The sequence below is a fragment of the Arachis stenosperma genome, chromosome 4 (genome assembly GCF_014773155.1).
Source record: "Arachis stenosperma cultivar V10309 chromosome 4, arast.V10309.gnm1.PFL2, whole genome shotgun sequence".
NCBI classification, from domain to species: Eukaryota; Viridiplantae; Streptophyta; class Magnoliopsida; order Fabales; family Fabaceae; genus Arachis; species Arachis stenosperma.
Genome location: NC_080380.1, coordinates 95984504 through 96056592, shown reverse-complemented (window position 1 = coordinate 96056592; position 72089 = coordinate 95984504). Strand labels below are relative to the sequence as shown.

Sequence of the window (72089 nt, the reverse complement as noted above, 5' to 3'; positions counted from 1 at the left end):
AATTGCAGAATGTAAAGAGAAAGTGTAGATCAGAAATGGGGAATTCATTGGGTTTCAGGAGATATTGAGATCTCCGAATCAAAACATTTTTATCCCTTCCTCAACCAATGCATTCATTGAATTTTGCTTGGCAATCTTATATGATTGGATCCCAATCCCTTGGTTCACCAATTCTCTCTAAAAACAAACAAATTCCCAATCCCTTGGTTTAAATGTTCATAAGAAGAGATGATGCTCGATCTCTGATTATACCACACAGTTTCATGAACCACAATTTGGTAGGATTACATGTCACAATATCCATCCAAACCCCAATCCAATTCACTGTGAGAAAGCTTCTCTAGCATGAATCCTCCATTCCTTTCCCAAGGTTCCGAAGGATTCCAATTATGGATAGTTTCTTTCCCAAGACAACTAACCAATGGAATTAGATCGAGAAGCTTTCTAACAAAATTCAAGAGAAAAGATTGAAGAAGAAGATAAAAACTATTATTGATTCATTGAATTACAATAGAGCTCCCTAACCCAATGAAAGGGGTTTAGTGAGTCATAGCTCAGAATTCAATTACACAATATGAAAAGTAGCAAAATGATCCAAAGTTTCTAGTGTGTAAAAGTCCCCCTCAGGGGCTGGATTCCCCTTCAATCCAGTCTGTTTCAAATGCAGAAACTAAGGCCTTTAAATAGGCTCCCTAAGTTACAAAATGAAAATGAAATTAAAAGCAAATTACAATCAAATGAAAATAAACTATTCTAGATGATTCTTGTGGCCTTGATTTGGTGTTGTTGATGGGCCTTGCTTGCTTGAAGGGTAGAGTGACATAATTGATCCAAAAAGGATAATGATCCATTAAACTACACTCAAACGTTGCACCCCCCTTTCTTAAGTCGTCACTTTGTTCTCTTGTCAACCTTGCCAATTTGATGCCAAATATAGACTATTATACCTCGTTGGAAAGCTATGGATGTCAGCTTTCTAACGCAACTGGAAGCACCTCAATTGGATCTCTATAGCTCAAGTTATGCTTGATTGAAGGTGACAAGGTTGCTGGTTGGTTTGACAGCGTTTAAGCCAACGTTTAAGTCACTTAAACGTGCTCGAAAATGCCAATTTTGGGAGCTCAGTTGCATTGTCCACCCCATACTTCTATACATCGTTGGAAAGCTCTGGATGTCTACTTTCCAATGCAACTGGAAGCGCATCATTTGGAGTTCTACAACTCGAGTTATACTCCATGGAAGGTGAAGAGGTCAGCTGGCCTGATTGCATGTTGGTACTATGCTCTTCTATGCACATTACGGGGCTGTTTTCTCCCTCAATTTTTAGTATCCACCATGCATGCCATATATGCTTGGAAAGCTCTAGATGTCTTCTTTCCAATGCATTTTGAATCACCTCATTTGGAGTTTTGTAGCTCAAGTTATTTATGTTTGAAGAAGGCATGGTCAAGCTGTTCCATATAACACGTTTAAGCTCCAGTTTAAGCTTAAACTAGAGCTTAAACGCTGGCACTCCCTGGAGGCACAAGCTCGAGCACGTTTAAGCTTCAGTTTAAGGTTAAACTGAAGCTTAAACGTGGAAATGGAAGAAGGCAACCCTGGAGTGTGGAATTGTCGAACACGTTTAAGCTCCAGTTTAAGGTTAAACTGGAGCTTAAACGTGGAAATGGCTCCCTGATGCATTTCATTTCTGGCGTTTAACTTCCAGTTTAAGGTTAAACTGGAGGTTAAACGCCACTTGTGATATTCAAGCTTCCTTTCTTGATTTTGTTGCTTCCTTGCCTAGCCTCTTCTTCCCTGAAATCATCCAAACAACTGCATCAAAGTCTTGCAAAAATTTCATGAGAATTCTTCTATTCATAGCATTCAAGGAATATAACTAAAACTCATGGAATTTGCATCAAAATCTTCATGTTTGAATGATTTAAGACAAGCATGACTATTTGGCCCAAATGATTACTTAAGGCTCAAGAAAATGCATAAAACAACTAAAAATAAAAGAAACAGGCTAGTGAAACTAGCCTAAGATGCCTTGGCATCATTTACATGAATTAAGATTATTATATAATTTTGCTAAAATAAGATATTTTACATAATTGAAATTATAATTTTAGTAATTTATTAATAATGAATATTTTATAATTTAATTTTAGCAATTAATATTTCAAGTTCAAAATTTGCCGATGTGAGTAAATATTGGTACTCTTCGGTGAATTTAGTTTTGCTAATGTTTCATCGTATATCTTTTATTATTATATTACTAATGTCATTTATATTAGTAACTCATACCTATTTATCCCAATATATATTATTGCTTGTGTTATAATATATTCAACATTCATAATTATCCGTTTAAAATATTTATAATTTGAATTGCTAACTCAGCAACCCATATGCATGACACCTAACCCCCTTTGTGTTACCAAACTAACATAATCATCATTATCACCCTTAATCATCATCATTCTTATTTCATTTCAGCCAAAACTTAGAGAAAAAGGGAGAGAGAGAGAGAGAACATAAGAACTTTCATGGAACCCGAAAGCTTCTGCTTTCGATTTCTTGAGCTTCGTAACTCTGATAAAAAAAATTAAATTGATTAAAGTGTTTGTATCTTCCTCCTCTTCATATTGACATCACTTTTGTTTGGGAAAAATCAATGGTGAAGTTGATGCCCCTCCATGTGTAACACCCTAATTAGCCTAAACTTTACCTCGCATCGTAAAGCAAACGTTAATCAAGGATTACGACAGTTCTAAGCTCATACATACAATATATAGAAAGAATTGATATAATCTAGAAGCCCGATGAAGGATATAGCTCAAAAACAGGATTTAAAAGCACAAAACATACTAACGAAGCTTCTAACTTAAGACACAATAAACAGGTAAAAGATAACAAAAGTTAAGTATATAATATCATAAGAAACTAGCCACGACTCGCGGAGTCTAAGCCGGCTAGCCATATACAGACCATACATGAAACCAGATAGTAAAAATAGCTTATACAAGTTTTGTTCTCTCAAATACAAGCCTCTAGGCAAAACAAAATACAAAAGTGAGAGACATATACAAAATAAATCAAAAGACTCAAAAAGAAGTATCCAGATCCTCCACTTCTGTCACCAACCAGACAACTCACCGAAGGAGGGTTGCGACCTACATCTGAAAAACACAACAGAAATATGGTATGAGAACCGGAGGTTCTCAGTATGGTAACAGTGCCCAGTGATGTAGGATATAATACCCCGGGACGCCAAAGGCAATCCTAGACTCCGTATCCATTACAAGAACTCAAACTTAAAGCATTCTAAAACAAATAAGCATAGCTATATAAAACCTTAACATAACTAAATAGGGTACTCTATGTTAAGGAATTTCTATTCTAACCAAACACCGCTGTCCCACAGCCTTTACCAACCTATCCTCCATGCGATCCCATCGCCACCGCCTTCCGAACCTCCTCAATCCCAGTAGAAATCACAAGTATATACAATGCAAGTAAATCACAAGTAGAAGCATATAAAGCAAGAAACTCGAGTAGCAATTAGACATGTTATACAAATAGGCAAACAATATCAAGTCGGCAAAGCATACAAACAAATAGAAAATGCACATGATGAATGCCTATTCTACTGGCTGTGATATTACATTGTCGGTTCAACTGCCAACCTGACACACCTCCATGGAGATGTCGCCCTTCGGAATTATCATATGGGAACCCCCCGAGATATAGTGCTCGGATCACTGTCCAGGATTTTGTGCCTACACGCTCTATTGACCCGAAGGGATGCGAGCGGGATACTCTTGCCACAGACCTCACATCTCAACGCAAGCGGGACGAACTACCGCCCTTACGCCGTGGTCCATGGTGCACGAAATCACAATCACACTTTTGTAATTCCACACAACTAACCAGCAAGTGCACTGGGTCGTCCAAGTAATACCTTACGTGAGTAAGGGTCGATCCCACGGAGATTGTCGGCTTGAAGCAAGCTATGGTTATCTTGTAACTCTTAGTCAGGATATCAATAATTCTCAGATTTAATTGTAAAAAGTAAAAGAACATGAAATAAATACTTGTTTTGCAGTAATGGAGAACAGGTTGAGGTTTTGGAGATGCTCTATCTTCTGAATCTCTGCTTTCTTACTGTCTTCTTCTTCATGCACGCAAGGCTCCTTCCATGGTAAGCTGTATGTTAGGCATCACCGTTGTCAATGGCTACAGTCCCGTCCTCTCAGTGAAAATATTCAACGCGCTCTGTCACAGCACGACTATTCATTTGTCGGTTCTCGATCATGTCGGAATAGAATCCAGTGATTCTTTTGCGTCTGTCACTAACGCCCCACAATCGCGAGTTTGAAGCTCGTCACAGTCATTCAATCCCTGAATCCTTCTTAGAATACCACAGACAAGGTTTAGACCTTCCAGATTCTCAAGAATGGCCGCCAATGGATTCTAGCTTATACCACGAAGATTCTAATTAAGGAATCCAAGAGATACACACTCAATCGAAGGTAGAACGGAGGTGGTTGTCAGGCACACGTTCATAGGTGAGAATGGTGATGAGTATCACGGATCATCACATTCATCAGGTTGAAGAACAAGTGGTATCTTAGAATAGAAGCAAGCGTGATTGAATGAAAAATAGTAGTAATTGCATTAATTCATCAAGACATAGCAGAGCTCCTCACCCCCAACCATGGGGTTTAGAGACTCATGCCGTAGAAGGTACAATATGAAACGTGTAAAGTGTCATGAGGTCCAGATACAATAGCAAAAAGTCCTATTTATAGTGAACTAGTGACCTAGGGTTTACAAGAATGAGTAAATGATGTAAAAATCCACTTTTGGAGTCTACTTGGTGTGTGCTTGGGCTGAGAATTGAAGCTTTCATGTGTAGAGACTTTTCCTGGAGTTAAACGCCGGCTTTTGTGCCAGTTTGGGCGTTTAACTCCAACTTTTGTGCCAGTTCCGGCGTTAAACACCGGGAATTCTGAAGCTGATTTGGAACGCCGGTTTGGGCCATCAATTCTTGGGCAAAGTATGGACTATTATATATTGCTGGAAAGCCCTGGATGTCTATTTTCCAACGCAATTAAGAGCGCGCCAATTGGGCTTCTGTAAATCCAAAAAATTCACTTCGAGTGCAGAAAGGTCAGAATCCAATAGCAACTGCAGCCCTTTTCAGCCTTTGAATCAGATTTTTGCTCAGGTCCCTCAATTTCAGCCAGAAAATATCTGAAATCACAGAAAAACACACAAACTCATAGTAAAGTCCAAAAAAATAAATTTTAAATAAAACTAATAAAAATATAATAAAAACCAACTAAAATGTACTAAAAACATACTAAAAACAGTGCCAAAAAGTGTATAAATTATCCGCTCATCAGTCCACGAAATTGTGATCTCAATGGCGCCAACAACTTGGTACGCACAATTGTAATATCACTCTTTTTCACAACTTCGCACAACTAACCAGCAAGTGTACTGGGTCGTCCAAGTAATAAACCTTACATGAGTAAGGGTCGATCCCACGGAGATTGTCGGCTTGAAGCAAGCTATGGTCATGTTGTAAATCTCAGTCAGGCAGATTCAAATGGTTATGGAGTTTTAATAATTAAAATATAAATAAAACGTAAAATAAAGATAGAGATACTTATGTAATTCATTGGTGGGAATTTCAGATAAGTGTATGGAGATGCCTCATCCCTTCTGAATCTTTGCTTTCCTACTGCCCTCATCCAATCCTTTATACTCCTTTTTATGGCAAGCTGTATGTTGGGTATCACGTTGTCAATGGCTACTTCCCGTCCTCTCACTGAAAATGGTCCTCTACAGTTTTTGTACGGCTAATCAACTGTCGGATTTCTCGTCTCGGATGAAAAATACCATGCACAGATATCGTATGGCTAATCAGTTGTTGGTTCTCAATCGTGTAGGAATAGGATTTACTATCCTTTTGCGTCTATCACCACGCCCTACAGTCACGAGTTTGAAGCTCGTCACAGTCATCCCTTCCCAGATCCTACTCGAAATACCACAGACAAGGTTTAGACTTTCTGGATCTCAATAATGCTGCCAATTGATTCTAGCTTATACCACAGAGGTTCTAATCTCAGATTCAGATGCCCCATTGTCAGAGGGGATTCAATGTGAATCGTTGATTAGAAACCCAAGAGATATACATTTAAGCTTGTCTTCATGTAGAACGGAAGTAGTTGTCAATCACGCGTTCATAAGTGAGAATGGTGATGAATGTCACATAATCATCAAATTCATCATGTTCTTGTGTGCGAATGAATATCTTAGAATAAGAATAAGCATGAATTGAATAGAAAATAGTAGTAATTTTATTAATACTCGAGGAACAGCAGAGCTCCACACCTTAATCTATGGTGTGTAGAAACTCCACCGTTGAAAATACATAAGAACAATGTCTAGGCATGGCCAAATGGCCAGCCTCCCCAAATGGCATATGAATTTGAAAATAGGGATAAAAGACCCCTAGTACAATAGTAAAAAGTTCTATTTATACTAAACTAGTTACTAGGGTTACAGAAATGAGTAAATGATGCAGAAATCCACTTCCGGGCTCACTTGGTGTGTGCTTGGGCTGAGCATTAAAGCTTTCGCGTGTAGAGGTCTTCCATGGAGTTAAACGCCAGTTTGTAACTTGTTTCTGGCGTTTAACTCTGCTTTGCAACTTGTTTCTGGCATTTAACGCCAGAATAGGGCAAAAAGCTGGCGTTAAATGCCAGTTTGTGTCATCTAAACTCGGGCAAAGTATGAACTATTATATATTTCTGGAAAGCCCTACATGTCTACTTTCCAACGCAATTGAGAGCGCATCATTTGGACTTCTGTAGCTCTAAAAATTTTATTTCGAGTGCAGGGAGGTTAGAATCCAATAGCATCAACAGTCCTTTTTCTGCCTCTGAATCAGATTTTGGCTCAAGTTCCTCAATTTTAGCCAGAAAATACCTGAAATCACAGAAAAACACACAAACTCATAGTAAAGTCCAGAAATGTGAATTTTGCTTAAAAACTAATAAAAATATACTAAAAACTAACTAAATCATACTAAAAACTATATAAAAACGAGGTCAAAAAGCGTATAAATTATCCGCTCATCACAACACCAAACTTAAATTGTTGCTTGTCCCCAAGCAAATGAAAACAAAATAGGATAAAAAGAAGAGAATATACAATGAATCTCACAATATCAATGAAAGTTAGTCCCAGTTAGAGGTGTCCAGAGTTCTTAAGCACACTCTTTTTGCTTTGGATTACGACTTTAACCACTCAGTCTCAAGCTTTTCACTTGGACCTGCATGCCACAAGCACATGGTTAAGGACAGCTTGATTGAGCCACTTAGGCCTGAATTTTATTTTCTTGGGCCCTCATATCCACTAATGCTCAAAGCCTTGAATCCTTTTTACCCTTGCCTTTTGGTTTAAAGGGCTATTGACTTTTTCTGCTTGCTTTTTTTTCTTTCTTTCTCTATTTTTTTTTCACTGCTTTTTCTTGCTTCAAGAATCAATTTCATGATTTTTCAGATTATCAATAACATTTCTCTTTATTCGTCATTCTTTCAAGAGCCAACAATTTTAACATTCATAAACTTCACTATAAAAAATATGCACTGTTCAAGCATTCATTTAGAAAACAAAAAGTATTGCCACCACATCAAAATAATTAAACTAATTTCAATTTAAAATTTGAAATCCAAGTACTTCTTGTTCTTTTGTAATTAACCACAATTTTCATTTAAGAGAGCTGAAGGATTCATGGAGTTATTCATAGCTTTAAGATATAGACACTAGACACTAATGATCATGTAATGATGACACAAACATAGATGACACAATAAGCATAAGACCGAAAACAGAAAAAAATAAATAGACAAGGAGATTAAGGAATGAGTCCACCTTAGTGAGGGTAGCGTCTTCCTCTTGAAGAACCAATGGAACGCCTAAGCACCTCTATGTCTCTTCCTTGTCTTTGTTGCTCCTCCCTCATAGCTCTTTGATCTTCTCTAATCTCATGGAGAATGATAGAGTGCTCTTGGTGCTCCACCCTTAGTTGGTCCATGTTGTAACTCAAGCCTTCCAAAGATGTGTTGAGTTGCTCCCAATAGTTGTGTGGAGAAAATTGCATCCTTTGAGGCATCTCAGGAATTCTTGATGAGGATCTTCCTCATGCTCTTGTTGAGGTCCATGAATGGGCTCTCTTATTTGCTCCATCCTTTTCTTAGTGATGGGCTTGTCCTCTTCAATGAGGATGTCTTCTTCTATGTCAATCCTAGCTAAATTGCATAGATGACAAATGAGATGAGGAAAGGCTAACCTTGCCAAGGAGGATGACTTGTCAGCCACCTTGTAGAGTTCTAGAGGTATGATCTCATGAACTTCCACTTCCTCCCCAATCATGATACTATGGATCATGATGGCCCGATCCACAGTCACTTCAGATCAGTTGCTAATAGGAATGATGGAGCGTTGGATGAACTCCAACCATCCTCTAGCCACAGGCTTAAGGTTCGGTCTTCTCAATTGAACCGGATTGCCTCTTGAGTCTCTTTTCCATTGAGCTCCTTCTACACATATGTCCATGAGGACTTGGTCCAACCTTTGATCAAAGTTGACACTTCTAGTGTAGGGGCGTGCGTTTTCTTGCATTATTGGCAAGTGGAACGCCAACCTTACATTTTTCGGACTGAAATCTAAGTATTTTCCCCGGACCATTGTAAGCCAATTCTTTGGATTCGGGTTCATACTTTGATCATGGTTCCTAGTGATCCATGCATTGGCATAAAACTCTTGAACCATTAAGATTCCGACTTGTTGAATGGGATTGATAAGAACTTCCAAACCTCTTCTTCGGATCTTATGTCGGATCTCCGGATATTCATTTTTCTTGAGCATGAAAAGGACCTCAAGGATCACCTTCTTCTTTTCCACAACTTCATAGAAGTGGTCTTGATGGACCTTTGAGATGAATATCTCCATCTTCCATGACTCGGGAGTGGAAGCTTTTGCGTTCCCTTTCCTCTTTCTAGAGGTTTCTCCGGCCTTAGGTGCCATAAATGGTTACGAAAAAACAAAAAGTAATGCTTTTACCACACTAAACTTAAAAGGTTTGCTCGTCCTCGAGCAAAAGAAGAAAGAAAGAAGGGAAAGAAAAAGAAAATAGAGGAGATGGAGGGAGAAGTGAATTCGGCCAAGATAGTGGAAAGGTGGATGTGTTGTGTGAATATGAAGGAGTAGTGAGGGGTTTATATAGGGGTGAGGGGAGGTTTAGGATTCGGTTATTAGGGTTGGGTTTGGGAGGGAAAAGTGTTTGAATTTGAAAGTAAGGTAGGTAGGGTTTTGGGGAAGAGATTTGGAGGTGATTGGTGAAAAGGTGATGGGGAAGAGTGTTGTGGGAGGGTAGGTAGGGATCCTGTGGGGTCCACAGATCCTGAGGGGTCAAGGATTTATCATCCCTGCTCCTATTAGGCGTGTAAACACCCTTACAGTGCAATCCTGGTGTTTAACGCCAGATTGCTGCTTGTTTCTGGCGATAAACGCCAGCTTTTATTCCTTTTCTGGCGTTAAACGCCAGGCTGCAACCTGTTTCTGGCGTTTAACGCCAGATTGTAGCCTGTTTCTGGCGTTTAACGCCAGTCTGGTGATTGTTTCTGGCGTTTAACGCCCAGAATGCTACTAAACTGGGCGTTAAACGCCCATTCTGCTATCCTTACTGGCGTTTAAACGCCAGTAAGTCTCTCCTCCAGGGTGTGCTATTTTTAATGCTGTTTTTTATTTTTCTTAAATTTTTGCAGTTATTTTTGTGACTCCACATGATCATCAACCTAAAAAAGAAAATAACATAAAATAACATAGATAAATACAAATTGGGTTGCCTCCCAATAAGCGCTTCTTTAATGTCAATAGCTTGACAGTGGGCTCTCATGGAGCCTCACAGATATTCAGAGCATTGTTGGGACCTCCCAACACCAAACTTAGAGTTTGGATGTGGGGATTCAATACCAAACTTAGAGTTTAGTTGTGGCCTCCCAACACCAAACATAGAGTTTGACTGTGGGGGCTTTTTTGACTCTGCATTGAGAGAAGCTTTTCTTGCTTCCTCTCCATGGTTACAGAGGGAGATCCTTGAGTTTTAAACATAAGGTGGTCCTCATTCAATTGAAGGATCAACTCTCCTCTGTCCACATCAATCACAACTTTTGCTGTGGCTAGGAAGGGTCTTATAAGGATGATGGGTTCGTCCTCATCCTTCCCAGTGTCTAGGATTATGAAATCAGCAGGAATGTAAAGGCCTTTGACCTTTACTAGCACATCCTCTACCTGTCCATAAGCCTTTTTCATGGATTTGTCTGCCATCTCTAATGAGAATTTGGCAGCCTGTACCTCAAAGATTCCCAGTTTCTCCATTACAGAGAGCGGCATTAAGTTTATGCCTGACCCCAGGTCACACAGAGTCTTTTCAAAGGTCATGGTTCCTATGGTACAGGAAATTAGAAATTTACTAGGATCCTGTTTCTTTTGAGGTAATGTTTGCCTAACCAAGTCATTCAGTTCATTAATGAGCAATGGAGGTTCATCCTCCCAAATCTCATTACCAAATAACTTGGCATTTAGCTTCATGATTACTCCAAGGTATTTAGCAACTTGCTCTTCAGTGATATCTTCATCCTCTTCAGAGGAAGAATATTCATCAGAGCTCATGAATGGCAGAAGTAGGTTCAATGGAATCTCTATGGTCTCTAGATGAGCCTCAGATTCCTTAGGTTCCTCAAATAGAAACCCCTTTTTGTCCAGAGGACGTCCCATGAGGTCTTCCTCACTAGGATTCACGTCCTTCTCCTCCTCTCTAGGTTCGGCCACACCAAGTAAGGTTATGGCCTTGCACTCTCTTTTTGGATTCTCTTCTGTATTGCTTGGGAGGGTACTAGGAAGAGTTTCAGTGACTCTTTTACTTAGCTGGCCCACTTGTGCCTCTAAATTTCTAATGGAGGACTGTGTTTCATTCATGAAACTTAGAGTGGCCTTAGATAGATCAGAGACTATGTTTGCTAAGCTAGAGGGGCTCTGCTCAGAATTCTCTGTCTGTTGCTGAGAGGATGATATAAAAGGCTTGCTATTGCTAAACCTGTTTCTTCCACCATTATTAAAGCCTTGTTGAGGCTTTTGTTGATCCTTCCATGAGAAATTTGGATGATTTCTCTATGAGGGATTATAGGTGTTTCCATAGGCTTCACCCATGTAATTCACCTCTGCCATTGCAGGGTTCTCAGGATCATAGGCTTCTTCTTCAGAAGATGCCTCTTTAGTGCTATTGGATGCTTTTTGCAATCCATTCAGACTCTGAGAAATCATATTGACTTGCTAAGTCAACATTTTGTTATGAGCCAATATGGTATTCAGAGCATCAATTTCAAGAACTCCCTTCCTCTTAGGCATCACATTACTCACAGGATTCCTTTCAGAAGTGTACATGAACTGGTTATTTGCAACCATTTCAATGAGTTCCTGAGCTTCTGCAGGTGTCTTCTTTAGGTGAATAAATCTACCTACAGAATGGTCCAATGACTTCTTAGACAATTCAGACAGACCATCATAGAATATATCTAGGATGGTCCATTTTGAAATCATGTCAGAATGACACTTTTTGGTCAGTTACTTGTATCTTTCCCAAGCTTCATAGAGGAATTCACTATCTTTCTGTCTGAAGGTTTGAACATCCACTCTAAGCTTGCTAAGCTTTTGAGGAGGAAAGAACTTAGCCAAGAAAGCCGTGACCAGCTTATCCCAAGAGTTCAGGCTATCTTTAGGTTGAGAGTCCAACCATATTCTAGCTCTGTCTCTTACAGCAAAAGGGAAAAGCATAAGCCTGTAGACCTCGGGATCAACCCCATTGGTCTTAATAGTATCACAGATCTGCAAGAATTCAGTTAAGAACTAAAAAGGATCTTCTGATGGAAGTCCATGAAACTTGTAATTCTGTTGCATCAGAGAAACTAATTAAGGCTTTAGCTCCAAATTGTTTGCTCCAATGGCAGGGATTGAGATGCTTCTTCCATGGAAGTTGGAATTTAGTACAGTAAAGTCACCAAGCATCTTCCTTGCATTGTTGTTGGGTTCGGCCATGTCTCCTTCTTTTTTGAGATTCTCTATAAGGTTTTCTCTGGATTGTTGTGATTTAGCTTCTCTTAGCTTCTTCTTCAGAGTCCTTTCAGGTTCAGGTCTACTTCAACAAGAATATCCTTTTCTTTGCTCCTGCTCATATGAAAAAGAAGAGAAAAGAAAAGAAGAAGAATCCTCTATGTCACAGTATAGAGATTCCTTTATGTGAGTAGAAGAGAAGAATAATAGAAGAGAAAAAATTCGAACACAGAGAGAGAAGAGAAGAGGGTTCGAAGTATGAGTAGAAGAGAAGTGTTAGTAAATAAATAAATAAATAAAAGGAGATGAGAGAGAGGAGTTTTCGAAAATAATTAAAAGGAAAAGGAAAATATTTTTGTTTTTTATTTTAAAATATAGTTAGAATTCGAAAATTGGGAGAAGGAATAAAATTAAAATTAAAATTTAAAACAATTAGTTGATAAAAAAAGAATTTTGAAAAAGGGTGAGGAATTTTCAAAAATTAGAGAGAGAAAATTAGTTAGGTAGTTTTGAAAAAGATAAGAATTTTAAAAATCAAACAAAAGTCAATTAGTTAGTTGAAAAAGATTTGAAAATCAATTTTGAAAAGATAAGAAGTTAGAAAAGATATTTTGAAATTAAAGTTTGAAAAAGATATAATTTGAAAAAGATATGATTGAAAAGATATGATTGAAATTTATTTTGAAAAAGATTTGAAAAGAAAATTAAAAAGATTTGATTTTTAAAATTAAAATTGATTACTTGACTAACAAGAAACTAAAAGATATGATTCTAGAATTTAAAGATTGAACCTTTCTTAACAAGAAAATAACAACCTTCAAATTTTTTAATCAATCATATTAATTGTTAGTAAAGTTTTTCGAAAATTTGAAATAAAATAAGAAAAAGATTTTAAAAATCAATTTTAAAAAATTTTCGGAAATATAAAAGAAAAATGAAAAAAAATTGATTTTTGAAAAAGTTTTGAAAAGATAAGATTTTTAAAATTGAAATCTTGACTTGACTAACAAGAAACAACTAATTTTAAAAATTTTTGACTAAGTCAACCCAAAGATTTCGAAATTTATGAGTAAAATAAGGAAAAGATATTTTTTGATTTTTTGAATTTTAATGTGGAAAGAGAAAAACAACAAAATGACTCAAGACATAAAAATTTTGGATTAAAACGAATGATGCATGCAAGAACACTATGAATGTCAAGATGAACACCAAGAACACTTTGAAGATCATGATAAACATCAAGAACTTATTTTTGATAATTTTTTTTTGAAAATTAAAAAGATGCAATTGACACCAAACTTACAAATTGACTCTAGACTCAAACAAGAAATAAAAAATATTTTTGATTTTATGATTTTACTAATTTTTTGGATTTTTCGAAAATAATTTTGGAAAAACGAAAAAGAAGAAAAATTTTGAAAGATTTTTGAAAACTTTTTGAAAAGAAAATTACCTAATCTGAGCAACAAGATGAACTGTCAGTTGTCCAAACTCGAACAATTCCCGACAACGGCACCAAAAACTTAGTGCACGAAATTGTGATCTTAATGGCGCCAACAACTTGATACGCATAATTGTAATATCATTCTTTTTCACAACTTCGCACAACTAACCAGCAAGTCCACTGGGTCGTCCAAGTAATAAACCTTACGTGAGTAAAGGTCGATCCAACGGAGATTGTCGGCTTGAAGCAAGCTACGGTCATCTTATAAATCTCAGTCAGGCGGATTCAAGTGGTTATGGGAGTTTTAATAATTAAAATATAAATAAAATGTAAAATAAAGATAGAGATACTTATGTAATTTATTCGTGGGAATTTCAGATTAGTGTATGGAGATGCCTCATCCCTTCTGAATCTCTACTTTCCTACTGCCTTCATCCAATCCTTTATACTCCTTTCTATGGCAAGCTGTATTTTGGGTGTCACCGTTGTCAATGGCTACTTTCCGTCCTCTCAGTGAAAATGGTCCTCTACGGTTTTTGTACGGCTAATCAACTGTCGAATTTCTCGTCTCGAATGAAAAATACCATGCACAGATATCGTATGGCTAATTACCTGTTGGTTCTCGATCGTGTAGGTATAGGATTTACTATACTTTTGCGTCTGTCACCACGCCCTACAGTCGCGAGTTTGAAGCTCGTCACAGTAATCCCTTCCCAGATCCTACTCGAAATACCACAGACAGGTTTAGACTTTCCGGATCTCAAGAATGCTGCCAATTGATTCTAGCTTATACCACGGAGGTTCTAATCTCAGATTCAGATGCCCCATTTTCAGAGGGGAGTCGATGTGAATCGTTGATTAGGAACCCAAGAGATATACATTCAAGCTTGTCTTCATATAGAATGGAAGTGGTTGTCGATCACGCATTCATAAGTGAGAATGGTGATGAGTGTCACATAATCATCACATTCATCATGTTCTTGTGTGAGAATGAATATCTTAGAATAAGAATAAGCATGAATTGAATAGAAAACAGTAGTAATTGCATTAATACTCGAGGAACAGCAGAGTTCCACACCTTAATCTATGGTGTGTAGAAACTCTACCGTTGAAAATACATAAGAACAAGGTCTAGGCATGGCCAAATGGCCAGCCTCCCCAAATGACATATGAATTCGAAAATAGGGAAAAAGACCCCTAGTACAATAATAAAAAGTTCTATTTATACTAAACTAGTTACTAGGGTTACAGAAATGAGTAAATGATGCAGAAATCCACTTCCGGGCCCACTTGGTGTGTGCTTGGGCTGAGCATTGAAGCTTTCATGTGTCGAGGTCTTCCTTGGAGTTAAACGCCAGTTTGTAACTTGTTTCTGGCGTTTAACTCTGCTTTGCAACTTGTTTCTGGCGTTTAACGCCAGAATAGGGTAGAAAGCTGGCGTTAAACACCAGTTTGCATCGTCTAAACTCGAGCAAAATATGAACTATTATATATTGCTGGAAAGCTCTGGATGTCTACTTTCCAACGCAATTAAGAACGCGTTGTTTGGACTCCTGTAGCTCGAAAAAAATTTTTTAGACTGTAGGGAGGTCAGAATCCAACAGCATCATCAATCCTTTTTCTGCCTCTGAATCAGATTTTTGCTCAGGTCCCTCAATTTCAGCCAGAAAATACTTGAAATCAAAGAAAAACACACAAACTCATAGTAAAGTCCAGAAATGTGATTTTTTCTTAAAAACTAATAAAAATATACTAAAAACTAACTAAATCATACTAAAAACTCTATAAAAACGATGCCAAAAAGCGTATAAATTATCCGCTCATCACGCCGCCGCTACCTCGACAGGCGGGATCCAACCATTGTCCCTGCCAGGCGGATAGCGTCTCATAATCCTAACATAAAATAGTAGTTCAGTGGTTTTTCAGAAAACAGTTGCAATACATCAGTGATTCCTCATTACACATTCGAGTCCTCGACTCAACTCAACCACTGTCAATTCACATTTTTATTTCGAACTCAACAGTTCCTCAATTCTCATCTCATACATCAACCATTCATCACAAACCATCGAACCATCCTCAGTAGGACAGAAACATAGGCCTCCGTTTTCTAATTTCTTCGAATAATATCATTTAAAACCCTTAAATTCTTTCTCTTGTTTTAAATATCCAAAACATGGCCCAAGAGTCTTAAAATGGTGTTATAGAAGCTTACAACCTTGTTAGGAAGGTAGAATAGTTGAAAACAAATAAAAATTTGAGAAACAGGGCATGTGCGTACGCACAGGTGCCAAAATTCACAACGTCTGTTCGCTTACACAACCTGTGTCAGCGCCATCAACAGACTAGCCTTCCCAACGTGCGCGTGCGCACAAGGCTGTGTGTACGCACAGGTTGCAATTTCTCATTGGTGTGTGGGTGCACAAGCTGTGCTAGCATTGCAAGCATACTGCCTGCCTCTGTGTGTGCGTACGCACAGGTTGAAATTTTCGCAGAGGTGTGCGCACATACCAGAAATCACAAAATTTTACAACTTTGTAGAATTTCAGATTTTCAACACCAATTTTGAATGATCATAACTTCCTCTACAAAATTCTAAATTTTGCAAACTTTATATCACCAAAAACCAACTTTACCCAATTTCACAATTTCCACAATTTCTTGTAATCACAACCAAAGCCATACCAAACCATTTCAAACTCCATTTCTCATCAAAATCTACCCTTTGTGTCATATTACACCAATCTTACCACATTTTCCTTCACAATTCATCCTCCTCCATCTCAACATCAATATATCACATATATCACATTCTAATCAATCTTCTTTCACATTTTTTTCCAACCACATTACCATTTCATCAATCTCAACATCACACATATTATCACAATACACTTTTCAAATTCACACAATCAATCATCATCACCATATCATCATCAATTCATAATAAATCATCATACATCAATATTCATAACTCATCAACCATTATAATTCAAACTTAGCCTATAGGTCACTAGCTTCAGTGTCCATGAATATTATATACTACATAGAGAAAATCGAAACCATACCTTGGACGATTTCCAATATGCCCTTAACCCAAAATGAGCACAACTATAATCCCCAACAAGCTTTCCAACACAATCCAAGCCACCAACAAGTTCCAATAGCTCCAAAACTCACAATAATCAAGCTATATATACATAAATCATCACAAATCAACCTAGGGCTCAACATAAACATAATCTCACAAAGGTTCAAGAGCTCTTACCTTTCCCAATAGCTTTGGAAGCCAAAACCCAATGCGAAGCAAAGATGAGAGTGAACCTAAACATCCAAAATCACAAAAACTCACTTAATCCCAAGCCCTAGGAACTCGAAATTTTAAAGAGAAGAACTGAGAGGGATTCGAGCTTTCCTTACCAGTTTTTTGGATGGTTTTTGTAGAGCTCTTCACAAGGAACGTGTAGCCGCAAACGGTGCGGCGATCGGAGCTCTATAGCTCAAGATATAAGCTTGGGAAGAAGATGATGAATAGTGCTCAAGGGTTCTCTTCTTCCCCTTCTCTTTCAGCTGGGTGTGTGTGTGTGTTTGAGTATGGTTTGTGCTGATTGGTTCATTAAATGAACCTTATATATGTTGGGCTTGGGCCCAACTTGGGCCCGGTCCAATCCGTTAGCATTTTTAGCCCGTTTGGCTCAACTTCGGGCCAAAACTTTAAAATTAATGCCCGGTTTTCCATTTCTAATATTTTTCTAAGGTTTTTGGCTATTTTCACTTTTTCTCGCATAGTACCGGGCAGACTTGAACCGGTTCAACTGTCGGTTCGTGGTTTTTCACGGTTTTTCACAGAAAACACATTTTCTGACTCAGAAAGACCTAATGAGTCCAAAAATCATATTTAAATCCTCAAATTCTCACTCTAACTTTTCGGAATCTAATTTGGGCAATATAATCACTTAATTAACCGATTGATTAGTTGTGGTTCTTACATTCTCCCCACCAAATAAGAAATTTTGTCCTCAAAATTTGAATTACCTGAGAAGAGCTCGGGGAAATCCTTTCGCATCTCAGACTCCAATTCCCAAGTATGCTCTTCAACTCCTGCTCGCTCACAAGTAACTTTAACCAATGAGACTTCCTTTCCTCGCAGCTTCTTCACACTAGTGTCATCGATCCTCACTTGCGTTAATTGGAAAGTTAAGTTTTCCCTCAACTCAACCAACTCAGGCTCCAACACATGAGCCACATCCGACGTGTACTTACGAAGTTGTGACACGTGGAATATGTCATGCAAGTTAGACAGATGAAGTGGCAAAGCTACTTGATATGCCACTGGCCCGAACCGCCTCAAAATTTCAAATGGTCCTATATACCTCAGATTCAATTTCTTGGTCTTAATCGCTCTTCTAATCCCAGTTGTCGGTGTAACCCGCAGAAATACATGTTCTCCCACTTCAAACTCTAATGGTTTCCTTCTCTAGTCCGCATAACTCTTCTGTCGACTCTGAGCAGTTAACATCCTTGCACGAATCTTCTTAATGTTCTCAGTAGTCTCTGCTACCAAATCTGAACCCAAAACACTTGCTTCACCGGATTCATATGAACAAAGTGGAGACTGGCACTTTCGTCCATACAAGGCCTCATATGGAGCCATCCCTATGCTCGCATGAAAGCTGTTGTTGTACGCAAACTCCACCAATGGTATGTAGCGGTCCCCCTTCCGAGTTGATCCAATACACATGCTCTCAGCATATCTTTCAATGTCTGAATAGTCCTCTCTGACTGTCCATCCGTCTGTGGATGATATGCAGTACTGAGACATAGCTTCGTACCGAAAGCTCTTTGGAAAGCTCTCCAAAACCCTGAAGTGAATCGGGGATCACGGTCTGATACTATGCTCGACAGCACACCATGCAACCTTACTATCTCCTTTATATACAACCTTGCTAGCTCATCCATTGAGCAACTTATTCGGATAGGCAGAAAATGAGCAGATTTGGTTAAGCGATCCACGATCACCCAAATCGCATCAAATCCCGACCTAGTCCTCGGTAACCCAGTCACAAAATCCATCACGATTCCTTCCTCCTTCCACTGAGGAGTTTCAAGTGGCTGTAGCATTCCCGACGGTTTTTGATGTTCTATCTTCACCTTCTGACACGTCAGGCACTTTGAGACATGTTCTGCCACATTTTTCTTCATACCAGGTCACCAGAATATAGCCTTCAAATCGTGGTACATCTTAGTACTCCCAGGGTGAATAGAAAATCCGCTCTTGTGCGCTTCTTTCAATATATCTTGCCGCAAATTTCCAACATCCGGCACAATGATCCTACCCTTGAATCTCCACAATCCATCTTGATCCCATGACACTCTCCATTGCTTCCCTTGCTCGATAGATGGCAACACCTTAGGTAACACGTCATCATTTTGATGAGCCTTTAGGAGTTCGGATTTAAAGTCACTTGAGATCTGTAACTTATTTAGGCAAGCTCTTTGATGAGCGGATAATTTGTACGCTTTTTGGCATTGTTTTTAGTATATTTCTAGTAGGATTTAGTTAGTTTTTAGTATATTTTTATTAGTTTTTTGTTAAAATTTATTTTTCTGGACTTTACTATGAGTTTGTGTGTTTTTTTGTGATTTCAGGTATTTTTTGGCTGAAATTGAGGGACCTGAGCAAAAATCTGATTCAGAGGCTGAAAAGGACTGCAGATGCTGTTGGATTCTGACCTCCCTGCACTCGAAGTGGATTTTCGGGAGCTACAGAAGCCCAATTGGCGCGCTTTCAACGGCGTTGGAAAGTAGACATCCTGGGCTTTCCAACAATATATAATAGCCCATACTTTGCCCGAGATTTGATGGCCCAAACTGGTATTCCAAATTAGCTCAAAACTGCCCGGCGTTAAACGCCGGAACTGGCACAAGAATGGGAGTTAAACGCCCAAACTGGCACAAAAGCTGGCGTTTAACTCCAAGAAAAGTCTCTACACATGAAAGCTTCAATGCTCAGCCCAAGCACACACCAAGTGGGCCCGGAAGTGGATTTTTATGTCATTTACTCATTTCTGTAAACCCTAGGCTACTAGTTCTCTACAAATAGGACCTTTTACTATTGTATTTTTCATCTGGAGATCTTTGAATCTTTTGATCACTTTAGATCTGAGATCACGTTATGGGAAGCTGGCCATTCGGCCATGCCTAGACCTTGTTATTATGTATTTTCAACGGTGGAGTTTCTACACACCATAGATTAAGGTGTGGAGCTCTGCTGTACCTCGAGTATTAATGCAATTACTATTGTTCTTCTATTCAATTCAGCTTGTTCTTGTTCTAAGATATCACTTGTTCCTCAACTTGATGAATGTGATGATCCGTGACACTCATCATCATTCTCACCTATGAACGTGTGCCTGACAACCACCTCCGTTCTACCTTAGATTGAGTGGATATCTCTTGGATCCTTTAATCGGAATCTTCGTGGTATAAGCTAGAATTGATGGCGGCATTCAAGAGAATCCGGAAGGTCTAAACCTTGTCTGTGGTATTCTGAGTAGGATTTAATGATTGAATGACTGTGACGAGCTTCAAACTCCTGAAGGCTGGGCGTTAGTGACAGACGCAAAAGAATCAATGGATTCTATTCCAACCTGATTGAGAACCGACAGATGATTAGCCGTGCCGTGACAGGGTGCATTGAACATTTTCACTGAGAGGACGGGTGATGAGCGGATAATTTGTACACTTTTTGGCATTGTTTTTAGTATGTTTTTGGTAGTTTTAGTTGAGATTTTAGTATATTTTTATAAGTTTTTAGTTAAAATTCACTTTTCTGGACTTTACTATGAGTTTGTGTGTTTTTCTGTGATTTCAGGTATTTTCTGGCTGAAATTTAGGGACCTGAGCAAAAATCTGATCCAGAGACTCAAAAGGACTGCAGATGCTGTTGGATTCTGACCTCCCTGCACTCGAAGTGGATTTTCTGGAGCTACAGAAGCCCAATTGGCGCGCTCTCAACGGCGTTGGAAAGTAGACATCCTGGGCTTTCCAGCAATATATGATAGTCCATACTTTGCCCAAGATTTGATGGCCCAAACCGGCGTTCAAAGTTACCTCAAGAAATTCCAGCGTTAAACGCCGGAACTGGCACCTAATTGGGAGTTAAACGCCCAAACTGGTACTAAAGCTGGCGTTTAACTCCAAGGAGAGTCTCTACACGAAAATGCTTCATTGCTCAGCCCAAGCACACACCAAGTGGGCCCGGAAGTGGATTTTTATGTCATTTACTCATCTTTGTACACCTTAGGCTACTAGTTATCTATAAGTAGGACCTTTTACTATTGTATCTGGGGACTTGGGTAGCTATCTTCGTTTTATGCTATCTTAGATCATTGGGAGGCTGGCCATTCGGCCATGCCTAGACCTTATGCTTATGTATTTTCAACGGTGGAGTTTCTACACACCATAGATTAAGGTGTGGAGCTCTGCTGTACCTCGAGTATTAATGCAATTACTATTGTTCTTCTATTCAATTCCGCTTGTTCTTTGTCCAAGATATCACTTGTTCTTCAACTTGATGAATGTGATGATCCGTGACACTCATCATCATTCTCACCTATGAATAAGGTGACTGACAACCATTCTTGTTCTACAAGCATTCGAGGCTTAGTGAATATCTCTTGGATTTCTGATTGCACAATGCATGGTTGATCGCCTGACAACCGAGTGCTCGCCTGACAAACGAGCCAGCCATTCCGTGAGATCAGAGTCTTCGTGGTATAGGCAAGAACTGATGGCGGCATTCAAGAGAATCCGGAAGGTCTAACCTTGTCTGTGGTATTCTGAGTAGGATTCAATGATTGAATGACTGTGACGTGCTTCAAACTCCTAGCAGGCTAGGGCGTTAGTGACAGACGCAAAAGTATCAATGGATATTATTCCGGCCTGAACGAGAACCGACAGATGATTAGCCTATGCTGTGACAGAGCATCAGGGACGTATTTTCACTGAGAGGATGGGAGGTAGCTGCTGACAACAGTGAAACCCTACACGAGCTTGCCATGGAAAGGAGTAAGAAGGATTGGATGAAGACTGTAGGAAAGCAGAGAGACGGAAGGGAAAGCATCTTCATACGCTTGTCTGAAGCTCTTACACCAATGATATACATAAGTATCTCTATCTTTATCTTTATGCTTTATTCGTTCATCACTATACCCATTTGAGTCTGCCTGACTGAGATGTACAAGATGACCATAGCTTGCTTCATACCACCAATCTCCGTGGGATCGACCCTTACTCGCGTAAGGTTTTTACTTGGACGACCCAGTGCACTTGCTGGTTAGTTGTGCGAAGTTGTGTTTATGCCATGGTATTGAGCACCAAGTCTTTGGAGCCATTACTAGGGATTGTTTATGTTTTGAAAAGTATTGATCACAATTTCGTGCACCAAGTTTTTGGCGCCGTTGCCGGGGATTGTTCTTGTGTATGGACAACTGACGGTTCATCTTGTTGCTTAGATTAGGCATTTATTTTTTTCGAAATTCTTGAAGATGAATTCTAGAGTTTCATGATGATTTGTTGAAATCTGGCTGGCTGAGAAGCCATGTCTAATCTTATTGGACCGAGGTTTCAACTGATCATCACAATAGCTTGTTGATCTCTATCAATCCTGCTATTGGAGCAATGATCTGCTAAGGCTTGGCTGGCCATTGGCCATGTCTAGTGTTTTGGACCGAAGCTTTCTTTGAAAGCTTGGCTGGCTGTGAAGCCATGTCTAATTCCTGGACCGGAGTCTTAGACTAGCATTGCACTGATTCCTGGCATTCTCATTAAGAATTTTGATATCTTTTTCCACTTAATTTTTGAAAAACACAAAAAAAAATTTATAAAATCATAAAATCCAAAAATATTTCTTGTTTGAGTCTAGAGTCTCATCTTAAGTTTGGTGTCAAATGCATGTTTTTGTTATATTTTTTCGAATCCGTGCATGTATTTCTTTGTTTTGATCTTTGAATTCTATTGACTTGAGTATCTTTGTGTCTCATATAGTGTTAGTAGTGTACAAACTGCTAAGTTTGGTGTCTTGCATGCATTGTTATTTGATTTCAGTTGCATTTTGGTTATTCCTTACTGATAAAAATCCAAAAATATTTTCAATTTGTGTCTTCTCAAGTCAATAATACAAGAGAATTGAAGATTCATAACATGCTGCAGAGGAATTGCACAGAAAAAGCTGGGCGTTCAAAACGCCCAGTGAAGAAGGACAGACTGGCGTTTAAACGCCAGCCAGGGTACCTGGTTGGGCGTTTAACGCCCAAAAAGGGTGCATTTTGGGCGTTAAACGCCAGAATGTATACCATTCTGGGCGTTTAACGCCAGGATGGTGCTAGGGGGAAGATTTTGTTTTCAAATCAATTTTTTTTCAAGTTTTCAAAGTTTTTCAAAATCAAATCTTTTTCAAATCATATCTTTTCAATCAAATGTTTTCAAAATCAATTTCTTTCCTTTTTCAAAGATACTTACTAACAATTAATGATTTGATTGAACATCTCAAATTTGTTACCTTTTCTGCTGAGAAAGGTTTAATGTTTGAATCATATATTTTCTTGTTAAGCAAGTCACTAATCTTCAAAATCAAATCTTTTAAAAATTGTTTTCAAAACATATCTCTTAAAATTGTTTTCAAATCAAATTTCTTCAATCATATCTTTTTAATCACATCTTTTTCAAAATAAGTTTTCTATCAAATCTTTTTTATTTCTAATTTCAAAATCTTTTTCAAAAATCACTTGATTTCTTTTCCACTTTCAATTTTCGAAAATTATCAATCAATTTTTAAAATGTTTTTGACATCTCTTTAATTAATTTTCGAAAATCCTCTTCCCTCCTTCTCACATCCTTCTATTTATGGAGTACTACTCCTTCTTAATGCACAATTCGAACTCTATCCAATTAAAGTTCGAATTCTTCTTCTCCTTCTTCTCTCTATTTTTCTTTTTCCTCTGACACCTCAAGGAATCTCTATACTGTGACATAGAGTATTCCATATTTTTCTTGTTCTCTTCTCTTTCATATGAGCAGGAGCAGAGACAAAGGCATTCTTGTTGAAACTGATCCTGAACCTGAAAGGACCTTGAAGAGAAAGCTAAGAGAAGCTAAGGCACAACTCTCTGTAGAGGACCTGACCGAATTCTTCAAAGAAGAAGAAGACATGGCAGCCGAAAACAACAACAATGCCAACAATGCAAGGAAGGTGCTGGGTGACTTTACTGCACCTACTCCCGACTTCTATGGGAGAAGCATCTCTATCCCTGCCATTGGAGCAAACAACTTTGAGCTTAAACCTCAATTAGTTTCTCTAATGCAACAGAATTGCAAGTTCCACGGACTTCCAATGGAAGATCCTCATCAGTTCTTAGCTGAATTCTTGCAAATCTGTGACACAGTCAAGACTAATGGGGTAGACCCTGAGGTCTATAGGCTGATGCTATTCCCTTTTGCTGTAAGAGACAGAGCTAGAATATGGTTGGACTCTCAACCTAAAGAAAGCCTGGACTCTTGGGAAAAGCTAGTCAATGCCTTCTTGGCAAAGTTCTTTCCACCACAAAGATGGAGTAAGCTTAGAGTGGAAGTCCAAACCTTCAGACAGAAGGATGGAGAATCCCTCTATGAAGCTTGGGAAAGATACAAACAATTAATCAGAAGATGTCCCTCAGACATGCTTTCTGAATGGAGCATCATAGGTATTTTCTATGATGGTCTCTCTGAACTATCTAAGATGTCCTTAGATAGCTCTGCTGGAGGATCTCTTCATCTGAAGAAGACGCCTACAGAGGCTCAAGAGCTAATTGAGATGGTTGCAAATAACCAATTCATGTACACTTCTGAAAGGAATCCTGTGAACAACGGGACAAGTCAGAAGAAAGGAGTTCTTGAGATTGACACTCTGAATGCCATACTGGCTCAGAATAAAATATTGACTCAACAAGTCAATTTGATTTTTCAAAGTCTGTCTGGAATGCAAAATGCACCAAACAGTACTAAGGAAGCTTCATCTGAGGAAGAAGCTTATGATCCTGAGAACCCTTCAATGGAAGAGGTGAATTACCTAGGAGAACCCTAAGGAAACACCTATAATTCTTCATGGAGAAATCACCCAAATTTCTCATGGAAGAATCAAGAGAGACCTCAACAAGGTTTCAATAATAATGGTGGAAGAAACAGGTTTAACAATAGCAAACCCTTTCCATCATCTTCTCAGCAACAGACAGAGAATGCTAAGCAGAACCCCTCTGACTTAGCAAACATGGTCTCTGATCTAATCAAAACCACTCAAAGTTTCATGAATGAAACAAGGTCCTCCATCAGAAATTTGGAAGGACAAGTGGGACAGCTGAGCAAGAAAGTTACTGAACTCCCTCCTAGTACTCTCCCAAGTAATACAGAAGAAAATCCAAAAGGAGAGTGCAAAGCCATAAACATGGCCGAGTTTGGAGAGGAAAGAGAGGAAGTGGACGCCACTGAGGAAGGCCTCAATGGGCGTGCACTAACCTCCACTGAGTTCCCCAATGAGGAACCATGGGAATTTGAGGCTCAAAATGAGACCATAGAGATTCCATTGGACTTACTTCTGCCTTTCATGAGCTCTGATGAGTATTCTTCCTCTGAAGAGGATGAGTATGTCACTGAAGAGCAAGTTGCTAAATACCTTGGAGCAATCATGAAGCTAAATGACAAGTTATTCGGAAATGAGACTTGGGAGGATGAACCTCCTTTGCTCACCAAAGAACTGGATGACTTGTCTAGGCAGAAATTGCCTCAAAAGAGACAAGACCCTGGGAAGTTTTCCATCCCTTGTACCATAGGCACCATGACCTTCAAGAAGGCTCTGTGTGACTTAGGGTCAAGTGTAAACCTCATGCCTCTCTCTGTAACAGAGAAGCTAGGGATCTTTGAGGTACAAGCTGCAAAAATCTCACTAGAGATGGCAGACAATTCAAGAAAACAAGCTTATGGACTTGTAGAGAATGTTTTGGTTAAGATTAAGGACCATTACATCCCTACTGATTTCATAGTCCTAGAGACTGGGAAATGCATGGATGAAACCATCATCCTTGGCAGATGGTGCACGAAATTGTGATCAATACTTTTCAAAACATAAACAATCCCTAGTAATGGCTCCAAAGACTTGGTGCTCAATACCATGGCATAAACACAACTTCGCACAACTAACCAGCAAGTGCACTGGGTCGTCCAAGTAATAAACCTTACGCGAGTAAGGGTCGATCCCACGGAGATTGGTGGTATGAAGCAAGCTATGGTCATCTTGTAAATCTCAGTCAGGCAGACTCAAATGGGTATAGTGATGAACGAATAAAGCATAAAGATAAAGATAGAGATACTTATGTATATCATTGGTGTAAGAGCTTCAGACAAGCGTATGAAGATGCTTTCCCTTTCGTCTCTTTGCTTTCCTACAGTCTTCATCCAATCCTTCTTACTCCTTTCCATGGCAAGCTCGTGTAGGGTTTCACTGTTGTCAGCAGCTACCTCCCATCCTCTCAGTGAAAATACGTCCCTGATGCTCTGTCACAGCATAGGCTAATCATCTGTCGGTTCTCGTTCAGGCCGGAATAATATCCATTGATACTTTTGCGTCTGTCACTAACGCCCTAGCTTGCTAGGAGTTTGAAGCACGTCACAGTCATTCAATCATTGAATCCTACTCAGAATACCACAGACAAGGTTAGAGCTTCCGAATTCTCTTGAATGCCGCCATCAGTTCTTGCCTATACCACGAAGACTCTGATCTCACGGAATGGCTGGCTCGTTTGTCAGGCGAGCACTCGGTTGTCAGGCGATCAACCATGCATCGTGTATCAGTAATCCAAGAGATATTCACTAAGCCTCAGATGCTTGTAGAACAAGAGTGGTTGTCAGTCACTTTGTTCATGGGTGAGAATGATGATGGGCGTCAATCATCACCTTCATCAAGTTGAAGAACAAGTGATATCTTGGACAAAGAACAAGCGGAATTGAATAGAAGAACAATAGTAATTGCATTAATACTCGAGGTACAGCAGAGCTCCACACCTTAATCTATGGTGTGTAGAAACTCCACCGTTGAAAATACATAAGCATAAGGTCTAGGCATGGCCGAATGGCCAGCCTCCCAATGATCTAAGATAGCATAAAACGAAGATAGCTACCAAAGTCTCCAGATACAATAGTAAAATGTCCTACTTATAGATAACTAGTAGCCTAAGGTGTACAAAGATGAGTAAATGACATAAAAATCCACTTCCGGGCCCACTTGGTGTGTGCTTGGGCTGAGCAATGAAGCATTTTCGTGTAGAGACTCTCCTTGGAGTTAAACGCCAGCTTTAGTGCCAGTTTGGGCGTTTAACTCCCAATTAGGTGCCAGTTCTGGCGTTTAACGCTGGAATTTCTTGAGGTGACTTTGAACACCGGTTTGGGCCATCAAATCTTGGGCAAAGTATGGACTATCATATATTGCTGGAAAGCCCAGGATGTCTACTTTCCAACGCCGTTGAGAGCGCGCCAATTGGGCTTCTGTAGCTCCAGAAAATTCACTTCGAGTGCAGGGAGGTCAGAATCCAACAGCATCTGCAGTCCTTTTGAGTCTCTGGATCAGATTTTTGCTCAGATCCCTCAATTTCAGCCAGAAAATACCTGAAATCACAGAAAAACACACAAACTCATAGTGAAGTCCAGAAAAGTGAATTTTAACTAAAAACTAATAAAAATATACTAAAATCTCAACTAAAACTACCAAAAACATACTAAAAATAATGCCAAAAAGTGTACAAATTATCCGCTCATCACAACACCAAACTTAAATTGTTGCTTGTCCCCAAGCAACTGAAGATCAAATAAGATAAAAAGAAGAGAATATGCAATGAACTCCAAAAACATCTATGAAGATCAGTATTAATTAGATGAGCGGGGCTTTTAGCTTTTTGCCTCTGAATAGTTTTGGCATCTCACTCTATCCTTTGGAATTCAGAATGATTGGCTTCTTTAGGAACTCAGAATCCAGATAGTGTTATTGATTCTCCTAGTTAAGTATGATGATTCTTGAACACAGCTACTTATTGAGTCTTGGCTGTGGCCCAAAGCACTCTGTCTTCCAGTATTACCACCGGATACATACATGCCACAGACACATAATTGGGTGAACCTTTTCAGATTGTGACTCAGCTTTGCTAAAGTCCCCAATTAGAGGTGTCCAGGGTTCTTAAGCACACTCTTATTTGCCTTGGATCACAACTCTTATTCTTTTCTTTTTCTTTCTTTTTCTCTTTTTTTTTTTCCTTTTTCGGTTTTTTTTTTATTCACTGCTTTTTCTTGCTTCAAGAATCATTTTTATGATTTTTCAGATCCTCAGTAACATGTCTCCTTTTTCATCATTCTTTCAAGAGCCAACATTCATGAACCACAAATTCAAAAGACATATGCACTGTTCAAGCATACATTTAGAGAACAAAAGTGTTGCCACCACATCAAAATAATTAAACTGTTATAAAATTTAAAATTCATGCAACTCTTTTCCTTTTCCAATTAAGAACGATTTATTTAAGAAAGGTGATGGATTCATAGGACATTCATAACTTTAAGGCATAGACACTAAGACACTAATGATCACAAGACACAAACATGAACAAACATAAGCACTAAAATTCGAAAAACAGAAGAATAAAGAACAAGGAAATCAAGGAACGGGTCCACCTTAGTGATGGCGGCTCTTCCTTCCTCTTGAAGATCCTATGGAGTGCTTGAGCTCCTCAATGTCTCTTCCTTGTCTTTGTTGCTCCTCTCTCATGATTCTTTGATCTTCTCTAATTTCATGGAGGAGAATGGAGTGTTCTTGATGCTCCACCCTTAGTTGTCCCATGTTGGAACTCAATTCTCCTAGGGAGGTGTTTACTTGCTCCCAATAGTCTTGTGGAGGAAAGTGCATCCCTTGAGGCATCTCAGGGATCTCTTGATGAGAGGGGTCTCTTGTGTGCTCCATCCTTTTCTTGGTGATGGGCTTGTCCTCATCAATGGGGGTATCTCCTTCTATGTCAACTCCAACTGAATAACAGAGGTGACAAATGAGATGAGGAAAGGCTAGCCTTGCCAAGGTGGAGGGCTTGTCCGCCACTTTATAGAGTTCTTGGGCTATAACCTCATGAACTTCCACTTCTTCTCCAATCATGATGCTATGAATCATGATGGCTCGGTCTAGAGTAACTTCGGACCGGTTGCTAGTGGGAATGATTGAGCGTTGAATGAACTCTAACCATCCTCTAGCCATGGGCTTGAGGTCATGCCTTCTCAATTGAACCGGCTTGCCTCTTGAATCTCTCTTCCATTGTGCGCCCTCTTCACATATAACTGTGAGGACTTGGTCCAACCTTTGATCAAAGTTGACCCTTCTTGTGTAAGGATGTTCGTCTCCTTGCATCATAGGCAAGTTGAACGCCACCCTCACACTTTCCGGACTAAAATCCAAGTATTTCCCCCGAACCATAGTAAGATAATTCTTTGGATCCGGGTTCATACTTTGATCATGGTTCTTGGTGATCCATGCATTGGCATAGAACTCTTGTACCATCAAGATTCCGACTTGTTGAATGGTGTTGGTAAGCACTTCCCAACCTCTTCTTCGGATCTCATGGCGGATCTCCGGATATTCACCCTTTTTGAGTGAAAAGGGGACCTCGGGGATCACCTTCTTCAAGGCCACAACTTCATAGAAGTGGTCTTGATGCACCCTTGAGATGAATCTATCCATCTCCCATGACTCGGATGTGGAAGCTTTTGCTTTCCCTTTCCTCTTTCTAGAGGTTTCTCCGGCCTTGGATGCCATAATGGTTATGGAAAAATGAAAAAGCAACGCTTTTACCACACCAAACTTAAAATGGTTGCTCGTCCTCGAGCAAAAGAAGAAAGAAGAGAGTAGAAGAAGAAGAAATGAGGAAGAGGGAGATGTTGGTGTATTCGGCCAAAGAGGGGGAGAAGTGGTGTTTAGGTTGTGTGAAAATGAAGGGGTGAAGAAGGGTTTATATAGGAGAGAGGGGAGATGAGGTTCGGCCATGATGGGTGGGTTTGGGAGGGAAAGTGGTTTGAATTTGAAGGGTGAGGTTAGTGGGGTTTTATGAAGGATGGATGTGAGTGGTGAAGAGAAAGATGGGATTTGATAGGTGAAGGGTTTTTGGGGAAGAGGTGTTGAGGTGATTGGTGAATGGGGGAAGAAGAGAGAGAGTGGTGGTGGGGTCCTGTGGGGTCCACAGATCCTGTGGTGTCAAGGAAAAGTCATCCCTGCACCAAATGGCATCAAAATTCATGTTTTGAGCCATTTCTGGGGTTAAACGCCGGGCTGGTGCCCATTCCTGGCGTTTAACGCCAGGTTCTAGCCCTTTTCTGGCGTTTAACGCCAGTCTGGTGCCCCTTTCTGGCGTTAAACGCCCAGAATGGTGCCAGACTGGGCGTTAAATGCCCAACTGCTAGGCTTACTGGCGTTTGAACGCCAGCAGCATCTTCCTCCAGGGTGTGCTGTTTTTCTTCCTATTTTTCATTCTGTTTCTGCTTTTTCAATTAATTTTGTGACTTCTCATGATCATCAACCTACAAAATAACAAAAAATAACAAAGGAAAATATATAAAATATAACATTGGGTTGCCTCCCAACAAGCGCTTCTTTAATGTCAGTAGCTTGACAGAGGGCTCTCAATGAGCCTCACAGATACTCAGAGCAATGTTGGAACCTCCCAACACCAAACTTAGAGTTTGAATGTGGGGGTTCAACACCAAACTTAGAGTTTGGTTGTGGCCTCCCAACACCAAACTTAGAGTTTGACTGTGGGGGCTCTGTTTGCCTCTGATTTGAGAGAAGCTCTTCATGCTTCCTCTCCATGGTGACAGAGGGATATCCTTGAGCCTTAAACACGAAGGATTCTTCATTCACTTGAATGATCATTTCACCTCTATCAACATCAATCACAGCTTTTGCTGTGGCTAGGAAAGGTCTGCCAAGGATGATGGTTTCATCCATGCATTTCCCAGTCTCTAGGACTATGAAATCAGTAGGGATGTAATGGTCTTCAACCTTTACTAGAACATCCTCTACAAGTCCATAAGCTTGTTTCTTTGAATTGTCTGCCATCTCTAGTGAGATTCTTGCAGCTTGTACCTCAAAGATCCCTAGCTTCTCCATTACAGAGAGAGGCATGAGGTTCACACTTGACCCTAAGTCACACAGAGCCTTCTTGAAGGTCATGGTGCCTATGGTACAAGGTATTGAAAACTTTCCAGGATCTTGTCTCTTTTGAGGTAATTTCTGCCTAGACAAGTCATCCAGTTCTTTGGTGAGCAAGGGAGGTTCATTTTCCCAAGTCTCATTTCCAAATAACTTGTCATTTAGCTTCATGATTGCTCCAAGGTATTTAGCAACTTGCTCTTCAGTGACATACTCATCCTCTTCAGAGGAAGAATACTCATCAGAGCTCATGAAAGGCAGAAGTAAGTCCAATGGAATCTCTATGGTCTCATTTTGAGCCTCAAATTCCCATGGTTCCTCATTGGGGAACTCAGTGGAGGTTAGTGCACGCCCATTGAGGCCTTCCTCAGTGGCGTCCACTTCCTCTCTTTCCTCTCCAAACTCGGCCATGTTTATGGCTTTGCACTCTCCTTTTGGATTTTCTTCTGTATTACTTGGGAGAGTACTAGGAGGGAGTTCAGTAACTTTCTTGCTCAGCTGTCCCACTTGTCCTTCCAAATTTCTGATGGAGGACCTTGTTTCATTCATGAAACTTTGAGTGGTTTTGATTAGATCAGAGACCATGTTTGCTAAGTCAGAGGGGTTCTGCTTAGCATTCTCTGTCTGTTGCTGAGAAGATGATGGAAAGGGTTTGCTATTGTTAAACCTGTTTCTTCCACCATTATTATTGAAACCTTGTTGAGGTCTCTCTTGATTCTTCCATGAGAAATTTGGGTGATTTCTCCATGAAGAATTATAGGTGTTTCCATAGGGTTCTCCTAGGTAATTCACCTCTTCCATTGAAGGGTTCTCAGGATCATAAGCTTCTTCCTCAAATGAAGCTTCCTTAGTACTGCCAGGTGCATTTTGCATTCCAGACAGACTTTGAGAAATCAAATTGACTTGTTGAGTCAATATCTTGTTCTGAGCCAGTATGGCATTCAGAGTGTCAATCTCAAGAACTCCTTTCTTCTGACTTGTCCCATTGTTCACAGGATTCCTTTCAGAAGTGTACATGAATTGGTTATTTGCAACCATCTCAATTAGCTCTTGAGCCTCTGTAGGCGTCTTCTTCAGATGAAGAGATCCTCCAGCAGAGCTATCCAAGGACATCTTAGATAGTTCAGAGAGACCATCATAGAAAATACCTATGATGCTCCATTCAGAAAGCATGTCTGAGGGACATCTTCTGATTAATTGTTTGTATCTTTCCCAAGCTTCATAGAGGGGTTCTCCATCCTTCTGTCTGAAGGTTTGGACTTCCACTCTAAGCTTACTCCATTTTTGAGGTGGAAAGAACTTTGCCAAGAAGGCATTGACTAGCTTTTCCCAAGAGTCCAGGCTGTCTTTAGGTTGTGAGTCCAACCATATTCTAGCTCTGTCTCTTACAGCAAAAGGGAATAGCATCAGTCTATAGACCTCAGGGTCTACCCCATTAGTCTTGACTGTGTCACAGATTTGCAAGAATTCAACTAAGAACTGATGAGGATCTTCCATTGGAAGTCCGTGGAACTTGCAATTCTGTTGCATTAGAGAAACTAATTGAGGTTTAAGCTCAAAGTTGTTTGCTCCAATGGCAGGGATAGAGATGCTTCTCCCATAGAAGTCGGGAGTAGGTGCCGTAAAGTCACCCAGCACCTTCCTTGCATTGTTGGCATTGTTGTTGTTTTCGGCTGCCATGTCTTCTTCTTCTTTGAAGAATTCGGTCAGGTCCTCTACAGAGAGTTGTGCCTTAGCTTCTCTTAGCTTTCTCTTCAAGGTCCTTTCAGGTTCAGGATCAGCTTCAACAAGAATGCCTTTGTCTCTGCTCCTGCTCATATGAAAGAGAAGAGAACAAGAAAAATATGGACTACTCTATGTCACAGTATAGAGATTCCTTGAGGTGTCAGAGGAAAAAGAAAAATAGAGAGAAGAAGGAGAAGAAGAATTCGAACTTTAATTAGATAGAGTTCGAATTGTGCATTAAGAAGGAGTAGTACTCCATAAATAGAAGGATGTGAGAAGGAGGGAAGAGGATTTTCGAAAATTAATTAAAGAGATGTCAAAAACATTTTAAAAATTGATTGATAATTTTCGAAAATTGAAAGTGGAAAAGAAATCAAGTGATTTTTGAAAAAGATTTTGAAATTAGAAGTCAAAAAGATTTGATAGAAAACTTATTTTGAAAAAGATGTGATTAAAAAGATATGATTGAAGAAATTTGATTTGAAAACAATTTTAAAAGATATGTTTTGAAAACAATTTTAAAAGATTTGATTTTGAAGATTAGTGACTTGCCTAACAAGAAAAGATATGATTCAAATATTAAACCTTTCTCAGCAGAAAAGGCAACAAATTTGAGATGTTCAATCAAATCATTAATTGTTAGTAAGTATCTTTGAAAAAGGAAAGAAATTGATTTTGAAAACATTTGATTGAAAAGATATGATTTGAAAAAGATTTGATTTTGAAAAACTTTGAAAACTTGAAAAAAAATTGATTTGAAAACAAAATCTTCCCCCTAGCACCATCCTGGCGTTAAACGCCCAGAATGGTATACATTCTGGCGTTTAACGCCCAAAATGCACCCTTTTTGGGCGTTAAACGCCCAACCAGGTACCCTGGCTGGCGTTTAAACGCCAGTCTGTCCTTCTTCACTGGGCGTTTTGAACACCCAGCTTTTTCTGTGCAATTCCTCTGCAGCATGTTATGAATCTTCAATTCTCTTGTATTATTGACTTGAGAAGACACAAATTGAAAATATTTTTGGATTTTTATCAGTAAGGAATAACCAAAATGCAACTGAAATCAAATAACAATGCATGCAAGACACCAAACTTAGCAGTTTGTACACTACTAACACTATATGAGACACAAAGATACTCAAGTCAATAGAATTCAAAGATCAAAACAAAGAAATACATGCATGGATTCGAAAAAATATAACAAAAACATGCATTTGGCACCAAACTTAAGATGAGACTCTAGACTCAACAAGAAATATTTTGGATTTTATGATTTTATAAATTTTTTTTTGTGTTTTTCGAAAATTAAGTGGAAAAAGATATCAAAATTCTTAATGAGAATGCCAGGAATCAGTGCAATGCTAGTCTAAGACTCCGGTCCAGGAATTAGACATGGCTTCACAGCCAGCTAAGCTTTCAAAGAAAGCTTCGGTCCAAAACACTAGACATGGCCAATGGCCAGCCAAGCCTTAGCAGATCATTGCTCCAATAGCAGGATTGATAGAGATCAACAAGCTATTGTGATGATCAGTTGAAACCTCGGTCCAATAAGATTAGACATGGCTTCTCAGCCAGCCAGATTTCAACAAATCATCATGAAACTCTAGAATTCATCTTCAAGAATTTCGAAAAAATAAATGCCTAATCTAAGCAACAAGATGAACCGTCAGTTGTCCATACACAAGAACAATCCCGGCAACGGCGCCAAAACTTGGTGCACGAAATTGTGATCAATACTTTTCAAAACATAAACAATCCCTAGTAATGGCTCCAAAGACTTGGTGCTCAATACCATGGCATAAACACAACTTCGCACAACTAACCAGCAAGTGCACTGGGTCGTCCAAGTAATAAACCTTACGCGAGTAAGGGTCGATCCCACGGAGATTGGTGGTATGAAGCAAGCTATGGTCATCTTGTAAATCTCAGTCAGGCAGACTCAAATGGGTATAGTGATGAACGAATAAAGCATAAAGATAAAGATAGAGATACTTATGTATATCATTGGTGTAAGAGCTTCAGACAAGCGTATGAAGATGCTTTCCCTTCCGTCTCTCTGCTTTCCTACAGTCTTCATCCATGATGACATGTCACCATGTCATGTTTTTCTATGCTTTTTCATACAAGAAATTTATGATTAGTGCTTAAATATTGCATTCTTTGGTGCTTAAATGGTACATTTCTTTGATCTTTTGATTTGATAAACTTTGTAGGAAATAAGAAGAAAAGAAGCAAAAGAGCACAAAATAAGCTAAAAAGGAAAAGAGGAATTTTGGGCACACTTTGAAGTTGGAGCACACTTTGGAGGCTTAGGCCACGCTTCTAAAAGCGTGACCCATGACCAAATCAAGGAAGAAAAGCGTGGCCCAAAGGAAGAAAAGCGTGGCTCAAAACAAGGAGGAAGAGAGGACAAAAAGTTTTGGGTGAAAAGTTAGCTTCAAAGTTAGCCCCCTAACTTGAAGGCTAACGTGGGAAGTTGAAATTTCTCCCAGGGGCTACTCAAGTTTGCGCCAACGTTAGCCCCCTAACTTGGAGGCTAACGTTGGCATGACAATTCTTCCCAGGGATGGCCAACATTTGCGCCAACGTTAGCCCCCTAACTTGGAGGCTAACGTTGGCGCCACACACCACAACAGCTTGAAGGGGTATACTTCCAACAAGGATAACTTGAGCTACAGAGCTCCAATTGAGGTGATTCAAGAAGCATTGGAAAGTAGGAATCAAGAGCTTTCCAAGCATATATGGCACTGCATGGTGGACACTAAAATTGAGGGAGAAAACTGCCCCGCAATGTGCATAAACGAACATGGTGGCAACCTGCAGTAAGGCCAACTGACCTCTGCACCTTCAAAGGAGTATAACTCGAGCTGTAGAGCTCCAAATAATGTGCTCCCAACGGCATTGAAAAGTAGACATCCAGGGCTTTCCAACAATGTATAATAGTATGGGGTGGACAATACATTTGAGCCTCCAGAACTGGCGTTTTCGCCAACGTTTGAGGGCTAACGTTACCTCAAACGCTGCACACCAAAGCCAGCGACCATGCCCTCTTCAAATGATCATAACTTGAGTTGTAGATGTCCAATTGAAGTGATTCCAAGTGGGTTAGAAAGCTGACATTCAGAGCTTTCCAACCATATATGATAGTCTATATTGGGCATAAAATTGGCAACATGACAAGAGGACAAATTTGGCCCCATAAATGTGCATAAGGGAGGCCAACGTTAGGGTCAAAGTTAGACCCCTAACGTTGGCACCAACGTTCATACCAGCAAGATTTGTGGGCTGCTATGAAAAGTTGGAGCCAAAGTTAGACCCCTAACGTTAGCTCCAACTTTTGGTCCAACTTTTACTCAAGCTTTCATGATTCCAACCCAGTTCAATTCGGTTCTTCTCCAAACTCCAAGAGCAATCAACCAAGGCCTCTCTCAACCCAATTCCATCAAGAGCAAGGGCCCAAATGATCATCACTCAAAGGCACAAGAAATAGATAAAATAGGAATTTCATTTAACTGTAATTTGTTTTTAATTTCATTTTCATTTTGTAAAGCCTATATAAGGCATCATTTTCATATTTGGAAGGAGGCTGGCTCCACTAGGGAGCACTAGGAGTAGTAGTAGAGAGCTCTCTCTAATTTGTTTTTGAGTCTTGGGTTGGAGAATTGAAGAAATTCTGTTTCAATCTCATCCTAAGATCTCTCTGTTTTATTCACTGCTTAATTGAATTTCATTTTCGGTTAATTGCTTCTTCATCTACTCTTTCTGCACTTGACATTTCTTAAATTTCTTTGCAATTGCTCTTGTTGGATCTAGGAAGGCATTGAGATCTAGACTTGGTTATCTAGTCTCTTGGGTCCTGAGATCTTAATTCCAATTTTACATTCTCTGTTTATTGCTTTTCATGTTTATTCACATTTCTGTTTTGGTTCCGAATCAATCAAATCCATCTTTTACTTCTCTGCTTGTTGCAATTTAACTTTTCATTGTTTAATTTCTGCAACTCCAATTCCCAATTCCCTTTACATTTAATGCAATTTATATTTCTTGTCATTTAAGATTCTTGCAATTTACATTTCTTGCTCTTTAAGTTACTTGCCAATTTACATTCTGCAACTTTAAATTCATTGTCATTTACTTTCTGTTGGCTACAATTTCACACAATTCACTAAATGTCAGCTTGACTAAACTAATCACCCACTAAAATTGCTTGATCCATCAATCCCTGTGGGATCGACCTCACTCCCGTGAGTTTTTATTACTTGATGCGACCCGGTGCACTTGCCGGTTAGATTTGTGTGTTTTGGGAGAAATTCTTGTTTCCACCAAAATATCCCATCAATCCAATCCTTCTTACTCCTTTCCATGGCAAGCTCGTGTAGGGTTTCACTGTTGTCAGCAGCTACCTCCCATCCTCTCAGTGAAAATACGTCCCTGATGCTCTGTCACAGCATAGGCTAATCATCTGTCGGTTCTCGTTCAGGCCGGAATAATATCCATTGATACTTTTGCGTCTGTCACTAACGCCCTAGCCTGCTAGGAGTTTTGAAGCACGTCACAGTCATTCAATCATTGAATCCTACTCAGAATACCACAGACAAGGTTAGACCTTCCGGATTCTCTTGAATGCCGCCATCAGTTCTTGCCTATACCACGAAGACTCTGATCTCACGGAATGGCTGGCTCGTTTGTCAGGCGAGCACTCGGTTGTCAGGCGATCAACCATGCATCGTGTATCAGTAATCCAAGAGATATTCACTAAGCCTCAGATGCTTGTAGAACAAGAGTGGTTGTCAGTCACTTTGTTCATGGATGAGAATGATGATGGGCGTCAATCATCACCTTCATCAAGTTAAAGAACAAGTGATATCTTGGACAAAGAACAAGCGGAATTGAGTAGAAGAACAATAGTAATTGCATTAATACTCGAGGTACAGCAGAGCTCCACACCTTAATCTATGGTGTGTAGAAACTCCACCGTTGAAAATACATAAGCATAAGGTCTAGGCATGGCCGAATGGCCAGCCTCCCAATGATCTAAGATAGCATAAAACGAAGATAGCTACCAAAGTCTCCAGATACAATAGTAAAAGGTCCTACTTATAGATAACTAGTAGCCTAAGGTGTACAAAGATGAGTAAATGACATAAAAATCCACTTCCGGGCCCACTTGGTGTGTGCTTGGGCTGAGCAATGAAGCATTTTCGTGTAGAGACTCTCCTTGGAGTTAAACGCCAGCTTTAGTGCCAGTTTGGGCGTTTAACTCCCAATTAGGTGCCAGTTCCGGCGTTTAACGCTGGAATTTCTTGAGGTGACTTTGAACGCCGGTTTGGGCCATCAAATATTGGGCAAAGTATGGACTATCATATATTGCTGGAAAGCCCAGGATGTCTACTTTCCAACGCCGTTGAGAGCGCGCCAATTGGGCTTCTGTAGCTCCAGAAAATCCACTTCGAGTGCAGGGAGGTCAGAATCCAACAGCATCTGCAGTCCTTTTGAGTCTCTGGATCAGATTTTTGCTCAGATCCCTCAATTTCAGCCAGAAAATACCTGAAATCACAGAAAAACACACAAACTCATAGTGATGTCCAGAAAAGTGAATTTTAACTAAAAACTAATAAAAATATACTAAAATCTCAACTAAAACTACCAAAAACATACTAAAAACAATGCCAAAAAGTGTACAAATTATCCGCTCATCAGCAGACCTTTCCTAGCCACAGCAAAAGCTGTGATTGATGTTGATAGAGGTGAAATGATCATTCAAGTGAATGAAGAATCCTTCGTGTTTAAGGCTCAAGGATATCCCTCTGTCACCATGGAGAGGAAGCATGAAGAGCTTCTCTCAAATCAGAGGCAAACAGAGCCCCCACAGTCAAACTCTAAGTTTGGTGTTGGGAGGCCACAACCAAACTCTAAGTTTGGTGTTGAACCCCCACATTCAAACTCTAAGTTTGGTGTTGGGAGGTTCCAACATTGCTCTGAGTATCTGTGAGGCTCATTGAGAGCCCTCTGTCAAGCTACTGACATTAAAGAAGCGCTTGTTGGGAGGCAACCCAATGTTATATTTTATATTTTCCTTTGTTATTTTTGTTTTTGTAGGTTGATGATCATGAGAAGTCACAAAATTAATTGAAAAAGCAGAAACAGAATGAAAAACAGGAAGAAAACAGCACACCCTGGAGGAAGATGCTGCTGGCGTTCAAACGCCAGTAAGCCTAGCAGTTGGGCGTTTAACGCCCAGTCTGGCACATTCTGGGTGTTTAACGCCAGAAAGGGGCACCAGACTGGCGTTAAACGCCAGAAAAGGCTAGAACCTGGCGTTAAACGCCAGGAATGGGCACCAGCCCGGCGTTTAACGCCAGAAATGGCTCAAAACGTGAATTTTGATGCCATTTGGTGCAGGGATGACTTTTCCTTGACACCACAGGATCTGTGGACCCCACAGGACCCCACCACCACTCTCTCTTCTTCCCCCATTCACCAATCACCTCAACACCTCTTCCCCAAAAACCCTTCACCTATCAAATCCCATCTTTCTCTTCACCACTCACATCCATCCTTCATAAAACCCCACCAACCTCACCCTTCAAATTCAAACCACTTTCCCTCCCAAACCCACCCATCATGGCCGAACCTCATCTCCCCTCTCTATATAAACCCTTCTTCACCCCTTCATTTTCACACAACCTAAACACCACTTCTCCCCCTCTTTGGCCGAATACACCACCATCTCCCTCTTCCTCATTTCTTCTTCTTCTACTCTCTTCTTTCTTCTTTTGCTCGAGGACGAGCAACCATTTTAAGTTTGGTGTGGTAAAAGCGTTGCTTTTTCGTTTTTCCATAACCATTATGGCATCCAAGGCCGGAGAAACCTCTAGAAAGAGGAAAGGGAAGGCAAAAGCTTCCACATCCGAGTCATGGGAGATGGATAGATTCATCTCAAGGGTGCATCAAGACCACTTCTATGAAGTTGTGGCCTTGAAGAAGGTGATCCCCGAGGTCCCCTTTTCACTCAAAAAGGGTGAATATCCGGAGATCCGCCATGAGATCCGAAGAAGAGGTTGGGAAGTGCTTACCAACCCCATTCAACAAGTCGGAATCTTGATGGTTCAAGAGTTCTATGCCAATGCATGGATCACCAAGAACCATGATCAAAGTATGAACCCGGATCCAAAGAATTATCTTACTATGGTTCGGGGGAAATACTTGGATTTTAGTCTGGAAAGTGTAAGGTTGGCATTCAATTTGCCCATGATGCAAGGAGATGAACATCCTTACACTAGAAGGGTCAACTTTGATCAAAGGTTGGACCAAGTCCTCACAGTTATATGTGAAGAGGGCGCACAATGGAAGAGAGATTCAAGAGGCAAGCCGGTTCAATTGAGAAGGCATGACCTCAAGCCCATGGCTAGAGGATGGTTAGAGTTCATTCAACGCTCAATCATTCCCACTAGCAACCGGTCCGAAGTTACTCTAGACCGAGCCATCATGATTCATAGCATCATGATTGGAGAAGAAGTGGAAGTTCATGAGGTTATAGCCCAAGAACTCTATAAAGTGGCGGACAAGCCTTTCACCTTGGCAAGGCTAGCCTTTCCTCATCTCATTTGTCACCTCTGTTATTCAGTTGGAGTTGACATAGAAGGAGATACCCCTATTGATGAGGACAAGCCCATCACCAAGAAAAGGATGGAGCACACAAGAGACCCCTCTCGTCAAGAGATCCCTGAGATGCCTCAAGGGATGCACTTTCCTCCACAAGACTATTGGGAGCAAGTAAACACCTCCCTAGGAGAATTGAGTTCCAACATGGGACAACTAAGGGTGGAGCATCAAGAACACTCCATTCTCCTCCATGAAATTAGAGAAGATCAAAGAATCATGAGAGAGGAGCAACAAAGACAAGGAAGAGACATTGAGGAGCTCAAGCACTCCATAGGATCTTCAAGAGGAAGGAAGAGCCGCCATCACTAAGGTGGACCCGTTCCTTGATTTCCTTGTTCTTTATTCTTCTGTTTTTCGAATTTTAGTGCTTATGTTTGTTCATGTTTGTGTCTTGTGATCATTAGTGTCTTAGTGTCTATGCCTTAAAGTTATGAATGTCCTATGAATCCATCACCTTTCTTAAATAAATCGTTCTTAATTGGAAAAGGAAAAGAGTTGCATGAATTTTAAATTTTATAACAGTTTAATTATTTTGATGTGGTGGCAACACTTTTGTTCTCTAAATGTATGCTTGAACAGTGCATATGTCTTTTGAATTTGTGGTTCATGAATGTTGGCTCTTGAAAGAATGATGAAAAAGGAGACATGTTACTGAGGATCTGAAAAATCATAAAAATGATTCTTGAAGCAAGAAAAAGCAGTGAATACAAAAAAAAAGAAAGAAAGCAAGCGAAAAAAAAACCGAAAAAGAAAAAAAAAGAGAAAAAGAAAGAAAAAGAAAAGAATAAGAGTTGTGATCCAAGGCAAATAAGAGTGTGCTTAAGAACCCTGGACACCTCTAATTGGGGACTTTAGCAAAGCTGAGTCACAATCTGAAAAGGTTCACCCAATTATGTGTCTGTGGCATGTATGTATCCGGTGGTAATACTGGAAGACAGAGTGCTTTGGGCCACAGCCAAGACTCAATAAGTAGCTGTGTTCAAGAATCATCATACTTAACTAGGAGAATCAATAACACTATCTGGATTCTGAGTTCCTAAAGAAGCCAATCATTCTGAATTCCAAAGGATAGAGTGAGATGCCAAAACTATTCAGAGGCAAAAAGCTAAAAGCCCCGCTCATCTAATTAATACTGATCTTCATAGATGTTTTTGGAGTTCATTGCATATTCTCTTCTTTTTATCTTATTTGATCTTCAGTTGCTTGGGGACAAGCAACAATTTAAGTTTGGTGTTGTGATGAGCGGATAATTTGTACACTTTTTGGCATTGTTTTTAGTATGTTTTTGGTAGTTTTAGTTGAGATTTTAGTATATTTTTATTAGTTTTTAGTTAAAATTCACTTTTCTGGACTTTACTATGAGTTTGTGTGTTTTTCTGTGATTTCAGGTATTTTCTGGCTGAAATTGAGGGACCTGAGCAAAAATCTGATCCAGAGACTCAAAAGGACTGCAGATGCTGTTGGATTCTGACCTCCCTGCACTCGAAGTGGATTTTCTGGAGCTACAGAAGCCCAATTGGCGCGCTCTCAACGGCGTTGGAAATTAGACATCCTGGGCTTTCCAGCAATATATGATAGTCCATACTTTGCCTAATATTTGATGGCCCAAACCGGCGTTCAAAGTCACCTCAAGAAATTCCAGCGTTAAACGCCGGAACTGGCACCTAATTGGGAGTTAAACGCCCAAACTGGCACTAAAGCTGGCGTTTAACTCCAAGGAGAGTCTCTACACGAAAATGCTTCATTGCTCAGCCCAAGCACACACCAAGTGGGCCCGGAAGTGGATTTTTATGTCATTTACTCATCTTTGTACACCTTAGGCTACTAGTTATCTATAAGTAGGACCTTTTACTATTGTATCTGGGGACTTGGGTAGCTATCTTCGTTTTATGCTATCTTAGATCATTGGGAGGCTGGCCATTCGGCCATGCCTAGACCTTATGCTTATGTATTTTCAACGGTGGAGTTTCTACACACCATAGATTAAGGTGTGGAGCTCTGCTGTACCTCGAGTATTAATGCAATTACTATTGTTCTTCTATTCAATTCCGCTTGTTCTTTGTCCAAGATATCACTTGTTCTTCAACTTGATGAATGTGATGATCCGTGACACTCATCATCATTCTCACCTATGATAAGGTGACTGACAACCATTCTTGTTCTACAAGCATTCGAGGCTTAGTGAATATCTCTTGGATTTCTGATTGCACGATGCATGGTTGATCGCCTGACAACCGAGTGCTCGCCTGACAAACGAGCCAGCCATTCCGTGAGATCAGAGTCTTCGTGGTATAGGCAAGAACTGATGGCGGCATTCAAGAGAATCCGGAAGGTCTAACCTTGTCTGTGGTATTCTGAGTAGGATTCAATGATTGAATGACTGTGACGTGCTTCAAACTCCTAGCAGGCTAGGGCGTTAGTGACAGACGCAAAAGTATCAATGGATATTATTCCGGCCTGAACGAGAACCGACAGATGATTAGCCTATGCTGTGACAGAGCATCAGGGACGTATTTTCACTGAGAGGATGGGAGGTAGCTGCTGACAATAGTGAAACCCTACACGAGCTTGCCATGGAAAGGAGTAAGAAGGATTGGATGAAGACTGTAGGAAAGCAGAGAGACGGAAGGGAAAGCATCTTCATACGCTTGTCTGAAGCTCTTACACCAATGATATACATAAGTATCTCTATCTTTATCTTTATGCTTTATTCGTTCATCACTATACCCATTTGAGTCTGCCTGACTGAGATGTACAAGATGACCATAGCTTGCTTCATACCACCAATCTCCGTGGGATCGACCCTTACTCGCGTAAGGTTTATTACTTGGACGACCCAGTGCACTTGCTGGTTAGTTGTGCGAAGTTGTGTTTATGCCATGGTATTGAGCACCAAGTCTTTGGAGCCATTACTAGGGATTGTTTATGTTTTGAAAAGTATTGATCACAATTTCGTGCACCAACGGGATTGTAGCCATTAACAACGGTGATGCCCAACATACAGCTTGCCATGAAAAGGAGTAAGAAGGATTGGATGAAGACAGTAGGAAAGCAGAGAGACGGAAGGGACAAAGCATCTCCATACGCTTATCTGAAATTCTCACCAATGAATTACATAAGTATCTCTATCCTTGTTTTATGTTTTATTCATAAATCATCCATAACCATTTGAATCTGCCTGACTGAGATTTACAAGGTGACCATAGCTTGCTTCATACCAACAATCTCTGTGGGATCGACTCTTACTCGCATAAGGTTTATTACTTGGACGACCCAGTGCACTTGCTGGTTAGTTGTGCGAAGTTGTGATAAAAAGTTGAGATTGCAATTGAGCGTACCATGTTGATGGCGCCATTGATGATCATAATTTCGTGCACCACTCTTCCGGCAACTTCACCAATATCCAACTTAAGATCCATAAACTTTTCCACTAGCTCCTCTTCCTTGATTTTCATCCAAGATATTGTTAAGGATTTTCGACTCAATGCGTCTGCTACTACATTCACCTTTCCAGGGTGATAACTCAGTTCAAAATTGTAGTCCTTAAGCAACTACATCCATCTTCTCTGACGCATATTAAGCTCCTTATGATCAAAGATATACTTGAGACTCTTATGATCAGAAAAGACGCTAAACCTTACTCCGTACAAGTGATGTCTCCAAATCTTCAATGCAAACACAATCGCTACTAGTTCCAAGTCATGAGTTGGGTAATTTGCCTCATGTGGTCTCAGCTGACGCAATGCATAAGCCACCACATTCCGGTGTTGCATCAACACGCAATCCAAACCCTTCAAGGAAGTATCACAGTACACTTCAAATGGTTCATGCGGTTCCGGTAAGATTAAAACAGGTGCTGAAGTTAACTTCTGCTTCAAATTCTGAAAACTCTCTTCACACTCCGACGTCCAAACAAAAGACGCTTCTTTCCTTGTCAATTTAGTCATCGGTAGCGCAATCCGAGAGAATCCTTCGATAAATCTCCAGTAATATCTGGCTAAATCCAAAAAGCTCCTAACTTCCATTACCGTCGTCGGTCCTTACCATTCCGTCACCGAGGATCTACGGCTATTCCTCCTTTGCTCACCACGTGACCGAAGAACTTCACTTCCTCCTTCCAGAACTCACACTTCGACAGCTTAGCATACAACTTTCGCTCCTTTAGGATTTGCAACACAGTTCTTAAGTGTTCCTCATGTTCCTTTGCCGTCTTAGAATAAACCAAGATGTCATCTATGAAAACCACCACGAATTTGTCCAAAAAGGGATAAAACACTCTATTCATGTAATCCATGAAAACAGCAGGTGCATTCATTAACCCAAAGGACATCACCGCAAACTCGTAGTGTCCTTAGTGCGTCCTAAACACTGTCTTAGGGATATCATCCTCCTTCACCCTTATCTGAGGGTTACTGGATCACAAATCGATCTTGGAAAGCACTCCAGCTCGTTGCAACTGATCCATCAAATCATCTATCCTTGGCAGCGGGTACTTGTTCTTTACCGACACTTTATTCAACTGTCAGTAATCCACACACAATCGAATTCCTCTATCCTTCTTCTTCACCAATGAAACTGGCACTCCTCACGGAGATACACTCGGTCGAATGAACCTCTTGTTCAGAAGCTCTTTGATGAGCGGATATTTTATACGCTTTTTGGGGGTAAATTCATATAGATTTTAGTATGTTTTAATTAGTTTTTAATAGAATTTTATTAGTTTTTAAGCAAAAATCATATTTTTGGAAGTTACTATGAGTGTGTGTATTTTTCTGTGATTTCAGGTATTTTCTGGCTGAAATTGAGGAAGCTGAGCAAAAATCTGACTTAGGCTGAAAAAGGACTGCTGATGCTGTTGGATCCTGACCTCCCTGCACTCGAAATGGATTTTCTGGAGCTACAGAAGTCCAATTGGTGCGCTCTCAACTGCGTTGGAAAGTAGACATCCAGGGCTTTCCAGCAATATATAATAGTCCATACTTTGCGCGAAGATAGACGACATAACTTGGCGTTGAACGCCAAGTACATGCTGTTGTCTGGAGTTAAACGCCAGAAACACGTCATGATCCGGAGTTGAACGCCCAAAACACGTCATAACTTGGAGTTTAACTCCAAGAAAAGCCTCTACTCGTGGATAGCTTTAGTCTCAGCCCCAGCACACACCAAGTGGGCCCCAGAAGTGGATTTCTGCACCAATTATCTTAGTTTACTCATATTCTGTAAACCTAGGTTACTAGTTTACTATTTAAACAACTTTTAGAGAATTATTTTGTACCTCATGACATTTTCAGATCTGAATTACATACTTTTTGACGGCATGAGTCTCTAAACTCCATTGTTGGGGGTGAGGAGCTCTGCAGCGTCTCGATGAATTAATACAATTCCTTTATTTTCCATTCAAACACGCTTGTTCTTATCTAAGATGTTCATTCGCGCTTAATTATGGAGAAGGTGATGGTCCGTGACACTCATCACCTTCCTCAATCCATGAACGTGTGCCTGACAACCACCTCCGTTCTACATCAGATTGAATGAGTATCTCTTAGATTCATTACTCAGAATCTTCGTGGTATAAGCCGGATTGATGGCGGCATTCATGAGAGTCCAGAAAGTCTAAACCTTGTCTGTGGTATTCCGAGTAGGATTCTGGGATTGAATGACTGTGACGAGCTTCAAACTCCTGAAGGCTGGGCGTTAGTGACAAACGCAAAAGAATCAATGGATTCTATTCCAACCTGATTGAGAACCGACAGATGATTAGCCGTGCTGTGACAGAGCATAGGAACGTTTTCACTGAGAGGATGGGAAGTAGCCATTGACAACGGTGACACCCTACATAGAGCTTGCCATAGAAGGGATTTTGCGTGTGGAAAAGGATTTCAAGGAAGAGTTGAAGTTCAAAGGACAAAGCATCTCCAAAACTCCAACATATTTCTCATTACTGCACACCAAGTAACAATTTGATTCTCTCTTATTTTTCTAATAATTTTAAACACTTTGACTTCTTACAATTAAATCCAAATAATCTTACTGGCTTCCTGACTAAGATAAATAAAATAAATATAGCTTGCTTCAAACCAATAATCTCCGTGGGATCGACCCTTACTCACGTAAGGTATTACTTGGACGACCCAGTGCACTTGCTGGTTAGTTGTGCGGATTACAAATTCGTGCACCACTCCTCCAACTGAGCCTTTAACTCGGCCAGCTCTATCGAAGTCATCTTATAAGGCGCCATTGACACTAGTCTGACTCCCGGCACCAATTCAATCGTAAATTCAATCTCCCTTTGAGGTGGGAATTTAGGAATATCCTCTAGGAATACCTCCGAAAAATCTCTAACCACCGGAATCTAATACAAGTTCTAGGCATCCCCCGAAGCATTAGCAGTTAGCAAGATGTAACCCTGACACTCTTCCCCACTACAGTCCACCATTATAGAGTTCAGATAATAACCTTCAGCTATTAATACCCCACTTTCTCCTTCCGGCATAAACCAAATTGTCCATTTAAAGCAATCCAACAAAACCTAATTCTTTGACAACCAATTAAACCCCAAAATCATCTCCAACCCAACCATTGGTAAACAGATCAAATCATGCATGAAGTCTCTACCCTCAAGCTTGAAACCTACTTGCCTACACTCTGACCTAGTCATAACCGTCTGATGCAAAGTATGTACATGTAGATCAAAAGCTAACTCTTACAGTTTCAAGCCTAGTTCCTCAACTTTAGCAAACGAAATAAACGAATGTGATGCTCCAGTATCATATAATGCAATTAAGGTCTTATCACCAATTAAACAAATACCTCTCATCAACGGATCCTCCTTGGAAGCATCCTTGGCGTTCACAACAAAGACTCGACCTTGATGCTGACCTTGACCCGCATTCAGGTTCCTCCCACAAGTGCAATCCCTCGCAATATGACCAGGCAAGCCACAGTTGAAACATCCACCTAAACCAATCTTGCAAGAGTCATATGGATGAAAATGTCCACAATGCACACAAGTCAAATCCGAAGAATTCTTACTCTGATTTCCTCTTCCTTTGCCACGCTAAAACTGATCCTCCTGAAGCCTTCTTGCCTTTGGGACGCATATGCTCCTCTCTTGAAACTCTGACCTCTAAGATGGAAATATTTGCCACGGCCCTTACTAGTGTTCCCTCCATGAGTGTCCTTGGACGCTGCTACTGTCTTGGCATACTCCTCAACCACCCTCACCTTGTTTACTAAATCGGAGAAGGTATGAATCTCCATAGGAGCCATAGCAATCATTATGTTGTCCTTCAACCCCCTCTGGTACTTGATACACTTCCAGCTCTCGTAGGTCTCCGGGGCACCCTGACACACCCTAGAGAACCTACAAAGCTCCTCAAACTTGCTAGTATAGTCTGCCACTAACAAGGAACCTTGCTTCAACTACATCAGTTCCATTTCCTTTGCTTCTCTTGCAAACTCAGGAAAATATTTCTTGTAAAAGGCCGTCTGGAATACGTCCCACAAAACATCGGTGTTCTGGAGTTGTAGCAAGCGACACTCTGCCTGCCACCAGTGCTAGGCCTCCCTCGCAAGCTGATAAACGGCAAACTCGACATATTGATTATTTGGAACATGCTGCGCCTGTAAAGCACGCTCCATAGCCTGAAACCAGTTGTCCGCTTCTGTAGGGTTAGTTGACCCTTGGAAAATTGGCGGATAAACCTTGTGAAACGTCACCAAGGTCATCGGAACACCTCCCGTATTATCGCCATTTCCCTCAGCATTATCATGAGCATTCCCTTTGCCATTCATGTTTCTGTTTTCGGCCAGTTGGCCTAATCTCTGCATTGCTTGAAGAGTCGCAACAGCATTAGCCTTCATGGTATTAGCGAGATTTGCCATTGCAGCCATGAATTCGGCATGATTATCAGCAGGTTGCTCATTCCTACTTTCTCGTGAACGTGCTCGACCTCACCCACGAGTGGTCATGTAAGGTTCCTTTATACACCAAACAATCGATATCAAGGTGATCAGTCTCAATACCAAAAGCCTAGTGCTTCAATTATCTCAAACAGGCACTCACAAACAAGCATGCTATGTAATATCAACCAGATAACCTAATAGCATCAAAGAAAAGACACACAGAGTATGCAATGAAGCACAATCGGTCCATTCCACAGGCTCACGAGGACGAACCGCTCTGATACCACTAAATTAACACCCTAATTATCCTAAGCTTTACCTCACGTCGTAAAGCAAAGCTTAATCAAGGATTACAATAGTTCTAAGCTCATACATGCAATATATAGAAAGAATTGATATAATCTAGAAGCTCGATGAAGGATATAGCTCAAAAATATGATTTAAAAGCGCAAAACGTACTAACGAAGCTTCTAACTTAAGACACAAGAAACAGGTATAAGATAACAAAAGATAAGTATATAATATCATAAGAAACTAGCCATGACTCACGGAGTTTAAGCCGGCTAGCCATATACAGACCATACATGAAACCAGACAGTGAAAACAGCTCATATAAGTTTTGTTCTCTCAAATACAAGCCTCTAGGCAAAACAAAATACAAAAGTGAGAGACATATACAAAATAAATCAAAAGACTCAAAAATAAGTATCCGGATCCTCCGCTTCTATCACCAACCAGACAACTCACCGAGGTAGGTTGTGACCTGCATCTGAAAAATACAATAGAAATATGGTATGAGAACTGGAGGTTCTCAGTACGGTAATAGTGCCCAGTGATGTAGGATATAAGACCCCGGGACACTAAAGGCAATCCTAGACTCCATATCCATTACAAGAACTCAAACTTAAAGCATTCTAAATCAAATAAGCATAACTATATAAAACCTTAACATAACTAAACAGGGTACTCTATCTTAAGGAATTTCCATTCTAACCAAACACCGCTGTCCCACAGCCTTTACCAACCTATCCTCCATGTGATCCCATCGCCACCGCCTTCCAAACCTCCTCAATCACAGTAGAAATCATAAGTATATACAATGCAAGTAAATCATAAGTAGAAGCATATAAAGCAAGTAACTCGAGTAGTAATTAGACATGTTATACATATAGGCAAACAATATTAAGTCGGCAAAGCATACAAATAGATAGAAAATGCACATGATGAATGCCTGTCCTACTGACTGTGATATCACATTGTCGGTTCAACTGCCAACCCGACACACCTCCATGGAAATATCGCCCTTCGAAATCATCATATGGGAACCCCCGAGATATAGTGCTCGATTTAAAGTGTTTTCAATGAACTTTAATTCTAAACAAATTTAAACCAATTTTGAAAACCGATGCAAAAGTTATGATCAGACAAAGTTCACTAAAAACCAACTTTTACCCAATTTCACGATTTCCACAATTTCTTGTAAAACATAACCAAAGCCATACCAAACCATTTCAAACTCTATTTCTCATCAAAATCTACCCTTTGTGTCATATTACACCAATCTTACCATATTTTCCTTCACATTTCATCCTCCTCCATCTCAACATCAATATATCACATATATCACATTCTAATCAATCTTCTTTCACATTTTTTCCAACCACATTACCATTTCATCAATCTCAACATCACATATATTATCACAATTCACTTTTCAAATTCACACAATCAATCATCATCAATTCATAATAAATTGTCATACATCAATATTCACAACTCATAAACCATTATAATTCAAACCTATCCTATAGGTTACTAGCCTAAGTGTCCATGAATGTTATATACTACATAGAGTAAACCGAAACCATACCTTGGCCGATTCCCAATATGCCCTTAACCCAAAATGAGCACAACTATAATCCCCAACAAGCTTTCCAACACAATCCAAGCCACCAAAAAGTTCCAATAGCTCCCAAACTCACAATAATCAAGCTATATATACATAAATCATCACAAATCAACCTAGGTCTCAACATAAACATAATATCACAAAGGTTCAATAGCCCTTACCTTTCCCAATAGCTTTGCAAGCCAAAACACAATGCTAAGCAAGGATTAGAGTGAACCTAAACATCCAAAATCACAAAAACTCACTTAATCCCCAGCCCTAGGAACTCAAAATTTTGAAGAAAAGAACTGAGAGGGATTCGAGCTTTCCTTACCAATTTCTAGGGTGGATTTTGTAGAGCTCTTCACAAGGAACGTGTAGCCGTAAATGATGCAGCGATCGGAGCTCTATAGCTCAAGATATGAGCTTGGGAAGAAGATGATGAATAGTGCTCAAGGGTTCTCTTCTTCCCCTTCTCTTTTAGCTGGGTGTGTGTGTATTTCAGTGTGGTTTGTGCTGATTGGTTCATTAAATGAACCTTATATATGTTGGGCTTGGGCCCAACTTGGGCCCGGTCTAACCCGTTAGCGTTTATAGCCCGTTTGGCCCAACTTTGGGCCAAACCTTTAAAATTAACGCACGATTTTCCATTTCTAATATTTATCTAAGGGTTTTGGCTATTTTCACTTTTTCTCGCGCAGTATTGGGCAGACTTGAACCAGTTTAACCGGTTCTACTGTCGGTTCGTGATTTTTCACGGTTTTTTCGCAGAAAACACATTTTCTGACTCAAAAAGATCTACTGAGTCCAAAAATCATATTTAAATCCTCAAATTCTCACTCTAACTTTTCAGAATCTAATTTGGACAATATAATCACTTAACTATCGGTTAATTAGTTACGGTTCTTACACCTTGCATGTTTGGTGTAGTGAGCCCAGAAGCAGAGTAGCCGATCTTTGACATTTTCTTCTCAGATTTCTCAGTTAGAAAGTTTTTTTGGTACTTCGGTTGTGAGGACAGCGAGCTAGAGGTAGGGGTTGGTAATTTTCTAGCGATTAAATGTGAATATGCTAAGTTAATATTAGTTTGGTTTATTATTGTTTGAGTTTGATTGAGTTTATGTTGAATTATTGTTGTTTGCTTGAGATTTTGGTTCAGTCATGTAAGAACAATCCAGCTAGAGTATTTTGATAATTTTTAGGGCTGTTCTGATGAAATTAATTGATAAGAATTGATGAGGTTTGGTGACTGAAATATTAAATTAAAAGCGGTAAAAAAATCAGTAAACATAAAGCTCAAAAATGGATTTAAAAATTAAACAGAAAACTTGAAACATTTTGGGAATGGGGTTCGGTCCTTTGGTGAAGCTATAATCATGGAAATAAAATTTATTTTTGAGATTTAAATAGTAATTTAATAAAAATTAAAGTTAGTTTTGTAATTATATAAATTTTGGGGTATTTGGGTATTTTATAAAAGGTGCAAGGTTATTTTGGTAATTATATTATATGTAAGAATATTTTAGTAATTTATAAACTATGTTGGATAAAAATATAAATGTTTTTAAAACACTCAAAGATACAGAATAATTTATAAAGGTTTGATAATAAAGCTTAAGTTTATAAAATTTTGAGTAATAAGATTATTTAAAGTTTAAATTAATAAGTTTTGGACAATGAAAAAAACAATACTATTACTCTAGTATTATGATTATTATTTATGTATTTTAAAATATTATATATTAGTAATTTTCTAAAAAATATTGGGTTAAGAATAAAATACTTAAAAGTTTGACGTTTAAAGTATAAATTTCTAAAAGTTTAAGACTTAAACTTTAACAAAACTAGTTTTTGGATATTAAAAATAGATATATTAGAATATTAATGCTTCTTTAATATTATTGTGTTTATACCTATTTAGGTAACATATTTTTATTAAAGTCATTATTTTTATTAAGTGAGGAAAGAAAAGTAAAATAATAAGCCATTATTTTTTGTAGAATTATTTTTATAATTCTCTTTTCATAAAATATTTAGAAAAAGGTAAGTGAATAGTGAAAACATTTTTTGATATATTAAGAATAATAGAGCAAAAGATTGAAGAAAGAGAAAAAAAATGGAAACAAAAAGAAAACGAGCAGAGAAGTTTGTCGCTGAGAGCAGGCTGAGATGATTGTTTGCTACTGAGAACGAGCAGAGATATGGTGGTAATTTCTCTGAAAAAATTACTTTCCAGGGATACATCAGTCATAGAGAGCTGCACCTATAAGACGAGATTGCTTACAGAGGTTTATCTTAACATAAATCAGCTAGAAAGAGCTACATCTGTAAGGCAAGGTTGCTTACAGAAGTTATGTTCGGCATTTAATAGTTAGAGACAACTACACCTGTAAAGCGAGGTTGTTTACACGGGCTATGCCAATTGGAAAGCCATGTCCATAACTAGTACCAAATAGTGTTGGAAAGGGGTAGAAACTGACAGATAAGCTCATTATCTGCACTAGAAATAGACATGTGTAAAATCCAGTTAAATGGTAATTAAATAAGTAATTAATTAAATACGGGCCAATGAAGTCGAAAAATTTTGAATTCATAATTTAAAAATTTAATGGCGATAATTGGATTCATAGAATTTTTTTGAGTGAAAAAATGTAAATTTTCTATAGAAAAATGCATAAGGACGCGTGCCAATAATTTAACCAGTAGTACCGGTTTAAACTCTTCGGCACTATGAGTGAAAAAATTAATTATGAGTTAGAGAAATTAAGAAAGTTGATATTATAATCTGGGAATGTAAAAATACTTGAAATACGAAATAAAACTCCAATCTTAAATGTTTTGGCCCAAAATTAGGTTAACGGGCCAAATCAAGTGAACCGGACCCAAGTGGACCAAAGGCCACACATATATATATACCCACACTTAAGCCACAACTAAGCATTTTCTTTCCCCATTTTGATGGACAACGTGATTGAGAAGAGAGAAAGGAAGAACACCAAAAACCCTAGCTCCACAAAACTTCCATCCACCATAACCTTTTCTCCAGAGCTCTGATCGCTGCATCATTTGTGCCCACGTAAAACCGATCTCATTCTCTTCAATTCTATCAAAAAATCCAGATAAGCCCCTCTTTTACTAAGCTGTAGTTTCGGTTTTGGTGTTAAAATCATGTTTATGGCTTGTGTGTTCATGAAATTTGGTGATTCTTGTGTTTAGGGGGAGCTCTAGCTTGGGTTCTAGCTAGGTATCATTACCAATTTTAGTAGGTAAAGATAAAAGCCATTTTTCTCCTTTGTTTATGAAGTTCTATGAAACCCTAGAGTTTGAATATTGTGTATATATGTGAAAATAATGTAGATTAAATATTGGAAGCATTGAGTTAAATATTGGTGGTGCTTGAGCTTGGTGGAGGTGATCTTCAAATTTGAACTTGGTGGACTTCAAGTTTGAGAGTTTGGTTTTGACTTCATTAAGGTACGGTTTAAGTTTCATTTAAATACTATATAATGTGACATGAAGTCCTAAGCTAGATGCTCCTAGGAATAAGAATGAATTATGTAATTGGGTGAATTTTTTGTGTTAGTATGAGTTATGAATAGAATGGTTGTATGTGTGACTAATTGTATGAGCATGTTACATGAGAATGATTGAATGAGATTTTATGTTTAACATTGAGATTAATGAATTGATGAGTTGATGAATTAATGAATTTTAGGACAGAGGCCGTAAAATTTGGGTCGGAGGCCGTGAGAGGTAAGATGGATAAGTGGAATTATGAGAATTTTGATGTGGTTTGTGATTAGATTGGTAATTATAGAAGTTGTATTGAATATGTGAATGGTTGTTGGATTTTGAATTGTGAATGGAAATAGTTTGGATATGAGTGATTGGGTTTGAAATGGTTAGAAATTGATGATTGAATGTTTGGAAGGCTTATAAATAGTAAGGAAGTGGTTGGAATTGAATTGATTTGAGGAATTGGTAAGAATAATTATTTATGCAAATTTTGTAAAAATAAAATTTTAACCAATTTCAGTGGGCCATAACTTGGCCTTCGAAGTTTGGAATTGAGTGAATTTTCTCTTAAATCGAAAATGGTTATAAAAGCTTTAAAAAGGTTTAAAGATGAAGGAAAACAAAGTTTTGTAGGTAAAGTTATGAACGTTGTAAGTTAGGTATAAAAAAATTGAACTTTGTGAAGTTGTAGAAAACCATAATTCTGGTTTGGGTTCCCACGCACCTATTGTGCGCACGCACAGAACACGACGTGTGACGAGACTTGTGCGTACTCACGGAGGGGTGTTCACATGCACACCCAAAAATTTTACAACTTGTGCGTATGCACAATAATGATGCGTATGCACACACTAGAAATTCGTTCTGGTGCGTGCGTATGCACAGTATGATGCCTACGCACGAGCCCTGTTTTCATACTAAAACTCTATTTCTTAACTGCTTGGCCTTTTCGGAAAGCTTGTAAACTTCCATAACCCCTAATTAAGGTCCGAAAACTTATTTTTAGGCTTGGAAATGAGCATGAACTTATGGATTAGATTGAGTGAGGTTTTGGATGGGAATATCGATTAGAGTTAACATTGATGAAAGCTTGTGGCTAATGTACTTAATGAGTCTAAAGCCGGTGAAATAGAGGGTAGAGGAGTTAGAAATGTGACTGGTCGGCGAAATTGTGAACTATACTTTTTCACAACTCTCATAATCCCTGGTAATGGCTCCAAAAACTTGGTGCGCTTAATACCATGGCATTACACAACTTCGCACAACTAACCAGCAAGTGCACTGGGTCGTCCAAGTAATAAAACCTTACGTGAGTAAGGGTCGATCCCACGGAGATTGTTAGTATTGAAGCAAGCTATGGTCATCTTGTAAATCTTAGTCAGGCAAACTCAGATATATATGGTGATGAACGAAAATAACATAAAAGATAAAGATAGTGATACTTATGTAATTCATTGGTGTAAGAGCTTCAGACAAGTGTATGAAGATGCCTTCCCTTCCGTCTCTCTGCTTTCCTACAGCCTTCATCCAATCCTTTCTTACTCCTTTCCATGGCAAGCTCGTATAGGGTCTCACTGTTGTCAGCAGCTACCTCCCATCCTCTCAGTGAAAGCGATTGCATATGTCCTGTCACGGCATAGCGGAATTCATCTGTCGGTTCTCAATCAGGCGCGGAATAGAATCCAGTGATTCTTTTGCGTTATCACTAACGCCCCCGCCCTCAGGGTTTGAAGCACGTCACAGTCATTCAGTCATTGAATCCTACTCAGAACACCACAGACAAGGTTAGACCTTCCGGATTCTCTTGAATGCTGCCATCAGGTCCTGCCTATACCACGAAGACTCCGAAGAATCCAAGAGATATTCACTAAGCCTCGAATGCTTGTAGAACAAGAATGGTTGTCAGTCACCTTGTTCATAGGTGAGAGTGGTGATGGGCGTCAATCATCACCATCATCATGTTGAAGAACAAGTGATATCTTGGTAAAAGAACAAGCGGAATTGAATGGAAGAACAATAGTAATTGCATTAATACTCGAGGTACAGCAGAGCTCCACACCCTTAATCTATGGTGTGTAGAAACTCCACCGTTGAAAATACATAAGAACAGGGTCTAGGCATGGCCGAATGGCCAGCCTCCCAGAGGTCTAAGATAGCATAAAACAAAGATAGCTACCAAAGTCTCGATAGCTACCAAAGTCTCGATAGCTACCAAAGTAAAAGGTCCTACTTATAGATAACTAGTAGCCTAGGTGTACAAAGATGAGTAAATGACATAAAAATCCACTTCCGGGCCCACTTGGTGTGTGCTTGGGCTGAGCAATCAAGGAAATTCGTGTAGAGAACTTTTCTGGAGTTAAACGCCAGCTCCCATGCCAGTTTGGGCGTTTAACTCCAACTTTTATTCCTGTTCCGGCGTTTAACGCTGGAATTCCTGAGGCCGGATTGCTTTGCGGGTTTGGGCCATCAAATCTTGGACAAAGTATGGACTATTATATATTGCTGGAAAGCTCTGGATGTCTACTTTCCAACGCCGTTGAGAGCGCGCCAATTGGGCTTCTGTAGCTCCAGAAAATCCACTTCGAGTGCAGGGAGGTCAGAATCCAACAGCATCTGCAGTCCTTTTTGGTCTCTGAATCAGATTTTTGCTCAGGTCCCTCAATTTCAGCCAGAAAATACCTGAAATCACAGAAAAACACACAAACTCATAGTAAAGTCCAGAAAAGTGAATTTTAAATAAAAACTAATAAAAATGTACTAAAATCTAACTAAAAGATATCAAAAACATACTAAAAACAATGCCAAAAAGTATACAAATTATCCGCTCATCAGTGACCTAACGAGTTGAGATAGTAAATTGAAGAAAGATGGAGTAAGTGTAATAATAAGAGTTATGATGGGGACAATTATGATAAGGAGAAATGAGAATGATTGATGATAACTAAGTATGATGAGTATGGTTATGATATTGAGAGATGAGGATGAATGAATTTGATTAAAATATGATGAGAGTGATTATGATAATAAAAGGTGATGAATAATTGATTATTATTGAGATATGAAGAGAATGATTATGAAAACGGAAGTAAGTCTGATTGAGATATGCCTGTCCGGGTAGTATGCAAGGGTCGGGCCTCGTCCCAGTTGCTCCGGGTTAGTATTTGAAACACCTGGGCAATACGCAAGGGTTATAGATCGTCCCACTTACTCTGGATTAATGATTGAAACACCTAGGCAGTATACAAGGGTTGTGGTTCGTCCTACTTTCTTTGGGTTAGTATTTGAGACACCTGGATAGTATACAAGGGTTGTGGTTTGTTCCACTTGCTCTAGGTTGAGTTTGTAAACACCCACCTAGGACCTAGGTAGTACACATGAGTAGTGGTTTGTTCCACTTGCTCTGGGTTGAATAGGTAATATGCAGTGGTTGTGCTTAGTCTTACTTGTTCCGTGATGTGGTGTTTCTGTTCAGGGTTCGCTACCAGGTATGTCGGGTTTGGCTGTATATCCAACAAATGATATCATCGGCCATAGGGCAGACATGCATTATATGCACTTGTATGATTTGTTTGAGTATGCATTTATTTTGGTTTTCTTATTTGCTTAACTGTAATTAACTGCTACCTGATCTATTTGCCAAACCTGTTCTCATATTTTTGTTTTTCTTGTTTCCCTTGTTTGTGTTTGTATATCTGAGAGGTCCCGCATACTGGTGTCATTTGACGCTGAGGGCTAGTGTTATTAGAATTTCGGAATGTTGTAGAGAATTTTGGAAATTAATGAGATACGTGGGGTAGATTAGAATCCTTTAAGGTAGTCGCCTGACTATGGATTAATGAGAACTTAGGAATTGAAATGTGGAGATATGGAGTTTAAGATTGCTTAGTTGCATTTCCTGTTATCTTATATTGTATTTATTTGCCATTTTTACCATAATGGGAATCCATGGGTTGGGGGTTCTTGAAGAACTGAAGATTGATGGTTTAGAAGTTATAATAAATTCTCGTTGCAAGTATAGTTTCTAAACCAAGCAATCAACCTTTCTTACAAACGTTTGGTTGTCACAAGTAACAAACCCAATAAAAATAAATAACCGAAGTATTCAAACCTCGGATTGTCTTCTCAAGGAATTGCAGGGAAGTATGAATTATTATTGGTTATGCAAAACAGTGTTTTGGGGTTTTGAAAAGGTTTTGAACAAGAGAAATAAATTGCAGGAATTAATAAATTAATATCTAAAAACTCTTGGCAAAGTATGAAAACTGGAAGTCCTATCCTAGTTATCCTTATCAATGGTGCTGAGAATTATATTTTTGCTCCCACCAAGTCAACCTCTAACTGTGAAGGTCAGTTAAGTGGACAAATTAATTTAACACCTAAAGTCCTAGTCAACTCCTTAAGGAAAGACTAGAGTTATAGGAATCTAAATTAATTAGCAAAGATATCAATTATCAATCACGATTGAGTTTGACAGCTCAAGAGTTACGAATTAATCAACCAAAGCCAATAGTAAATAATCTAAATTATAAATAAGGAAAAACAATCATGAGTCTGAAATACCTCAATGTGTATTAATTAAGAAAATCAATCCCAACATGGAAAAGTTCATAAGCCAATTTGGCAAACTAAAATAAAATAATAGAATGAATAAAAGTAGAAGAGAAATTGAAGTAAAGGAACATTGAACCTGTGATGAAGAAGAAATAAATCCTAATACTAATAGAAATCCTAATCCTAAATCCTAAGAGAGAGGAGAGAACCTCTCTCTCTAAAAACTACATCTAGATTATGAAAAGTGAATAACTGGAGCTCCCTCTGAGTCTCTGCATGTTCCCTGACTTTGATCTGTGTTTCTGGGCCGAAAACTGGGTTGAAATGTGGCCCAAAAACTATGCCAGCGACTTTTGTAATTCTGCAGATTGCGCACGTCACGTGGCCACGTCATCCACGCGTTCGCGTCACTCAGCGTTTTTCGTACCACACGTGCGCGTCGTCCACGCATTTGCGTCTTTCGTACAGCTCCCAATCCGCACGGTCGCATCAGGCACGCGAACGCGTCACTGTGATTTCTTCCATTTCGTGCGGTTGCGTCAGGCACGCGAGCGCGTGACTTCTCGCTGGTCATCTCCTCAATTCTTTGTGTTCTTTCTACTTTTGCACGCTTCCTCTTCCTTCCTTACGCCATTCCTGCCCTATAAAGACTGAAACAATTAACACACGGATCACAGCATCGAATGGTATAAAGGACAATTAAAATGCACAATAAAAAGATCTCTAAAAAGCAAGTTTTCAATCATAGAACTAAACTAGGAAGGAATTGTAAAATCATGCAAATCATATGAATAAGTGGGTGAAAAGCTTGATAAAATCACTCAATTAAACACAATATAAACCATAAAATAGTAGTTTATCAACCTCCCCACACTTAATCATTAGCATGTCCTCATGCTAAGCTCAAGGAGACAAAATAAATGAGTAGGAAAAAGCAGGACTCATCCAATGCAACCTATGAATGTGAATGCAACTACATGCTAAAATGATTCTACCTACTTGGTGAAAAAGTAAATAAATCTTTCAAGAACAGATATGAACTGGATTTCACTAATTCAAATTACAAAAATGAAGTACAAATAACTTGCAAGAAGAAGATAGCTCATGAAAGTAGGGAACATAGAATTAAGCACTGAACCCTTAATGGTAGTGTATATCATTCTAACTCTCAAGTGTCTAGGGTCAATTCTCTCAATTCTCTACTAATCTTGCTTTCTATAGCTTGATTTTCATCTAACAATCAACAAAAAATTTAATGCACCAATACACAAATCAAGAGGTCTTTTAAGGGTTATAATGGGGTTAGGGTCAAGGTAGGATTGTATTTGGCCAAGTGGATTAAAATTTGAATCCTTAATTAACATAAACTTTCCACCTAACTAGGACAATCCATGTAATATAAAATCAATAACTACCCATTAACTGCATTTACTACATATTTATGCATTCCAAGTTTTGAGTACAGTACATATGCATTGCTATTGCCATTTACTTTGGGGCATTTTGTCCCCTTTTTATTTTTCTGCTCTTTTTTTTCTTTTCTTAATAATTTTTTTTCAATGCATATGATTAAGGTTTTGAATGCATAAACATGTTCTTAACATTTTTCACATTTTCACACAAAGTCTAACATACTCACTTCTCAAACCAAACGTTTCCAAACCCACTTTCCCCATACTTAATTTATGAGCGCTTTCATTAGTCTAAGCTAATCAAGGATTCAAACTAAGGACATCATTGTTTTTCGCTTAGAGTTAATGATGTGCTAAGGTAAAGAACAAAGGGGTAAAATGGCTCAACATTAGTTTGCAAATGATAATGAAAGGTAAGGCCATATGGGTATGTAAGCTCAGTGAAACAAGGCCTCAATCATATAAGTGCATGCATACATCAAATAATGAAAATATAGAATTAAGAAAGACAAAGATCACAATTTTAGAGAGAAAAACACACACCAAAAATAAAATATTGGTTGGTAAAATGCAACCAATCAAGTAGGCTCAAAATTTCACTGGTTTTGTGTGTTCAAGCTCTAAATCATGTTCCAAAATAATATTTCTTCAAACAAGTTTTTCAAAAAGTTTTTAATTTAAATTAGTGAAATACTATAAAAAGTTTCTTGAAAAAGAAAATATTACTTCAACCAAGTAATGGTAATATATGCACAAAATCAAACAAACATGCAAATGCAACAACTAATTTAAACGTTGGTATTGAGACAGGAAGGTAATAACCCACGAAGATCAGTATCGACCTCCCCACACTTAAAGAGTGCACCGTCCTTGGTGCATGCAAAGCTGTACAGGTGGGAGGGGGTTGTGGTTCCTCAGCTGGTGCTCTTAGTAGAGTCTTTCTCTTTACCCTTCCTTGTGACCATCCTGAAAAGGGAGAAGAGAAAGGGACATGAAGTCAAAGGGATAGAGCAGAGAGGAGGGCAGTATGAGTGATAATCATGCCAAAGTAAAGAAGAATGTCATTAACACATGGTCGCGACTCCATGAAATTAGGACAACAATGGAAACAGGGCATGATAAATTGAGGCAATTAGATGCAAGATGTTTATTGACATACTGGCAAAGGCATGAGTAGCATAAATCAAGCATTAAAAGCCATAATGTATTATTAGTCATAAGAAACTAACAATAATGGTTGTATTGACAATTATATTCAATTAATAAAATAGTGGAAGGGTTTTTGTGAAAAACATGCATTAGAGTATAAGAATAGAATAATGAAGAATGCACAATGCCATACGGGCTTTTTCACAAACACTTAGGGGAAGAATAAATTTGGAACATGCAAGTATTCCGAAAACAAATAATATAAATTGTCAAACAACTCCATAATAATCCACAAGTAATAGTGAAAGACCTAAATAAAGTTCTAACACCAGCATAAAAATGCATGAAAAAGAAAGAAAAAGAGACCATAAATAATTATGCTAAAAAGAAAATTAAGAAAAGTGCAAAAGGTAGAAGAAGAATGAAGAAGAGAAGAGGGAGGAAAAGAAGAAAGAAATAGTATTAGAAAAGAGAAGATAAGATAATTGGCGCTGGTTTGGATAAGCTGTGCGTCGCATGTGACGCGGATGCGTGGTGCACGCGATCGCGTGAGGTGTGATAAATTCAAGTGACGCAAACACGTGGGGCACGCGGACGCGTGACTCGATTTGTGCTAGTGGCGCGAGAGCAGCCTCGCGTACGCATAACTCTCTGTTTAAATGCATTTTTGCCAAAAATCTGGGGTGACGCGTTTGCGTGGGTGATGCGATCGCGTGAATGGCCATATTTTGAAAAATGACACGAACGCGTGGGGCACGCGTTCGCGTGGTAGGGCTTGTACTTCTAGCACGATTCCAGCCCCACTCCATCACAACTTGCTGCCATACACCCTTTTTACGTCGATTTACAGGGCCACGCGGTCGCGTGGCTGACGCGGACGCGTAGATCAAGTTGTGCCAAAGACACGCCTCCAGCCACGCTTTCGCGTGACTCTCTGTTCAATTTACTTTTTTTTCCAACGCACATATGACGCGAACGCGTCAGTGACGCTTACGCGTCACGTGCGTATTTTTTTTTTTTTGATGCAGTATGCAGAATGCAATGCTAATATGAATGTTATGAAAAATTTTAGGTTTAATCAAAACTCAAAAACTGACTAAAATGGAAAAAGAACGATCATACCATGGTAGGTTGTCTCCCACCTAGCACTTTTAGTTAAAGTCCTTAAGTTGGACATTTGATGAGCTTCCTGCTATGGTGGCTTGTGCTTGAATTTGTCCAGAAATCTCCACCAGTGTTTGGAATGCCAGCATCCTCCGGCGTCCCAAACAAGGTACATAAAACCTTTGAGTAGTTTCAAACAGGTTTCCAGGCTCTCGGGGTGTTGAATGTCAGAATAGATCCCAGGATCCCAAACTCTACTTTTACACCCGTTTTTGTCTTGATCTGCATTTTTCCAGTCGGACGGTAAGTAGTCTGAATTCTCACTGCAATGACCAAACAGCTTCCGAGATCCATACAATTGAGCTTGACACCAATCCTTGCACCTCAAATTGAAGTGCGAAACCTCATTGGATCTTGCATACCAGCACTGAGTGCGAGTCATTTCCCTTTTGTTCTTAAAGCCGCAAAGAGCTCTAAGCTGGCCATCTGTTTCAAGTAAACCATATTCAAGTGGGAAGGTAAAGATGAAAGTCAAGGATTTTACCCACGTGAAGTCTGTATTGGGTGGTAATGGCCTTGGGATAGGTGTTTCCAGTGGTTCTGCAAGCTCTACTCCCTTGTGGTCTTTAGTGAATTCCTCCACTTCTTTGCAAATTTCTCCCATTTCAACCATGTCTTGATCAAAGTCATTGATATCTTCCTCATCACTTGAGTCATAATTGGGAGGTTGAGAAAAGTCTACCTCTGCATCATCTTTGTATTCAATTGGGGAAGATTCTTCTATCTCAAAGAATTCACTTGCGGATATAAGTTCATTACTAGGAGAGCTTGACTTGTGATTTTCATTCTCAAGGAAACTTGCGTCTTGGGTTATTCCGTCTAGTTCTTCATAGGATACCTGCCTTGGGGGTTGTGCACTATCCTCCTTAGCATCAATTGTAACGTCTTCGACGGAATTCTCCGTAACTCTGGATTCTGGCGGAGGTTCGGCATCTCTTAAATCTTCAACCAACTCTTCTTTTTCTATAATGATAGCTTCTTCTACTTATTCCAGTACGAAGCTATGCTCTATACTGTCCACTGGAGTTTCTAGTGTCTCTTTCATGCTACGTTCTTCATTAGATTCTCCACATGAAGCCATGGGGGTTTGTTGAGTGTCCGAACATTTGGAAGATAATTGATATTGCTCCAGTTGATGAAGGGTTGCAAGAAATTGGTCTACTGATTCTTTGAAGCGAACCTGTGATTCTTGGCTTGATGGATATCGACATGGTGCATAGGGGAGTGGTGGTTCTTGGGAGTAATTAGATTGGCGTTAGGGCGGATAAGGATCATACGGTGGCAAATGGTAAAAAGAGGCTTGTGAGTGTGGTGGTTCGAAGCTATGTTGAGAGGATAGTCTTTGGTTATAGGGTGGGACTTGTTGGTAGCTACAAGGGGTCCACCAAATCTATCAGTTTGGTATGCATTGTAGAATGGTCTCTGTTCATGATATCTTGGAAGGTGTTGTTGCCTCAAGGGTTGATCATATCCTCTCGGCTCCATCCATCTTTAATTACTTTGACTGTAATGCATATTCCTGTTATAGCTTCCATTCCTTTCAATAAAATTGGAACCAAACTCAAAGTGAGAGGGGTGAGAATTCATAGTAGTTATCAGAAATAAGAAGGAAAAACAAAAACAAATAAACAAGTAAAGAAAAATATTTACAATAACCAATAATAAGGCACACGTTTGCAATTCCCCGGCAACAGCGCCATTTTGAAGAACTGAAGATTGATGGTTTAGAAGTTATAATAAATTCTCGTTGCAAGTATAGTTTCTAAACCAAGCAATCAACCTTTCTTACAAATGTTTAGTTGTCACAAGTAACAAACCCAATAAAAATAAATAACCGAAGTATTTAAACCTCGGATCGTCTTCTCAAGGAATTACAGGGAAGTATGAATTATTATTGGTTATGCAAAATAGTGTTTTGGGGTTTTGAAAAGGTTTTGAACAAGAGAAATAAATTGCAGGAATTAATAAATTAATATCTAAAAACTCTTGGCAAAGTATGAAAACTAGAAGTCCTATCCTAGTTATCCTTATCAATGGTGCTGAGAATTATATTTTTGCTCCCACCAAGTCAACCTCTAACTGTGAAGGTCAGTTAAGTGGACAAATTAATTTAACACCTAAAGTCCTAGTCAACTCCTTAAGGAAAGACTAGAGTTATAGGAATCTAAATTAATCAGCAAAGATATCAATTATCAATCACGATTGAGTTTGACAGCTCAAGAGTTACCAATTAATCAACCAAATCCAATAGTAAATAATCTAAATTATAAATAAGGAAAAGCAATCATGAGTCTGAAATACCTCAATGTGTATTAATTAAGAAAATCAATCCCAACATGGAAAAGTTCATAAGCCAATTTGGCAAACTAAAATAAAATAATAGAATGAACAAAAGTAGAAGAGAAATTGAAGTAAAGGAATATTGAACCTGTGATGAAGAAGAAATAAATCCTAATCCTAATAGAAATCCTAATCATAAATTCTAATAGAGAGGAGAGAACATCTCTCTCTAAAAACTACATCTAGATTATGAAAAGTGAATAACTAGAGCTCCCTCTGAGTCTCTGCATGTTCCCTGACTTTGATCTGTGTTTCTGGGACGAAAACTGGGTTGAAATGCGGCCCAGAAATTACGCTAGTGACTTCTGTAATTCTGCAGATCGCGCACGTTACGCGGCTGCGTCATCCACGCGTTCGCGTCACTCATCATTTTTCGTACCACGCGTGCGCATCATCCACGCATACGCGTCGTTCGTGCAGCTCCCAATCCGCGCGGTCGCGTCAGGCACGTGAGCGCGTCACTGTGATTTCTTCCATTTCGCGCGGTCACGTCAGGCACGCGAGCGCGTGACTTCTCACTGGTCATCTCCTCAATTCTTTGTGTTCCTTCCACTTTTGCACGCTTCCTCTTCATTCCTTACGACATTCCTGCCCTATGAAGCCTGAAACACTTAACACATGGATCACAGCATCGAATGGTATAAAGGAGAATTAAAATACACAATAAAAAGATCTCTAAGAAGCAAATTTTCAATCATAGAACTAAACTAGGAAGGAATTGTAAAATCATGCAAGTCATATGAATAAGTGGGTGAAAAGCTTGATAAAACCACTCAATTAAACACAATATAAACCATAAAATAGTGTTTTATCGATTCTCATTCTGTATATAACAACTATTTTTCAGATGCAGGCCTTGATGCTCCACAATGAGGTGGAGTTCGTCTGGAAGACGGCAAAGTGATCTTGAGCTCTATTTTATATTTTGCTTAGATTTCTCTCCTTTTTTATTTCGGAAAATTTTATGATATATATGTGTTTTTTATTTTGAAAACTTTCGTCAACAACTTTCATTATTGTAACCCTAGTCGACCTAAACTTCGCAGGTCATGACTAGTGGATATATATATATATATATATATATATATATATATATATATATATACTGTCTACACTTTGTTCTACCTTTACGCTTTATCTTACCTCGGCCCGCTTATCCGAACGCTTTTAGTCGCTAGGTATGTGTGTTAAATTCTTTCAGACTTCTCGGTTAATACTTTCTTCTAATAATTATATATATGTATTACAACTTCAGCTAGAGTCATACCACCTTATTATCATTTACTTATGGCTCAAGCATAAGGATTTAAATATTAGGGTATTACAACATGCATCATAATTATTTACGCATATTTCCTGGAAGCTTTGTTTTCTATGATTGTGTATGTGTTGTGCTTGATTTTCTTTGTTCTTTATTATTATGCTTGTTGTATTTATTGGTTGTTGTTGACTGGGTATAATATTAACACGGACTTAACTAACTACCCCAGTCCTACTAAGAACTCCCCAGTTCTTACCCCCTATTTTCATCCCTTTCAACTATAGGTTTGAATGCTTATTGCGAAGCTGCAGGAGCATAGCAAAATATTCTTACAAGTTGAGTTGTTAGAATTTATTTTTTTCCTCATCTTGGTAGTTAAAGTTTTATTCAGAGGGGTAGATTTTGTAGTTGATTTTATATGTAATATTATAATGTATTATTAATATTAAGTATATAAATATGGCGTTGTTTGTTCTTAATGAAAAATTTTTAACTTTTTAGAAAAATTGTCGATAGATTATTGCATAAAGGCTAAATATTAAATAGATAATAAAGGAATTAGGTTAGTAACGTCTTACTTTTGGTATGATCATGATACGCTGGAAATTGGGTCGTTACAGGCAATGATGGTATAGGCATTCCCCTTTAAAGCATCTTCAAAATGAAATAAGCGTAGCCTTTGCCAAAGGCATCATTTTTTATCATTTTTAGCTATATTTTTTTAAGAGTGGCTAAATAGGTAATTTTCTTGTAGTATTATCAGTAACTAAGTTAGTAATATCAGCATTAGATGATATTGAAATAGGAATAGGATAACAAGAAGTAGAAATAGTATGAGATGTAGAATGAATATTAATATTAGAAGGAGAAGATATAGCAGAAAACACATATCAATAAGGAAAAGATTTTTCATAAAAATTATATTTCTAGCTGTAATAACCTTACCGCTCTTAGAAAATATAGGCACATTAACCCATAATTTCATTTACAGTCCTTTGATTGTGGAGCATACCCCGAAAATAAATATAATTCATAGTTGAAATCTAACTTATGTTTATTAATAGGTCTTAAATGGGCAAAGCACTGACAACCAAAATTTTTTAAAAGAGAGTAATCAGATTTTGCATGCTTGTGCATTTCATTCGGTGATTTGAGATTGAACACTTGGTGAGCAACTTGCTTATAAGAAATGCAACATTTAAAAAGGCATCTTCCCAATATATTTGTGAAAATTTGGTTGTGGCAAAGAGAGTTAGGCATATCTTAGTGATGTGCTTATGCTTCTTTTCTACCACACCTTGTTGTTGGTGTGTATATAGACATCATAACCTATAAAAAAATGTCATGCTCTTGAAGGAATGTCCTGAAATCATAAGATAAAAAAATTTGGTATTATCTATCTAAAGAGATTTTAAAATTGAACCAATATACTTTTTCATCAAAATTCGTACCGTTGAAAATTTTGAAAGATATGTGCTTGAGAGGTTAAAAGGTAAAGACATATATAGTGAGTAAAAGCATCAACAATACTCATGTAATATTTATAATTAGATCTAGATGTAATGGGTGCTGGTCCTCATGCATCAATGAAAACCCAATCCAAAGGAGCAGAATAAATAGTTTAAGAGTATGCAAATGAAAAATAATGCATTTTTCCTATATAACATGGCTCACAAATAAAAAATTGTAGAAGTGAAGTATTAGTGTATGGGATGTTACATTGATTTAGAACACTTTGAACAATCACAGGGAAGAGATGGCTTAATCTTTTGTGCTATACTTCCAATATTTGTCTTATAGATCGCTAAAAAAGAATTATCAGTAGAATTATTCAAAGGCCTAGGTATAATGTTTTCAAATGCTTACAACCCATTCTTAACTTGTCGTTGGAGGAGCACTTCCTTAAATATTTGTAATTTCACAAGGCAATGAAAGCGGTGAAGTTTAAAAAGACATCATTGTCTAAGTAAAATTTGGACACGTTAATAAAATTTTTAGCAAGATTTGAAACATGCAACAGATTCTTTAAAACAAAAACTTTATTTCTAAAAGGATTTGCTAAGAAAGAATTATCAATTTTTATACCTATACCATTTGCCCCATATAGCTAATATGGGCAGTGGTGGAGCTTCACTCAGTATGGCCCCAAACTTTTTATAAAAAAATTAGTAATACTTCATCAAAAATGAAAAATAGTTTAATTGGTTTAAATGCTTTATCATAATTTGAAGTATCCAAGTTCAATTCCCATCTCATACATTTATTGTATAATAATTTTTAGTGAGTGGGCCTTTGTTAACTTCACAACACATCAAAATTAAAAGATAAAATCAAATGCTACTACTGTGTTGCTTCTCGCTACTGCCTTGCTTTGCTTCTCTATTCAACAAGCAACACTCCTTTTACCTTTGAGTTCAAATATAAAAAATTAGGTATTTTTTATTTATTTAATTTAATATTATTTTATATTTTACTATTTATTTAATTTAATTTTTTATATGATAAAAGTATTATAATATTTAATAAGTATTGATATTATTGTATTTTGATAAATTCATAAAAAGAAATTCAATAAATATTATAAATTTTAATATTTATCCTTCTAACTTTTTTTATATATTTTACAGAATATATATTCAAATTTTTATACAAAATAATGATGAAAAATCAAAAAATTGATGCATTTTTTAAGAGGAAGGCTAATATTCAAGAAGGGGAACATATAACTTCCACAATATCAACACCTGTAGATAGTTCTTCTACTATAATGAATCACAAAGAAAGTGAGATACAACCTTCAAAAGTTCAAAGAGTTGCATCTGATGAGTTTGACCTTAATTCTTTGGAATGAGACCCTGGAAAACGGCTTCAAATTTGGCAATATCACCCAAACCAGAGAGATGAGGTTAGACGAGCTTATCTTAAATGGGGTCCATATCAAAAGCATCTTGACAATTATCCTCTATCTGGTACGAAGCATCCAAGATGATTTCAATATGCTTGGTTTGGTATTTTTCCTTCATGGTTAGAGTATTCACCTTCTGAAGATGCTGCATATTGTTTATTTTGTTATTTGGTTAGCAAAAAACCCAGTGGACGTAATGGGTCAGATATTTTTATTAGTAAAGGGTTTAGAAATTGGAAAAAAGTTAATGATGGAAAGAATTTTGCTTTTCTTAAACATATTAGAGATCCTTGCTCACCACACAATAATGCAGTTGGAGCATGTCTAGATTTATTGAATCAGGCAAGTCACATCCAAAATGTAATTGAGGATCATACTTCTGAGGAAATTCAAAAGAATCGATTGCATCTAAAATCCTCCATTGATGCAACTCGTTGGCTTACATTTCAAGCTTGTGCTTTCAGAGGCCATGATGAGACTCCAGAATAAAAAAATCGAGGTAATTTTCTTGAAATGATAAAACTCATAGCATCTTACAATGATGAAGTTGCAAGAACTGTGTTAGAAAATGCTCCATATAATGCTAAATATACTTCACATCAAATTCAAAAGGAAATCTTGCATATACTCTCAAACAAGGTGAGAAAGCATATTTGTGAAGAAATTGGAGATTCCAAGTTTTGCATTGTAGTAGATGAAGCTCGTGATGAATCCAAAAGAGAACAAATGGCACTTGTTTTGAGATTTGTTGATATACATGGTTTTATTCAAGAGCGTTTTTTTGATCTTGTACATGTCAAAGATACTACATCATTAACTCCAAAACAAGAATTGTGTGGTATTCTTTCTCAACATGGTCTTGATGTCTCTAATATTCGTGGTCAAGGATATGATGGCGCCAGCAACATGAGAGGAGAATGGAATGGGTTACAAGCATTATTCTTAAAAGATTGTCTTTATGCTTACTATATCCACTGTTTTGCTCACCGATTACAACTTGCATTAGTTGCTGCATCAAGAGAAGTTATTCCTGTGCATCAGTTTTTTTCAAAATTGACTTTCATCGTCAACATCATTTGTTCTTCTAGTAAGCGACATGATGAGTTACATGCTGCCAAGACAGATGAAATTGTCCATTTATTAGAGTTTGATGAACTTGAAACTGGTAAAATCAAATTGGTACTTTGAAACGAGCAGGTGATACTCGATGGAGTTCTCATTTCTCTTCTGTTTGCAGTTTGATAAATATGTATGGTGCAACATTGACTGTTTTACAAAAGATTATTGTTGATGGATCAACTTATTCTCAGCGTGGTGATGCAGATAGTGCTTATAATACCCAGACCTCATTTGAGTTTGTATTGATCTTGCATTTGATGAAAGATATGATGGGAATAACTGATATTCTTTGTCAAGCTTTACAAAAGCAGTCTCAAGACATAGTTAATGCTGTGCAACTAGTTCATTCTACAAAAACACTTATCCAAAACATGAGAGATGACAGATGGGAGGAATTATTGAAAAATGTGAAATCATTTTGTGAGCAACATGATATTCTAATTCCTGATTTAACTGCTTCTTATGTTGCAAGGCAAGGACGCTCGCGTCACCAAAAAGATCATATTACAGTTGAGCATTATTTTAGAGTGGAGATATTTTTAGTCACAATTGATAAGTGATGAGCGGATAATTTATACGCTTTTTGGCATTATTTTCAGTATGTTTTGAGTATATTTTAGTTAGTTTTTATTACATTTTTATTAGTTTTTAGTTAAAATTCACTTTTCTGGACTTTACTATGAGTTTGTGTGTTTTTCTGTGATTTCAAGTATTTTCTGGCTGAAATTGAGGGACCTGAGCAAAAATCTGATTCAGAGACTGAAAAGGACTGCAGATGCTGTTGGATTCTGACCTCCCTGCACTCGAAGTGGATTTTCTGGAGTTACAGAAGCCCAATTGGCGCGTTCTTAACGGCGTTGGAAAGTAGACATCCTGGGCTTTCCAGCAATGTATAATAGTCCATACTTTGCCCGAGATTTGATGGCCCAAACCGGCGTTGCAAATCAGCTTCAGAATTCCCAGCGTTTAACGCTGGAACTGGCATAAAAATTGGAGTTAAACGCCCAAACTGGCATAAAAGCTGGCGTTTAACTCCAGAAAGAGTCTCTACACGAAAATGCTTCAATGTTCAGCCCAAGCACACACCAAGTGGGCCCGGAAGTGGATTTTTCTGTCATTTACTCATTTCTGTAAACCCTAGGTTACTAATTCACTATTAATAGGATCTTTTGACATTGTATCTGTACCTCATGACACTTTACACGTTTTTCATTGTATCTTCTACGGCATGAGTCTCTAAACCCCATGGTTGGAGGTGAGGAGCTCTGCTGTGTCTTGATGGATTAATGCAATTACTACTGTTTTTCATTCAATCATGCTTGCTTCCATTCTAAGATATCACTTGTTCCTAAACCTGATGAATGTGATGGTCCATGACACTCATCATCATTCTCAACTATGAACGTCTGCCTGACAACCACCTCCGTTCTACCTTAGATTGAGTAGATATCTCTTGGATTCCTTAATCAGAATCTTCGTGGTATAAGCTAGAATTGATGGCGGCATTCAAGAGAATCCGGAAGGTCTAAACCTTGTCTGTGGTATTCTGAGTAGGATTCAAGGATTGAATGACTGTAACGAGCTTCAAACTCCTGAGGGCTAGGTGTTAGTGACAGACGCAAAAGAATCACTGGATTCTATTCCAACCCGATTGAGAACCGACAGATGATTAGCCGTGCTGTGATAGAGCGCGTTGAACATTTTCACTGAGAGGATGGGAGGTAGCCATTGACAACGGTGAAACCCTACATACAGCTCGCCATGGAAGGAGCCTTGCGTGTTTGAAGAAGAAGACAGTAGGAAAGCAGAGGTTCAGAAGACAGAGCATCTCCAAAACCTCAACCTATTCTCCATTACTGCAAATCAAGTACTTATTTCATGTTCTTTTGCTTTTCACAATCAATCCTGATAATTTTTGATATCCTGACTAAGAGTTACAAGATAACCATAGCTTGCTTCAAGCCAACAATCTCCGTGGGATCGACCCTTACTCACGTAAGGTATTACTTGGACGACCCAGTGCACTTGCTGGTTAGTTGTGCGGGATTGCAATGTGTGATTGTAATTTCGTGCACCAAGTTTTTGGCGCCGTTGCCGGGGATTGTTCGAGTTTGGACAACTGACGGTCTATCTTGTTGCTTAGATTAGGACTGTTTTATTTTTGTTGGTTTAGAGTCTTTTATTTGAGTGTAGTTTCATATTTTAAGTTTGGTGTCAATTGCATGCTTTTGTTTTTCTTTTAATTTTCGAATTCGCATGTCCTTAGTCCCTTTTTGATCTTTAAAAATTCTAAGTTTGGTGTCTTCTTTGTGTTTTTCTTTAGGTTTTTGAAAATTCATGTTTGATTTTCTGAAAAATTTTAAGTTTGGTGTCTCTTTGTTGTTTTTATCTTTCCTCTTTTCAAAAAAATATATATACATATATATCTTGATTACTATTCACATCAATTCCCTTTTCTCCATCATGGACATAAGTGGGAATGAACAGTCCAAAAGGACTCTGGGGTCATATGCTAACCCCATTACAGCTGCATATGGGAGTAGCATCTGTATACCTCCCATCAAAGCAAGCAGCTTTGAGCTAAACCCTCAACTCATTATCATGGTGCAGCA

The 72089-nt window shown here is 38.7% G+C and overlaps 2 protein-coding genes and 2 non-coding genes across 4 annotated transcripts; 2 read left to right on the top strand and 2 right to left on the bottom strand.

Moving 5' to 3' along the window:
- The first annotated feature begins 11659 nt into the window (after positions 1 to 11659).
- LOC130978460 (small nucleolar RNA R71) lies at positions 11660 to 11763 on the top strand. Its single transcript, XR_009086102.1, has one exon. It is a non-coding gene; the product is annotated as a small nucleolar RNA R71 (small nucleolar RNA).
- Positions 11764 to 24230: 12467 nt separating this feature from the next.
- On the bottom strand, positions 24231 to 24338 carry LOC130978159 (small nucleolar RNA R71). The gene has a single exon (XR_009085817.1). It is a non-coding gene; the product is annotated as a small nucleolar RNA R71 (small nucleolar RNA).
- A 22293-nt stretch (positions 24339 to 46631) lies between these two features.
- Positions 46632 to 47536, bottom strand: LOC130975219 (uncharacterized). Its single transcript, XM_057900039.1, has 3 exons — positions 47300 to 47536; positions 46975 to 47234; positions 46632 to 46689 (listed from the first exon to the last, which is right to left on the bottom strand). The coding sequence occupies exons 1-3, from the start codon at positions 47534 to 47536 to the stop codon at positions 46632 to 46634; spliced, it is 555 nt and encodes a 184-aa protein (XP_057756022.1).
- Positions 47537 to 68871: 21335 nt separating this feature from the next.
- On the top strand, positions 68872 to 70037 carry LOC130975218 (uncharacterized). Its single transcript, XM_057900038.1, has 2 exons — positions 68872 to 69537; positions 69639 to 70037. Exons 1-2 carry the CDS (start codon positions 68872 to 68874, stop codon positions 70035 to 70037), a joined length of 1065 nt encoding a protein of 354 aa, XP_057756021.1.
- Positions 70038 to 72089: the final 2052 nt, after the last annotated feature.

Coding starts and splice junctions, on each gene's coding strand:
- LOC130975219 (XM_057900039.1), bottom strand. CDS start 47,536: ATGGCTCCTATGGAGATTCATACCTTCTCCGATTTAGTAAACAAGGTG. Junction 47,235..47,299: donor CAAAGGAAGAGGAAATCAGA/GTAAGAATTCTT, acceptor GACTCTTGCAAG/ATTGGTTTAGGTGGATGTTT. Junction 46,690..46,974: donor GAGGAACTAGGCTTGAAACT/GTAAGAGTTAGC, acceptor GGTGGACTGTAG/TGGGGAAGAGTGTCAGGGTT.
- LOC130975218 (XM_057900038.1), top strand. CDS start 68,872: ATGATAAAACTCATAGCATCTTACAATGATGAAGTTGCAAGAACTGTG. Junction 69,538..69,638: donor AAACTGGTAAAATCAAATTG/GTACTTTGAAAC, acceptor GTTTTACAAAAG/ATTATTGTTGATGGATCAAC.